The 70,579-nt window shown below is 39.5% G+C and overlaps 4 protein-coding genes and 1 pseudogene across 12 annotated transcripts in view; 2 read left to right on the top strand and 3 right to left on the bottom strand.

Moving 5' to 3' along the window:
- Positions 1 to 2,644: 2,644 nt before the first annotated feature.
- On the bottom strand, positions 2,645 to 5,614 carry LOC139785218 (uncharacterized). The gene is made up of 2 exons (XM_071724389.1): positions 5,535 to 5,614; positions 2,645 to 3,246 (listed from the first exon to the last, which is right to left on the bottom strand). The coding sequence occupies exons 1-2, from the start codon at positions 5,612 to 5,614 to the stop codon at positions 2,667 to 2,669; spliced, it is 660 nt and encodes a 219-aa protein (XP_071580490.1). The 3' UTR covers positions 2,645 to 2,666.
- Positions 5,615 to 11,077: 5,463 nt separating this feature from the next.
- On the bottom strand, positions 11,078 to 16,121 carry LOC139785217 (uncharacterized). The gene is made up of 5 exons (XM_071724388.1): positions 14,968 to 16,121; positions 13,798 to 14,880; positions 13,390 to 13,605; positions 12,635 to 13,143; positions 11,078 to 11,085 (listed from the first exon to the last, which is right to left on the bottom strand). Exons 1-5 carry the CDS (start codon positions 16,119 to 16,121, stop codon positions 11,078 to 11,080), a joined length of 2,970 nt encoding a protein of 989 aa, XP_071580489.1.
- Positions 16,122 to 32,981: 16,860 nt separating this feature from the next.
- LOC139785216 (KRAB-A domain-containing protein 2-like) lies at positions 32,982 to 42,379 on the bottom strand. Its single transcript, XM_071724387.1, has 2 exons — positions 41,597 to 42,379; positions 32,982 to 33,101 (listed from the first exon to the last, which is right to left on the bottom strand). Exons 1-2 carry the CDS (start codon positions 42,377 to 42,379, stop codon positions 32,982 to 32,984), a joined length of 903 nt encoding a protein of 300 aa, XP_071580488.1.
- Positions 42,380 to 52,717: 10,338 nt separating this feature from the next.
- Positions 52,718 to 53,423, top strand: LOC139785215 (uncharacterized; annotated as a pseudogene).
- A 10,774-nt stretch (positions 53,424 to 64,197) lies between these two features.
- The window catches only part of LOC139785214 (uncharacterized), a 7,188-nt gene continuing 806 nt past the window's right edge, over positions 64,198 to 70,579 (top strand). Inside the window, exons 1-15 of one of the 9 annotated variants that reach the window (XM_071724385.1) lie at positions 64,198 to 64,364; positions 64,444 to 64,547; positions 64,848 to 64,964; positions 65,099 to 65,309; positions 65,957 to 66,031; positions 66,283 to 66,430; positions 66,502 to 66,739; positions 66,970 to 67,376; positions 67,561 to 68,356; positions 68,690 to 68,783; positions 68,860 to 68,962; positions 69,072 to 69,179; positions 69,315 to 69,478; positions 69,783 to 69,991; positions 70,129 to 70,377. In XM_071724385.1, the coding sequence (XP_071580486.1) occupies positions 68,910 to 68,962; positions 69,072 to 69,179; positions 69,315 to 69,478; positions 69,783 to 69,799 (342 nt within the window). In that variant the 5' untranslated portion in view covers positions 64,198 to 64,364; positions 64,444 to 64,547; positions 64,848 to 64,964; ... (6 more) ...; positions 68,690 to 68,783; positions 68,860 to 68,909 and the 3' untranslated portion in view covers positions 69,800 to 69,991; positions 70,129 to 70,377. Of the gene's footprint in view, positions 64,365 to 64,443; positions 64,548 to 64,847; positions 64,965 to 65,098; positions 65,310 to 65,956; positions 66,032 to 66,282; positions 66,431 to 66,501; positions 66,740 to 66,969; positions 67,377 to 67,560; positions 68,357 to 68,689; positions 68,963 to 69,071; positions 69,180 to 69,314; positions 69,479 to 69,782; positions 69,992 to 70,128 lie in introns of those variants that run through there. The other 8 variants (XM_071724384.1, XM_071724382.1, XM_071724381.1 and 5 more) reach the window with 8 other exon arrangements.

Below are 70,579 nucleotides of genomic sequence, written 5' to 3'. Positions count from 1 at the left end.
TCGAATAAACGACGTAATCCGAAAATTCGGCGCGTCCCCGTAAGTTTCCCGATTACAGCGTTGTTTTCCTGGTCATCCGTCCTAAACCAACGCACCCCACGCTGGCGCGCCAAATTTATGAATCCTCGGTATATTAATCTCATGCATGTATATAACGCGCTGAAAACAGAATAAACAAAATTTAAAAAAATGTAAAATTTATGAATAATTTCATATACGTACCGGATTGCGAGGGTCCGAATCCTCACCATATTATTTATCTTTATTTCAACTACGGGCAAGTTGCCTACCCATATCCACTGTAACAAAAAGAATAACAATTAAAGTAATTTAAATCGACCTGACTGGCAATATATATAACGTCTTTTCGATATGAAAAAAAGAATGATTATTTTAAATATTTAAAAATTATTAAAATATTTTAAATTACAATTATTTAACTTACTCCTCAGCTGGATAAGTAATTTCGATATGGTCTTCTATTCTTTCCACACGTTCGGCCATAATTGTAATTTTTAATATGCAAATAATTTAAAAATAACAACAAACTTGTTCAAAAAGAAATCACTAACTTTTGCGAAATTTTCATGAAACACGTCCGAACTGCTCGGAACTCGACGAGACTGAATTTAACGAAGGTTGCAAAACGAAGCGGGGGTAAAATGTCACCAGAGAAAACAATATGTTAGCATCAAGAAGTAGGAAATTGTTTTGCCAATAATGTATAACAGCAATAGTGTATTGAAATCGACAACAATTGGCAAAAATATATACATAAACTTCACAACGTTTCCACCCAAGCTTCGGGTCCTTATCAAGTGATCTAGCAAAACGAAATAACGCACGGGGTCAAATAACAACGTCAATAATCAAATGTATAAAATTCTTTGTAGTCGGCGTAAACATATTCAATCTAGATTAATTACTGATGAGAATAAAAGTCCCACCGCCAACACATTCTCAATCTAATATTTAAGAGTTTTGGCAGAAACATCACGCATAGAAAGCTGAATTAAATTAATAAAATAAATAGTATTACTAATATGCTAAATTAAATAAATGAAATAGTGTCAAAAAGTAACAAAGGAGGGTAATTACAAAGGAAGTCCCACGGTAGCACCAATTTCCAAACGTGTCATCTAATAGATAATGTCTCGGAGTTAAGACAAAAAGATTTCCGAGTCACGCACGACTCATGTTCACACAATAAGAGTCGGAACAACTGACGATATCGCATGTGTTTTTAAAAAACAGACAAATTGTCAGAGTATCCAACATCCGAAAATAAAACATTAAACGCATGAGATGACCTTATCGTAATAGGATTTAAATTATCCGTGTCCTTTTTCAGATAATAGTATCCGGATACTTTTTTATGAGGAACATTTCAGCGATTTCTCTCTTTTTTTATTCTTTTCTCTGTGCAGTACTTCCATATCGGACCATTTGAAATCATGCCCCAGAGAAACACGATGTTTACTGACGACGGAATGGTTACTGTCGTCTTTCCTTATATCCCTGAAGTGTTCCGTTATCCGAGTCTTTAAATGTCGTTTAGTTTGTCCGATATACGATGCGCAACAATTATCGCAGTTAATTCTGTAAACCAATTCAGTCGAGCTATTCCTGTCAAGACGGTCCTTTCCTCTCCTTATAACAACATCTAATTTTTTTCGGGACAGTGTGAACAGCGACAAGACCAATCTTATCAGCATGAGACGTTATATCATCACCGAGGCCTTTAACATACGGTAGCACAAAACTTCTCCGTGGGTCGATAAATTTTTCGGAGCGTTTTCGGTGTCACGTCTATGCTGAAGTTCTTTTATTCTGATATTAATGGTGTTGTTAATAGATCCATCGAAAGGAATTATTCAAAAGTATTTTTTTAACCGTATTGATATTAGATGTATGGAAGCTTTCATCTGACAATAAATAGCTCGATCAAGTAGGCTCGTGATATGTTTACTTTATACTTAAATGGATGGCTGAAAAAAGTTAGTATATCGCCGGAAAACGTGGGTTTTCGATACCAATTAGTGATCAACCGATTTCCCACTCTAATGACTGTGGTGTCAAAGAAAACGGAGAGAATTATTGTTTTCTAACTCGAAGTGAACTTTAGTCGTGGGTGTTAACTGTTGAATACGTCAAGTATGTCGTTTTAATTTATAAAACTTAAATATAAAATTGAAATGTATGTTATGGTAACTTTTATTCTCATCAGATATTAATCTAGATTGAATATGTTGCGCCGATACAAATAATTTTATACATTGATTATTGACATTGTTATTTGCAAAGTCGAAATTAACGTTTTGCGAAATTTTTGAAAAGGACCCGAACTGGGGAAACGACGTGAAGTTTATGTAACGATTTTGCCAAACGTTGTCGGTAAATTCACCAAGCAATATGGTAACAGTTTAAAATCGGACAGCCCCTTACGACGAAAAGAAATAAAGATGAAATATGTCTCGCACTACAATGGCGGGCAAGAATACATAGGCGCGTTCTCTGTCGCTCGCGTCCCTTCGCTCGCGTTCTCTCTCGTTCGCATCTCTTCGTTCGCGTTCTCTCTCGCGTCTCCTCGTTCACGTTTCTTTTCTTTATAATAAATAATTGGGAGAATTGAAAGATAATAAACTTTTTATCATATAAACGTTAATTTATTTCTCATGTGTCGCATCGTATACAATATTGTCTAAAGCATAAGCTAATAATTCGCAATCGATAATCGAATTTTTATCAAAAACATCGCGCAAGGTTCTCGCTGCATCACATTTATCGGTTATACAATTTCTTCGTAAAATGATTACAAATTGTTTAAATTTTTCACTTACGCCATGAACATTTTGGCATAGTTGAAAATACACATTCTCGACGCAATGTTCTAGTTCGAACAAGAAGAATACGGTCGATGATTTCATATACATGGAATTATTATGCAACGTAAGTTTTACAACATTCGCATCGCGTATTTTTACGAGTTCTATACGCAGATCTCGAATCAACATTGATGAAGGTGCGGTTGACTGCAGGAGTCGTTCGATATCCGCACGTCTTTCAATTAGCGCTGTCCACGTCGTATGAGCCAACACCATCTGATTTCCTCGGTTATCACCGAGAAGTAGTTCCACAGAGGACACAGGTCCCACGCTGATTCCAATATCCAAATATTTATAAGCCGTTGATGTCAATGCGTATCGTCTGCCTAGTATACGAACCGCGCGACGCTCCAACGAGATGCTGTAGAAAAAAATAATGAGATTACTTTCAAAATAATACAATTCGCAAAAAGATATAAAATATATAGCTCTATAAATTAAACAAAACTTACTTGTTTTCACACGTTGGAGTTTCAACATCGGGAATCGGTACGTAATAATTCATACGTCTACTGCCGCCGTTGCTTCCTTCAACGGAATACATTCTTTCTCTCGGTTATGAGAAGCGGACCGTTCACACAAGCAGCCGATACGAGACTAATCGTATAAAATTAATCGAGTATACGCGGCAATTTCCAAAAAACTATGATGAAGGAGGGGGAAATTAATGTTTCTGTAACGCGCAATCAGAGCTCTGAAATTTAGGAGAGGGGACTAAGGTAGGATTTTTTCTGTATTAAGACGTATACCCCTCTCCGCATGACATCAACCGTGAAACATGTTCAGACATGTTCGTCTAAACCTGATACCCCCCTCGAAGCTCTCGAGTTAGAATTCGTCACGTATACCTACTTATTATTTAATTTTTTACACTATCGACTAATGGGAAAGGGAAAAGGAAATTAAACATTGTAAAATTTATATTTTTTATTAAAAAAAATTACATCTCTCTCTGGCGTCGCGACCACCAGTAAATATTTTTTAATACATTTTGCATTGCGCAATTCTTAACATGTTTTCCACATCGCCAGTATTGGCAACATTAGATTATTTAAAGATTCGATATCTTCGTAATCCGCATCCAAAGTCTCGATGGTTAAGTTTTTTCTCGCTTTATTCTCAAGCAGATCACCAGCCATTCTCGTTTCTGGCATCCCTTGACGTACACGAGAGTCGGCATCTCGTCGTCATCGTCGTCGTCCTCGTGCTCACCGAGCACGGCCGATGTAATTAAACGTTTCACCATGCTGTACGGCACGTTTCCGTCTTCCCATCGTAATCCATGGTGATTGTGAATCAACCAGGAAGCACATGACTTGTCGAATTTTGTAAGGAGACTCCATGGCATGGGGCATGTAAAGATGTGATGCGCCAGAACAGCCCCGTTTCTCAGCACCGCTACCTCCTTTACGACAAATTTCATCCCGACGATGAATCCTTGCAGATCGACGAACGTTGGCGCGATCATGATGCAACGAAGGAACGATCCTTATCACATCGCGATACGATATCAAATTTTACATTTTTACGTGAGTTTGCGCACTACGTTTGACAACGGACAGTATTCGATTACGCGGTCATGCAAGATGAGACAATAGGCGGTAGTATTTGCAGGCACGTTCTCTTTACAGTCAAATTCTATTCGCACATCCACGGTGGCGCTCTTGACGGACTCGTTTTGTCGGGAGCAATCGATGATGACGAAAGGTCCAAGCGTCAGGAATGTAGTCAAATTGAGAAACGTATCGTAGCGATCGTATCCGTAATAAGCTTTACGAAAACGCGCGTACATATCATAAAGAAGGGCGTATCGATTTTTTTCAAAATCTAGATTTAAGTCATCGTATGGATAAGATTCAGAGTTTAGATAAAGCTTGATATTGGTCAAGTTACAGTGATTGAAATAGCCAATATTTTGAGCCATGATATTTTTGCGACCGGTCTGCAGCGCAAAGATAACGTATCGCGGTTTCTCTAACTGAGTCGCAGTCTTGACGGCCCACGAATGCTTGGTCGTGCTCTGCAGCAGGGGGTACTCGTACAGATCCCACGAACGAAAACTGACACTAAGATATCGTCCGCTTCCCAAGGCCCGTAACATGGACAGTTTATTGACCTCGTTTAACGTAACGTGAGGCATTCGCCATTGTACTTTGAACAATTCGATTTCCGGCTCAGTCGTCGGATTTCCTATAATGCAATTGTTATCGTTACGCGCTCGTATCAAAATTAATTCGTGACGAGCAGTTAACATCACGCGTTTGTAATCCTCGCAAAAGCCTAACAATGTGTAGAGCGGAACGCAAAATTGAAATATCCTTCCGAGCGGGTAGGTGAAATGTCCCATCCAGCATTCCGCAACATCTCCGCCTTGTCATACGTTATCGATACATAGTTCTTGAGAGTACTGGTTATTCCAGCGTTTTCTGCTGCGATCAATCTCCACGCCCGTTGAGCTCGTATCGAATTTATCGAACATGAAACGCCACGCAATTAGTTACAAAGCTGTCATAGACTCGTTTACTCCTTTTCTTTACACCAATCTTCCTTCGACGTAGAGAAAGCTTTCGCCCGGCAACGTGTATAAATCTTGTTGTTGTATGGGTATTCTTATCTCGTCGCTGTGTCCCAAACGTTGTGTTGGCGTACGGGTTGTACGTGTGAGTCTCGATCTTGGCGATGCGATCGTCGAAGACCGGCTCGCCGCCGATGTTGAGAATTTCAGTCATCGTTCAGATGTTTCGCACCGCGAATCCCAGAGATTGTAAACGTTCAACGCGTTGAGCTTCTTTCTCGTCTCTTGTTAACGCCGCCGAATGTCGACTTGACGATATCGTCGATCGGCGCAGCCGTAAAGATATTACTGTTGTTATCTGTCGCGTGCTCCGAGTCGTTCAACACTAGCATCTCATATGTTGCGCGTACACTCACGCTCACGCACACGGCTGCCGCGTTATCGCTCTCGCCGTCGTACGTGCAATCTGACGGTGATCTCTTCTCCGCGAAAATCGAGCAATCGTCCGTCTTGATCAGCGACGCGTATCGTTAGATCAGTAACGCTCCGCGCGATGATCGGCAGGTAAATGATCTGCGCCGGGGTTTCCGATATCTTATATCCCGGTGGTACGCTCGGTGAAAACTCGTGTATCGTATGAACGCGTTTGCCGTTGCTGTACGCACCCGCGGTCACGTTACACTCCACGCGGATAATGTTTACGTTGATAATATTAATCGGTGCGTCCGATTCGTACCAATGTCCCGGCTGCAATACACGCGTCGACGAGAATCCCAGCAGCGATCCGACGTTGTTCGGTTTGTTAAAGTTCACTCTGAAAGCGCACTTGATCTTGCTCTTCATCGTATTGTAATTTGCGCGGAGCACTATCGGGTATTCCGCGGCCTCGTCTTCGTAGCCGTTCGCGCGAACGGTCTCCTCTCGCGCGATATTCGCGACCGACGTATGATCGTCGTCGTTGGAACAAACCACGCGTCGCGGACGTTTCCGTGAAATTTCACGTTTCAAAAACTCGTGTATGGCCCGTATCTCGTACGATCCCTCGGGAATCGTAATTTCCGTGTCATCCTCGTCGAAATAAAATTTATTATTCAAAGAATTCACGTTCGAAATCGTGTGATAAGCCTCAAAACACGTTAGACCGAGCTCGTAGTCACCGTCGCTCAGATCCACGGCGGGAAAATAGTGCTCCGCGAGGATGCTGCTTTTCCCGGTCAGCGTGAACGTTATAGACATGTCGACGGGAGCTGTTCGACGAACACTGAGTCTCCACACGGTGCGTCGTCAGGTTTTAAGTCAGCGCCGGACGATCGACGATCGTCCGGAGAAATTGCAAGCACAATTGTCCACAGATGCTCTGATCGTATCGCTGATAAGACGTGTGATTGTACTCGATCTTCGTCACACTCGGTCCGAAATATCGCACCAGTTCTTTCGGTGGTCGAATATTGCCGAAACTGTCGAAATATACGACTCGATCTCCCCTCTTGGCGTACGCTACCCAATGGGTGCCGGGGCCCGCTGCATCGTCCAAATTCATGATACCGCTCTCGTTTCGACGTACGCCATCGACGGTCGGTAACGAATCACGCATGAAAACACCTCTGAAGAATGGTACGCGCATTCGCTTTGCCAATCGACTCAATTGTACGTTAGTCGTAATACCCGCGGGCATATTTAACGTCTTTTTGACGTTTTTTTTTCTTTCTAATCTCCAACGCTACTTTTCGCGGGCCGAGATACAATCCTTGTCCATATTTGTACGGAGCGAGATAAAGTCCGCGACCTTCCATGGCGCGATTGTGACGTTGCGTCTCTTCCAGCTGACGCCGCGCGGCTTTGCTAGCGTTCACCGCCGTTGTAATTCCGGCCGCTCCGCCGGCCAGAGAACCGAGAACTCCCAACAACGGTAGAATCGGCAATACGCCACTTCGTTTCGCTGTCGGAAGTATCCGTTTCTTCGTCGACCTTTTCCTCGTTCGTGTTTTCCGTGTTTTCAAACCCATTCCGAGCTTCGTCTTAGCCTTCATGGCCGCCCAGACGGCTGTAGCGGCTGCCCTCTCTCCGAGAGCCGAATCTCTCGCGATGACGCGTTCTAGCGCTCTGTCGGCGAGTATCTTGTCCGCCGCGTGTCTCTCGGTGAGCTCTTTGCTACGCGAATAGGCTATGTCGTGCTCGCGACACGCCGCGTCCAATGGATTTACACCCGGATCACCTCTAGCCAATCGTTTTTGTAGACGAGTACCCGGAACGCAAAACTGATAGCCGGGAATTTGCAATTCGATCGGAAGTGCACCTATCGCGCGATTAAACAGGCCTCTACCTGTTTTTATTTTCGTTGACATTCGCCGCAATTCTTAATCAACGGGGCGGGACCGTCGATGTGCGTTCGCTGCCACGGTTGATTGTAATGTGTGTCACAGCGACGATAGGTCTGAACCTCCAAATCCGTCTTTATATGCTCCGGAAGCTTGTCCCACACGTAGTGGACGTGATCACCGCACATTTGCAACAAAACGGCTTTCGGCACGAATTGCAGCTGTTCGGCGCTAAAATCGCGAATGTCCGAAGGTCTCGACAGCAGGACGAACATCTTTGCGACTGAGCGATTCGCGGTGCCGCGCACCTATAAATTGACGTTCGAACGAAAGTTCGATTCAGTCGGCAATGCTAAGAGAAAAAAGAAATGAGATTCGTGCGACAACCGTTGGCGATTCGCGTGACGAATTGCGACGACAGATCACGGCCGATGGAGGGCAACGCGGAGAGGCGCAGACACGGTACGATGCTGCCGACTACTATACGCGCGATCATTTGCGGTCCCCTCGAATTGCGGTAAAACCAACGTTCTGATAAGTTTACTGGAAAGTCCGCACGGTGTACGTTTCGAGAATGTGTACGTGTACTCGAAATTGCTTGCGACAAGCCGAAATACCGATATCTGGAGAATTTATTGACATCGATCGACGAAATCGGATACTTACACCTTCTCCAATAACAGTGACGTCATTCCACCGAGCGACGCGCGTCCAAACTCGATCTTCGTCTTTCGATGACGTGGCGTGCGATAAGCAAGACGCGGTGAGAGAGTATTTCTCAATGGGGAGGCACTCGAGCGTTGACTCCTTCTATCTCTGTCAGACGTACGCGAGAATACCTAAACATCTGATACGCGACAACGCGAACCTGCTGATCCTGTTCAAACAGGATGGTACCAATTTGAAACACGTGTACAACGATCACGTAAATACCGACATGCCATACGACGAATTTTGCTCGTTGTGCCACGATTGTTGGCAACAAAAGTACGGATTCGTAGTGATAGACAAGGACAGCGCGCTTTTGAACGGCCGATACAGAAAAGGATTTAACGTGTTCGCGATACCACAAAAGCGATCAGTCGTTGCCGATACCTCGTCGGAGGTGAAACGTTAGCGTTATAGAGACATCGACACTCTGCTTTGTTTTCCCCGCGATGGCCGCGATCAACGGGAGCGAGAATATTCGCGAACGCGAGAAGATCGTGAAAGAGATTGCGAAAACGAGTGATTCGATTCGCAAGAAACTTCGCGCTTTGAAGACCGGTAAGATCGAGAAGGACATTGAGTTGGACACGCACTTTAAGCCCCTCATCGGACCGCTGCAAAAGATCGTCGACAACTCGATCGCGGTGAAGGAGGAGCCTGAAAGCGTCGCTGACGCGGGGATGGAAACGTTACCCGATCAACAGCGCGAAGAGGAGGATGCGATGTCGAGAAAGAGGAGACGAGATAGCTCCTGGTCGAATCGCTTCGGATCGACGCCGCTTAATTTTCTTAAATCGAAACGATCGAAAGTTGCTCCACTAAATGTACCTGCACTGATAACCTCTACACCGTCCGCGGCGACGCGAACCGTACAACGTACAAGTTCCGAATCACTCGCGAGCGGCGATGATGATGATGATGATGATGATGATTTCGAAAGCGTAAACACAAGTAATCTTGAGACGTCCATTCGAAAGCAGTTGCAGACAGCGGAGGGTCGAGAAATATTTGAAGAATCAAAGCGAGATCACTTGGGTCCGTTGGGCCAAAAGTACATCGGAAATGCTTTGAGCGACAATCAAAAGGTTATAGACTACGTGTACGGCGTTCGTTTCGACAACGATGGAATGATGCTCGGCAATAAACGTTTTGACGTGGACAAGGCGGATAACATAATTATCGGCGACGTACGATATATCGGCACACCTGGTCTTTACGAGTTGATCTTCAAGAGTCAACCCAATGACGACATCTACACGGAGGACGATAAGCAAACGTACAAGAGCATCCTGTTGGAGACGAGTGCTCATAAACGCAAACACAATGCGCATGCTCCATTACTGGGCAACAGGGGATACAAGTATAGATATGTAATCGCACCGTTGATATCTATCGAATCCAGAAAGAAAAAATCTGGAAAGGGATTATCCATGCCTCGCGCGATGACGCTAACCGACAATAAGATCGACTACGTGCACTGGGACGACCCCAACGAGCTGGTGGATCGTCTCCGATTGCTCGACGCTTCGCGCCACGCTGGCAACAATGCTCACGACAACGAGATCATGTCGATCATCGAGGAACTTCGCGAAGCCGGGCTTATTATAAATTAAACCATGCGTCGGCGAACCATTCAATCAGCATTGAAATGCCGATCAACAAGTTTGGCATATCGCTCGGAAGAGACGGGGCGGAACCGTACCATCGATGGAGCGGATTAATGAGAAATTTCGTGCGCGATAACGCTCTGTGTCGCACCGTTACGGACTTTGACGCAAGGTCGCGGAAGATTCGCCGCGTGGCGCAACCAGAGGCTGACGATGACGCGGTTAATAAACTATACGTTGATCAATTCTTTAAAATGTTGAGCAATCAACGAAAAGAATCAGACGAGAAGCTGACTGCATTCGAGAAGGATCTGCAAGCGTTACGGACTACGATAAACGAGCTTCGCCATTCGACTATCGTTGAATCAGACGCAACAACGAACAACAATGGACAAACGGTTCAGCAGAAACGACTATCGAAAGGCGGCGAGTGAAGAGAGGCAACGGTTAATTGACGACGGCGACGAACGAAAACGAACGATTCGAGAACGGTTGTCGGACGGCTGTCTAGCGGTTCAAGAACGGTTATCGGACGGTTGTCGAACGGTTCAAAAACAGCTTAAAAACGATTACGAGCGGTTTAGAAACAGCTGCGAACTACGCGGAGACAGGAAAGGCTACAAACGGCTAAAGAACGACGACGACGACGACGACGACGACGAATGGAAATAAACGGTTAACAAACGGAAATAAACGACTCAGGAACGGCTAACGAGCAGTTATAAACGGCAACAAAAAACATGACATCGCTAAAATCCGACGGACGTAAAAATATCGAGAAGCAACGACTCGTTGAGGAACTGCACGCTCCGGCGAGAAGAAATTTTCCCCGAAGACACGTCATAGTGCGAGGGTACGATGACCTGTGGCAGGCTGACATCGTCGAGATGCGTCCGTACTCACGTTTCAACGGAGGCTACCACTACATACTTACCGTCATCGATGTATTGAGCAAGCACGCGTGGGCCGTGCCACTCAAGGGTAAAGGCGGAAGCGAAACAGCTAACGCTGTCGCTGAGATCATTCGACGCAGCGGGAGGTGCCCTAGTAACCTACAAACCGATATGGGGAAGGAATTTTACAACACCGACGTGCAACGTCTCGTGAGGAAACACGGTATCAATCATTATTCCACATATTCGGTATTGAAGGCGTCGGTCGTCGAGCGATTCAATCGCACGCTCAAGAACGACATGTGGAAGATGTTTACGCTCAATGAAAGTTACAAATGGGTCGGCGCCTTGCCGCGACTCGTATCGGATTACAACGCGCGCAAGCATCGAACCATCGGCATGCGACCCGTCGACGTTACCCCCGCGATCGCTGAAAAACTCTTGGCTACCGTATACAGCGCGATAAAAATCGCAGGTCTGGCAAAGTTCAAAGCGGGCGACTCGGTACGCGTTAGCAAATACAAGACGATTTTCGAAAAGGGTTACACGCCGAATTGGACCACCGAGGTGTTTAAGATCGTTAAAGTGCAGCATACCAATCCCGTAACCTATCTACTCGAGGACTATCGTGGAAAATCCGTCGCTGGAGGGTTCTACGAACACGAGTTGCATCGCGCGACTTATCCGGACGTGTATCTCGTGGAGAAAGTACTGCGCAGGAGGGGCGACGAGGTTTACGTTAAATGGCTTGGATTCGATGGATCGCACAACTCATGGATACATAAGGAAAATGTTATTTAATACGTGCAAACTTTTTTTATTTTTTAACATAAAAAATATGTAATATGTAATACATATGTAAAGTGTTTGATATATGAAATACAAATAAAGTATGTGAAATACACACATGTGCAATATATTTATTAATATTCTTTCCAATACTGTAATATAATACTCACAATACGTTACGTTATACTACATACATTCATACATTCATACGTTATACTATTACATACGTTATACGACATACGTACGACATACATACGTTACATACATAACTACTACATACGTTATACTATTACATACGTTATACGACATACATACGTTATACATTCATACATTCATACGTTATACGACATACGTTATACTATTACAAACGTTATACTACATACATACGTACGACATACATATACTACTACATATGTTATACTATTACATACGTTATACGACATACATACGTACGACATACATATACTACTACATATGTTATACTATTACATACGTTATACGACATACATACGTTATACTATTACATACATATACTACTACATACGTTATACTATTACATACGTTATACTATTACATTTTATACATACAATACACTACGTTTTCGGAGGGGGTATTTGATAATGCCCCCACGGTAACGTATCGGTCGAATCGGGTATAATGTATCGCTTATCGTCATACGGACTCAGAGCGATTTTCGTTTCGTTCACGGTGTACACCTCGTGCTTTTCCGATCTTATGCAAGCCTGCTGTCGCGTCATTTCAATTTCATCTCGCAGACACCGCGTGTAATCGTCGAACGTTATCGACCTGGCTACGACATAACTCTTAACACCTTTAGCCTTTTTCGTATCTTTCTTACCGTCCACTCGCAAGGCGTACATCTTTGCTCTAAGCCCGACGAATTCGGTCATGATCGCACCGTTGTTTTCGTCTTTCATCAAGCCCGGCACCTTCTTGTTCTCGAGCGGTATACCGTACGCGTTGTCGATCGCGTAATCGCTCGTGTCGAATTTAGCGATATCGCGTTTCATGTTCTTGTACACATCCTCGCACTTTACGTGATATATCAGACTGTCCGTATCGGTGTACATAATTCTACACATGTCCTCATACAGGGGAGACATGTACTCGTGATGAAATTCGTACAAACACGTCTTGGATATATCAAGAATGCACATGCCGACGTAAATAGGTTTGTCAAATTTAACCTCGAGTTTTCGAAGTTCGACGGCTATCAGATTTTCCGAAAAAACGGTCCTACTGTGAAAATTTGGTTTCGAGATCAGTGCCTCCGCGCCGTATCTACCGCTCCACTTTGTTAACAATTTTACATTAACGTGATTTCGAACATTCTCCATAGTTTTACCGAAAACCGCGTTGTTCATCAATTTATATAAATTTTTCTCGAAATCGTTTTTGGCCAGTGTTCTAAATTTTGTATTAAGTTCGATGTATTCGCGGAGCCATGGAGATTGAGAGAATTGTAATACGCGATGAATTTTTGTGACGCGAAGGCCGTGGCGCGTGCACTGCTGTAGGTTGCGGTAGTGTATTACATAACGCTTCTTATCGTATAATGTTGCGAGAAGTTTTTCCTGTCGTTTGCCGGGCGGTTTATCGCGCGTTGGACAGAACGGTAGGTCGGCGTGCGCGTCGTGTTTATTCTGCGGATACTCTATGTCGACTTCGAGAATGTAACCCGTGGGCGAATCCAACGCGACATCCATAACATTAAAATCGGTTACGTTTTCGACCCATTGAAAATCCGCATAGGGCAATGGTTGACACATCGCCCAGCCGTACAAGTTGTTTACATCGAAATACATCAGGTATGACGTTGGTTTCGACGAATCATAAGATTGCATGTACCTGTTATTGGCTTGTGCGTATCTGTTTGAACATTGACTCAAACCGCCGCGTATACCACGTTCGATGAACATGACCATATCAATGTCCGTGAGCAGTTCGAAATTGATACGCGTATGTTTCAACATAGCGTCCCACGTAAAACCTGGTAGAGTGTAATAATACGCCGGATCGAGTCCATAACTCGCGACGCAGCTATCGCGAAAATTTTCAAACACGTCGGCCAATAAGATCTTTAGATATAACTCGCTGTATTCGCCCAAGGTTCGAACGGAGAACCGCTGCCAGACGTTAACGGCGTGCTCGTAATCGCTCTCGGATACGGTGTCACCTGTCAATGAACTGTAAAACGAGTCGCGCGATGGTAAACACGAGTCCTCCAACTTTTCGACGCAGTCAATGTACTCGTACGGAAATACACCTTTTCGCGTCAGCAAATCAAAATTTTCTGTGGATAATTCACAAAATTCGCGTTGTAATATTTGCAGTTTATCCTTGCTGAGATATGATGCTAATTTTTCGAGACTTGCGGTGAGAAATTTGTATGAGTCGATGAATCTTAATTTGATGCAATTTTTTCTGTCTTTATCCTCAGTGCTTTTAACGTTCTTCGTAAACGAAATGTATTTTTCTTTGGTAATTGGGAGTAAGTCTACACGTCCTTCGTACGCGGTAGCTATTGTCTTTATTATAAAATGAGAATCATAACCCGATAAATTATGAAATATTACTGGGATAATGTGAGAATTTTTATAATTCAAGTTACAATTAGAATGCGCGGGACCTCGATAATTGCCGGTCAAGTGACAGTGATCGCGTACTCGCACGTCGTCTGGCTCGAACGGTTTTTCGCACACGTGACAGTGCGTTGCGCTGTTAAACTTTTCCCACTCGTCTCGCGTGAAATCCGCCATGGGTATATTAGCGGACAAGATGTTCTTTACGTCGTGTGCTAAACGTCTTAGTTCCTCGGCGAACCACGCGACGCAATCCTTATCGCGACGAAATCGATACGTGGATAACGAGTCGTCGTACGAGCACCGCACGTAGTATCCTATGCTAAATACCTGATGATGTTGAGACTTGAACGTGGACGTTGTCGGATCCGCATCCGTCTTCTCGAGGGTACATTCCAGGTCGGCGTATACGACATATGGAAGTCGTTCCTTCCTGCTGTGATTCTTAAAGGTCAACCACTTGTCGTTATCACTCGGTAACTTGATCGCGCAGTCGTTCATCTGCCGACAGTCGACGGTGTGGGCTTCCAATTTCTCGCTCGTGTAGAAATAATGTAAACAGCTGCAAAAAGAAAAACACAATTTTGTAAATTATTAAATAAAAAATAAAATATTTTTTAATTTTATTAAAACAAGTATAGGTACTCACCGATCGCAAAAGTATTTCCGACCACGGTGCCTGCTCAATTGCGTGCTCACGAGGCTGGATAGATTTTTTATCCACGCGAAATGTCCCACGTTGTCGTCTCGCGGGTCCTGCACGTACAGCAGATTTACGTGCTTTTCTCTCTTCCGGTCGGTGAGCCGTATCGGGAGAACGGTTGGCGTCTTCTCTCCCTCGATGGTATACACATTGACGGATATATCGTTGCGTTGTTCGAACTGTTTAATCTGTTTCAAAGTCATTGGAAACTCAATGTCTTGTAATTTTAATATTTTTGCGTAATGAGGGTACGAGGATTCCCGATATGTATGATCCTTGGCAGGATACAGCGCGGCGACCACTGACCACGCGAAGCACGCATTGTCCATAGATTGCACGTTGATCACAGCTTTTTTCGATTTAATTTCTTTCGGTAAATTGATGTAACATCCCGCGCGCAAAGGATTGTACTTGTTCACGTTCACTGTCAAATTGAGTATACGCGATAACGCCCACCCGCTGTCGCGTTCCTGAAACTCTTCGAGTTTCTCTAATGTGGGCTCGATAACGTGTAGCTTGTACCACTCGCGCAGATCGGACCGATCGGACGAACGAAAGAGTTCACTGTTTCTCGTGCTGATACTTTTGTTCGCACGTTTCTCACCCGTCACAAACTCACCGTTGAACACAGTGTTTATCTTTACACTTGCGTGTCTTTGCATGACATTTTGCACATGATCGAGCACGATGACTTCAGCATCTTCGAGAAATTTTTGCGGTTCGATGTAATTTGTATTTATCACTGCACCGGTCAATACACGGCTTTCGAACGCGGCATCGATCTCTCGCCAGACGAGTCTTTCCACGTTTTCGTTACCGCTACTACTGCCCGCCGCGTACTCACCACCGATATGTACGAACCGTCTCTGTAATAGAGTCTTCACACCTTCGAGTCGCGCGATTCTTGCCACTAAAGATTGTCTGTGTCCCGGATTGTTTGTTTCGCGGATTGAGAGCCGCGGACGTTTGGAACGACAGTCTTCTTCGAGCTGCTCGATAAACTCCTCGCATCGCTGTGTCCATGCAAGATATTCGCTCAAGGTAGCGATTTGGTCGGATTGTTCCAACAGGTTGCGTTCCGTTTTATCGATATGTTCCATGTTTTTTAATACTGTCTTTTTCACACTATTTTTTAGATCACGTCACATTCTTCGATGGAGCACTTGCACGTGACTCGCTTACACGTTGGACAACGTCGACAGAAATATAGAATGGAATAATGTTTAAGCATAAGATTATAAAGACTGAAGAAGGGGACATCAAAGTGCCAATCATTAAAATCATTAAGTTCACGGTCAAGAGCTCTTTGAATCGATGTATGATTAGGACCTATTATCTTATTAAAGATATGTAAAATTGATCTCTGTCTGTTCATGTTTTTCATCACCGCCAATTCGACGCACTTCCCAATGCCTGTGCGAATTTGAATGAGCATAGTATCAGTGAGCATGAGCATATCAGTAATAACTTCATTCGCCCAATAGCGATACTCCTGATACTCCGAATCAAAGTCAGGTTTAAAGTAAAAATCATAAAAATAAGAATTATCACGAGCTTCACGAGCTTCACGTTCTTTTGCCTCGTCCCGCAGCCGCCGATACAATTTCCGTCTCACGTTATCCGAATCCCATTCATAAGGATAATTAATATAGTCAATAGCGACTCTTTGTTTAACGCTGCGTCGATCAGTTCCGCGTATACCTAGTTTGCGATCGCGAAGAAACTGCACCGGTGATGTCACATCCGTCAATTTCACTCCTCGATCTTCTTCACGCAGAACATTGGCGACATCGTTTATTAAATCATCGTCAGATTTCTCTTCTTCACTTGACCATTCCATGTTGCGCACATTTATAATGCCCCACTCGCGATAATGTTTTTTTGATCAATTCTTGCAAATTGGGCACATTTTGCATGGATATATTTGGAACAATGGAGTGCGACAATCTCCGCAAAATCGGCCGTTCATTGCGTTGTACGGCTCGGTTACATGCTCTCGATATTCACGTATGTGCTCACCAGTATCTGGTACAGTGATCATACACGAATAACACAGTTTATCCGAACCTTGTATAAAATAAAAATAAATCGCGCAACACTTCGTATGTCCATCCAGCGCTAAAAATTCGGGACGTGGCACTAATTTATTGACGACTTCTTTATGATCGTCGTCTTCATCACTCAAATAATCACTGTCGTCCGTTAACGCGCGATCCTCGTCTACATCCATATCGAAATTATTGTCATCTTCTTTATCGTGAAAAATATTCCTCTGTATTGAATACTCGGCACAAAAAATGCAAAATAACCGCTATACTTTTTCCAATCGATGTACCGACGCGTAGACTTTCAAATCACAGACTGTGATTTTGACTCGCTTCATTCTTCCTTATATACTTTTTCTATTGCCTTTTCCTCTCGTTTCAACTAGAGCATCGCGTATCGTTTCTTCTGTTTTAGTGCATGGTGTGCATACACTGCAGAGAAACAATATCACCCATAGAAATTGAGTCGCGTTGCTGCGCGAGACGGTTAAGTCGCCTAAAATTTATGGTCGAGTATCTACGTCGACCATCGATGCTCGACCATCTGCAGTGCGAGATGATATTCGTTTATAAATTCTGTCATCGACGTTCGTCGATACCCAGAGAAATTGAGTCGCGTTGCTGCGCTTATGCCGTCTAGTGTTTATAAAATCTAGCTGCCTGTCATCGGCGCTCGCCTTTGTAACGCGCGACGCCATAACCGAATGGCGCCGCGAAACCCCGATAAGCGACTCTTCCTAGAAAGAAAAATAAAGAGGAGAGACCGCGACGGTTAAATCGCCTAAAATTTTTGGTCAAGTACCTATGTCGACCATCGATGCTTGACCATCTGCAGTGCGAGATGATATTCGTTTATAAATTCTGTCATCGACGTTCGTCGATACCCATAGAAATTGAGTCGCGTTGCTGCGCTTATGCCGTCTAGTGTTTATAAAATCTAGCTGCCTGTCATCAGCGCTCGCCTTTGTAACGCGCGACGCCATAACCGAATGGCGCCGCGAAACCCCGATAAGCGGCTCTTCCTACGAAGAAAAGTGAAAAGGACCGCGGCGTCACGCTAGTCGCAGGTCATAAATTATAGCCGCTCGCTCGCATCTGAGGTGTGAAATGACATCTGTTTATAAATACTATCGGCCGAACATCGACGCGAGGCGGCATTTGTTTATCGAACATGCCCCGACGCGCTCGCCTGATCCCCCCCCCTCCCCCCCTTCCCTAGGACCTCCGCGATCTCGAGGCCCCCCCCCCCCGCGAACCCTATGCTGGGAACGCAGGTCCCCCCCCCGCAGACCCCTCGGCCGGACCGCGGCGCTAGAGTCCCCCCCGCCCCGCTCCCCCTCGAGCACCCGGCCTAGGAGTCTCACTATCTTCCTACTGCCAGAAATGAACGGAGTAATACGTTATTTCGTAGTAAACGCGGAGTGCGCCGTTATCAAATTAAGAGGTGGCAATAGAAAATCAAACTTACAACTAACATACATTATCGGCAAAAGGCACAGCCGAATGCACAAGAATTGGCGTGAACACGAAATAGTAGAATCAATAGGAAGAAAAGTGAACGTGAAAGATCGCGAAATAATGGTATATCACGCCCGGAGCGCGTGAACGCCACGGTCCAAACCCGTACAGGGATTCTGTCGCCAAATAATCTTAATCTAACGCAAGTAATAATCTTAATCTACCGCAAGTAATAATCTTAATCTAACGCAAGTAATAATCCTAATCTAACGCGGGGAATAATCTTAACGCAGAGAATAAACGTGGCGCGAGTAACGTCCCAACGCAAGAAGGAACGAACGCAACATGTGATATCGCCAAGGACATCCTAACGCGAAGAATAAGGCGCCGGGGCGCTCGACATAACGCGAAATACTAAACTAACGCGAGGAAATATGCGGAATTACCGCGAGCAATACTATAACTAACGCGAAATTACCGATTTATCCTAACGCAGGAACCTGAGATTAACGCAAGTGATTCTGATCGAACGCAACCCACGCGATCGTCAGCGATCGTTCAACGCGAAAAATGATGCGCCGAGACACTCGGCATAACGCGAAATACTCGAATTAACGCGAGAAAGATTACGGAATTATCGCGAGTAATAACGAGACGCAATATTAGGTTAGCGCGAATGGCATCTTAAGGCGAACAACATCCTAGCGTGAATAATATCTCAACGCGGCCGATATCGCGAGGATAATCGAAATGTCCGAACGCGAATCGTAAGTAACGCAATTAAACCAACGCGAATAACCGTCTGATGCCATTAATATCGCGTGCAGAATCTAAGATTCGACCGGGCGAAGTAGGGTGAAAGACCCAATTACTGACAGTGTCCATATTACTGTCAATCAAAATTAAAATACTTTTTAAAATATGAAAACTATATCTTATATTATTTTATTAATTTTTAATAAAATTTTCAAGAAATCTGGTTATTATTATAACAATAAACTGAAACTAAAAGCCAATCCACTAATGAAAAAAAATACTTAAAGTCCGAGAAACTCATTTTTCTGCTGAGTTACGTCCATTTTTATTAGTAGAGTAGATGAAAGTAGCTGCAAAGATTATCGATTATAGGCAAAATTTGAATAGTAAGTCTCACGGTAACACATTTTTCTGATAAAATAATGTTGAAATTAAAGAAAAAAAATATATATATGGAATAAATTATTAATTTTTATAATATAATTATTCATGTCAGTAATATGTTCACTTTTTCGTGTTTTTCCTAATACTGTCAACAGTATTATGGACGTAAATCCTAATACTGTCAACAGTATTATGGACATAAATCCTAATACTGTCAACAGTATTATGGACATAAATCATGAAATGAACATAATACTGGCAGCTTGGTGAATGACAGAATAACCTCTAAACTTCTATGTCGACTTTGTTTTGATGGATAAGAGCGTAAACACGGATCATTGGAATACCTATCATTCTCACATATTAGATACCTATTATTCTCTTAAAATTTGCTTGACACACCTGGTGAGGTTGTCATGTAAGTATACTTAGGTATATACTTAGGTGAAACGAATATTCCCTCCGTTGTGCAAACCTTCGGCCGGCAGCAGTCGGGAATAAAAAGTTTGGTTAGAAAAACTACCAGTAATGTGTTCATCTGGTTGCCAGAATTAGGAACATAAAATTTAGAGGTTACCAGTATTAGGTGCAATTGAGCTTGGTCATTATTATATTAATTAAAAATTAAGAATCAATTTTATTTAAACTTTCTAATTTTATTTATAAAGTTTATAATTGGAGCAATCCGAAAAAAATATTTTAAAAAGATAAAGTATCATTGCTTGTATATATATATTAAATCAAATGTTACTGAATGCTTAATATGCCAGTAATTGGGTCTTTCACCCTACTACGCACAACGAGACACGCGGTCGTGAACGCGAAGGGCGCGAGAAATGACGTATTCGCGATATCGAATGTCGTTATTGACGCGCCTACCGCGATCTCCAGGAGTCCGTAGACTTCGATCGCGATCCCAAGGCCACGAGACCAATCCGGTGCCCCTCGCTCTCGCTATCAATCGCTAAATACGCCTTGTCGGCGAATACGCTAATTATCGCGAATATTCCCGAGCGAGAGCGCGACCCGGGGAGCGGTGTCGTGGCTTTACATAATACGTTACCGAGGCAACCTCACCGTAGGCAGATTCTCTCCCGAGGATCCTCGCCGTCGTCCCAAGGGTCGAGAAGGTAGCTGCTGGGGGTCGTACCAGACTCCGAGTGCGACTTAATAGCGAAGAAAATACCGCGACTTAACTTCCGACGTGCGTCGGTTATCGAGGACGATCCACGAATGCTCCCGAAATTTCGCTCGATGGCGGAATCGATAGCGCACCCCACCCCGGGCGTACGCGGCCCCGCGACGTTGGAGCGCGGACCAATGAGGGGTGAGCTCGCAGGCTCGCGGCGGATTCGTGCGTAGGGCCGTGAATTACGGCTTTCCGCAGGGCGCTAAACGGCCCTTCGCTCGCGCGGCAAATTTTCCGGTATTCTTCCCGGCGGCGGACGGGACGTGTCTGACGGAACGTGTTAAATTTCGCTCGTTTAATGAAAACAAGAATTTGTATGAGTAATTATTGTGATTGAGTGAATTTGGTGCGCATGTTTCCGAGATAATTATATTAAATGATCTAACAAGCGATGAATGGCACGCTTATTATAAATCAATTGACTTAAATTATATTGATCAGTCGACTTTTTAATCTTGGCAAACTCACTGCGCGGCTTAATATTATTACATATGTATAATATTCAAAGTTTTGAATTAGGTGTGTCTATAAAACCGATAATCGCGCGCGTAAATCGTATTGATATTAATATAATTGATAAATAACTGTATTGAGTGTATATTTATATTGCATCGTTTATCGTTATTTCTCAGCATATTGACATAATAATTTATTTAACAAATTTTTGAATCATGCTCTACAATATTTAAACATTCTCATAATTTGCCTTTGATATTATTGGACTAGATATTGTAGGGACAATGCAAATATTAGAGACATCTTGGTTTATTTGATTCTGTCCATTATTACTCCAATGTAAAGTAATTATAATGTTTCGCTTATTTGCCGCTTATTTAATAACAGTATATGTAATAAGCCACTAACACTTCACGAAAGCGACGATAGTGATAATTGGTAAAACATATTTCGTACATCATTTTCATGCGGGATTGGTGAGAGTACAATTAGAACTAATCTGGTAATTGGTGCGATATTTCGAGCACTGCGGGGAGTATTCTTTGTAGTTAAATCTTTCGTACCTTTAATAAAAAATTAAACAATTTAGTACATTTTTTTAAGTTTCTAAAATATTATACATATATATATGAAGGGGTTAAAGCCATATTGGTGTAAGTCACTTTTTTTAACCTATCGAGTTAAGTTCATAGATGCAGTCTACACATGCAGATATGTTGAAAAAAGAAGAAAAAAAAGTGATAAAAAAAATTGACTTACACCACTATGGCTTTAACCCCTCCAAATGTATACTATTATAATATTATCCCTTACCCGCGTGGAAATTGAGCTAGCCGGCCTGATTTGAAAGATAGTGACTAGGTAGTATAGATTAGAATAAAATTTTAAAGTCAGACAGAGCTTGTCACTAGATAATCAGTTATTTGTGATCTAGCTGCTGTCTAGTCATTATATATCAGATACGATGATAGATGGCGCTGCATTGTTGTGCAAATCTGATAAAGCTACTATCTCGTTACTAGCATTTGTAAATTAATTAGCGAATAAGAATTGAGGTTATGATATTCCATAAAAATCTGTCTAGTAAGTATCTAATAGTAGCATAATCAATATAAGTCAGTAATACCTGTATTTATATTTCTACTTCTATCTAACCATTAGCTAAGAAAAATAAGAAAAAAAATCAAAATGTAATTTCTAAAGAATGCTGCGTTAAATGTTATTAATTAAATAGCAATAAATTCTGACAATTTTAACAACTATTTAGTAAATATTTATGCAATTGATCTTATTTAAAATATGTAAATTAAATAAATAATTTTTTACAAAAATGTAAGTAACATATTATTTTCTTTATTATTTTAATGTTATTTATTAACTATAATTAAAAAAAAGATATTAATTCATTAGACGACCATTAAATTTGTTTAATTACATGATTAACAATAATTATTAAGCAGCAAGGTCCCGAGTGGAAATTGGTCTAGCCAATCTGATTTTGCAGCTATATAATGGCTGGATCACGCAGGCTAGATATGTTACCTAGCCCTTGACTAGCTTAGCACTAGCTATAATTTATAAATAATTCTTCGCTGTCTAGTACTTTTCTAGCCCCTGCACGGTAAATATTAGAATAGATGACGCTGGAAACTTTCAAAAAATTAGCCAGCCGTTGTTTAGCCACTAGTAATTAAAAATTTGTTAGCATTCGAACAGTAAGGTTTTGTCCTTCTTGAATAGCGTCTTCACAACTGTCATTCCATATTATATTAGAAAGTGATTTTAAAAAGAATTATAAGACCTATATGATTCGTATTGGTCAATTAATACATTAATAGGATAGCTAACTTTTGTGTACTCTAAGTAAGTAAAAAAAAAAATAAAATAGATTATAAAATAGGTTTGTTAATAAAAATTTGTCTTAAATTTAGAATGTACTCTTGATAAAAAATAATAAAAACTAAAAAAATAATAAAAATTAAAAAAATTTTTGTTTACTTTTTACATCTAGTTGCAAGTAGTTTCAGCTAGATAATTACTAGATAGTATTTTCTATAAGGTTACTAGAACTCTTTAATATATAAATCTCTATATGGGTGTTTCTACGTAAATAGCGTTTTTTACTGTCCAAGCTTGTTATATGTTCATGATTGAGAGGAGGGTAAGCAAGCGTTGTGAAAGTTCACTACTGCATCGTATTTGAAGTATCGCACAATAATCTGTTAATTGGGGAGTGGCTTATCCAATGGAAACATGCAGAAACTCCTAAAAATGTCAGTTACCTGGCCTGTCCATTGTCGAAAATTCTCTATTCCAGTTACACTTACTCCCTCCAATTGCAAACTCAATTGAAAATTCCCCATGTTCATTCAATCATAATATAGAACTAAGATTTTAACATCATTATTAAACATAAATCTCCCTTTGGAACCGAAAAAACCAGCTTTAAACTTGGTCCGGACATATGGAGTAAAATTGCACATTTTGAATTTTACCGCGGTTCCGCCATGTTGCATCGATTCAATGGGAGTCTGGTGTGGAGATTTCAAGAATTGGACATCAGGTGTGTTGTTTACATTGTTGGTGGTTGGTTGTTTTGAGCGTGATACAATCGTAATCGTGTATTTCACTTGAGAAAAGGTATGTCATAAAATTACGCGTCATTTGCCTGGCACATCTTTTTTTATTATATCGCAGTAAATTTTTCCTTCTAGTGGTAAAATTCTGATGATATTCGGTAGGCTAAACTTGATTTTTAATGGAAATTGGTTTACGTCAATTCAGGAGAAAGTGAGATTAATTCAACCATGAAATATCAGTCTACTGGCATGTCATTCACCTGGCCATTCATGGGTTTGACGTTGAAATAAAATCAAACACGGTAAAAAACGTTGAAATAAAATCAAACACGGTAAAATACGGCGAAATAAAATCAAATACGGTAAAATACGGCGAAATAAAATCAAATACGGTAAAATATTTTTTTGGCCCCAAGGGCCCCAAAACGTTTTGGCCCCGTTTTGGCCCCAAAAACGGAATTTTTTTGACATTTCCTCTCAAAATCACTCATTGTTGAGGTAATTCAATATTTTACTAGACATGCAAAGTCGACTCATTACCGCACCTTACCAGATCACTGATGAATAAGCCATTACTTTCAGGTTTTTGATGTTGTAGTACGCTGGCTTTCAGGGTATGTTTCTGTTCCTATATTCACTCAAAAACAGGAAAAAAAAAATTTTTTTAGGTATGTTTGAAATTGAGATATTTGCAATCTAAAAAAACGCTATTTACGTAGAAACACCCATATATCGATATGTAGCTAATAGCTACCCATGTGCGAATGTCGGACTTCTGCCAGAGTTGTTCGCATGGCCCAGAAGTGGCACAATATTGGCTGCCAAGACTTGATGGGTGGTGCTGCCCCAGTACGGATAAACCGCTAGATCAGTATTGTGCCAGTATTGTACCCCCATGCAACCATATTCTGTTCTAAGCCGAGTCTCGTCTCAGTACTGACCGTGTATAAGGCCAGAAATTATATTGATCTACGGCCGAGAGTCGGCTCAGTACTGGGCATGTATTGGGTCGACTTAGAAAATTTTCGCTCGGGCGGCGCCGGAGGTAACAACCGCGCAAAAGCAACACGCCGCGAAGGGACTTTTCGCTAGAGCTCACGCCGGAGGTAACGACCGCGTTCATGCCGTCGTCGTCGCTCTCAGCGGTCAAGTCTCGATGGTCTCGATATTTCGCCTCCAGCGCCCGTAAGCGACCGTGCGTAAGACTGTGCGTCGCCGATCGCTCGGCCGGCCGGTTGGGTACTATAAGAGGTGCGGTGAGCTCGGCGAGCCGAGCGACACGAGCGATACGTACGGACGTGCAAACGCTTTTCGCTTGGTCCGTACAAATGTGTAAAGCCCCTTGCACAATAGGCGATAGCGATAGCGATAGCGACAGCGACAAGGTTGCCGACAAAGCTATACCTTTGTGCAAGGGGCTTAAAACGTTTGTGGAATACGTACACGAAAGGGGCACGTACGACGAAGTCGATGCGGGGAGCATCGTTGTCTGGGCGTTCGCTCGCGCTCGTAGTCGATCGCCACCGTCGTGTATCTTATACGAACACAGCATTGCCACGAGTATCGAAAGACCTAATTGGACTTGGAGAAATTCTCGCTCGAGCGGCGCCGGAGGTAACAACCGCGCGAAAGCAACACGCCGCGAGGGGATTTAGAAAGCTTTTTGCTCGAGCAGCGCCGGAAGTAACGACCGCGGCACGAAAGCAACACGCCGCGAGTATGATTTTTTTATCTAGTCACTAGCTAATTTATTAAGTATAGTCACTAGAAAAGTGAAGCGTTACATGACTAGCTCATCACTATCTAGAAAAACTAGACAGTGGTGATGTATAACACAACTTTATTAGCTCGTGACTAGCTAGCCACTATTTTCAATTTCCACTTGGGTATCAGTTGTAGGAGAAAGGAAACGATAAAGTTAACTATACTAAACAATTTTTTTGTATTGAAAATTCGCATTCAAATCCGCATTTAAATTTTTTATTTGTTGCAATTTTTCGTGCACAATTATTTTTTTAGTTGTCTAAAGAATATTGGCATCCTTAGAAAAATTTTCTGTTTTATCATTAACGTGTGAAATAAGTGTAATCAAGAACTCTATGGTGTCCCCTTCGTCGCCCAATATCTCTGATATTGTCAGTCATCTCATGTTCATGCTTATCTTTGCCAAGAAGACTTGTTTCAGAGTCAAGGATGAGAAACAGAAATTATTTTTATTTAATTGTTAATTTTAAAAAAATTAGAAAATATTTAATTACTAATTTTTTGGAAAATTAAAAATTATTTTTTTTTCATTATTATTTTTTAGAAAATTAGAAATTATAAAATTATTCATTTTTTGAAAAATTAGTTATAATTCTCGATTCATTATTAAATTTTCCAAAAATTAGGAAATAATGTTAAATTATTATTAATTTTTGTAAAAATAATCTTTTTTTGACATTATTTACATATTGCTTGGTAAATAAAAATAAATTGAAAATTTTTTTTTCTTTTTTGGCACTTAATATTGTATTTTTACTTATTAATGATTACTTCAATATTTAAAAAATAAATAATAAAAAATTTTTTTTTGCCGATCACTGCACGGAAGTGTTTGTTTCTTGCTTCAGCGGCTTTCTCTGATAACTGCCCGATAGGCAATAGAGCATTAGCTATAATAGTAGGTCCATGAAGTAAAATTTTGTGAACTGTAGGAGACATCGGATACCATGAATATAATTCAATATACATTTTAGCCGTATCGAAGGTATAAGTAGCGAATTTCTCAACGTTAATTTTATGTCTACTTGATATTACTTCTAAAATTATTTTGAATCTATATATTAATCGGGAGTCCACATCAGTTATTCGAGCCGATAGATCAGGGTCCATAAAAAATCTTCTGCTAGTGTTGCCATCATTGGTATTGCCAAATCCAGGTTTGGGCACATCGACAATTAATCCCATTTCACTTTTAAACTGTTGTTGAATACTTTTCTTCCTCTCTTTGACTATATCTTTTTCTGTCTGCAATCTAGCTTGCCATTTCTTCAACGGTAATTTATATGAAAGATGTAATAAATTCTCAAAAAATCTTATTCTGGCATGCAGAATGGACAACCCGAATTTCAGTGTATCTGATTTTATTTCTTTTGTTTTCGATAATGTATTGAATTCCTTCGATGTAGCTCCACAAATGTAACACCTCATTGTTGATGTGGTCTGAGTCGCAGCATTACAGACTTTTGCATTGATCATCGTGAATAGCATAGTGTGCTTTATCAATAAATGACCATATGTTCTTGTTATTTCCGAATCTTGTAAATTGTCAATTTTGTTTTGTAGATACTGTATTTCTTCATTTGTAATGTCTACAGATTCCTGAATAAATCTTATTCTGATGGGCCTACAGAAATGGGACGATGAAGGTGTTGGATTTTGCCAGATTATTTTTTTCTCATTCTTGCCGCTAATAAGTTGCAACGGTACTAAACAATTTTGAAATAAATTTGTATCGGAGTCTGAAATATTCTCGAATTTTTGTTTGTATTGTACTTGTTGCAATCCATCGCAACCCCATTTATAGATTAATTCTAATGTATTTCTATCTTCGTTGTTTAAATTTTGTAGAATTTCTTGTAAATATAATGTTAGTCGTTCAACTGTATGATTTAATAAATCTTGAAGATTAATTTCTGCACACATAGCTGTGATTTTATATGATTCGCGAATGGGATAACAATCTTTTTTTGCTCTTTGCAAAATACTGTAACACGGATACCATTTTTTATCGCTTGTTTTGATAATTTCATATTGTCTTCTTGAAAGATTGGCTTCAACAAAAATCGATAAGGCTTGTAAAGGTGACAATTGTGATCTCTCTTGCACGCTCCTGCTAATGAATGCTTTTCTATATTTTGTTGCTCGCTTTGGAGATTCGGTAATATCCTTTACGACTTTTGAGGCATCCAAATTTCCAGTTGCTCGTAACTTCATTTGTGTAGCGAAAGTTAATTCTTCGGTATCAAAATGTTCTCTAAGATCTTGTGTCTTTCGTCTCTTACTGCGTTCGCTATATAGATTCTTTAAAAGATTTCGTTGGCCGACCAGTTCGTCTCATAATGGGTATTTCAACTGTACCTTGAAGCCAGCTATCATTATTTTTTAAGAAAACATCTTCTTTCTTATGTGCAGCGAGCCATCTGGCTTTAAACTGTGATTTAATGTATGATAATTTGTGTTTCAAATCTTTATGTTTTTCTGGAGACAATTTTGGATTGTTTAGTAGATAATTTTCCATAAATTCTAATTTTTTAGTGATAGTGTTTGCAGGACATTCTTTCATAATATTATATATTTCTTTTTGTGATATAATTTTAACATCCGAAGATCCTACAAAAAGAAACCAATTCAAAATAATCTTTGAACAAAATCTGAGATTTACGTTTTAAAAAAACAAAAATAATTGTTAAAACTACATCCGCAGTTTTCCGCGGCTAATTCTTTTTTATATTACATCCGGATAGATTATTCTTTCATTTTATTAAAAAAACATTACAGGGACAGGCCCTGAAGTACAACTAAATCCTTCGAGTTTGACGTTGAAAACGCAACAATACATTATTGAATATTACTTTCAAAACTGTAAACCTACATTAATAACAATACAATTGTAATAAAAATAGTCTAAAACATTTCTACAAACCTTCCTCTGAACAATCCATAATGAAATATTTTGCACTGCTTTCAAGACTCTTAAAATTATTAATGAAATATCGTATTTTGGAAAGCGCCAAAACCTGATGCGTGCAACGTAAATGACTCCCATATTCCAACTAACAAATTGCATTATGTTATCGCGAAGAAAAAAAAACATATCGGCCCATTATTTCGCAGATATTCATTTATCTCAGACAGTTATTTATATAGAGCAGCAACGACCTTTAAAAAATTGATTTTTGGCCAACTTTTTAATACAAATACCCCACTGTGCGACGTTATTTTGGCCGATCACGAGTTCAGACTGGAGAATTCCATCGACCTGAGCGTATAATTAATGGATGTGAAGGTGTTGAATTCGACGGCGATCAAATTAAAATTACCCGCGAAGAATCCTCAAGACGTTACTATAGAGATCTCGCAGGACAATCACGTATGGAGACAACCAAATCCCGATAAAGGTAAATAAAACTTATTGATGAAAGTAAAGAAATCATTATTGTAGCTGATGAGCGAGAGAAGTATCGAATGTGAGTGGATCGCGAATCGAATTCAGAAACTCATGCTTGACGATCGCTTTGATCATTAACTATTCAGGCCCCTCTCGTTTCATAAATTAGAAATGGTGCAGAACAGTTGAAATTATAATATGCTTCATGAGTTGAAGCAACGATATTTCTGTTCGTTACAAGTAGTACAAATTTCCACTATGTCAGACATTTAAAATAATTTTTCTTTGCCGATATCTCGAATTATAGAATACTATCGCTACAGCTCTGAAAGATTTAATAATGAAGGATAAAAAATAAAAAATTAGGACAAAGTTACATATTTATATATATTCGCAGATGGTATATAGTTTCGAGTTTGGAGCCCGCGCATACGTATTACGTTCGCGTGGCGGAAGGAAGTCTTACTAGGGCTAGCCATACAGGTGTCCCTACCAGCCGAAGTGGTGAAGACGAATATTTCGGAGAAAACATCCGACAAGAATAAGAAACGACAAGAAAATCGTACAAAATTGGCGCGGAATGGTACGATGAGTGTTCCGTAATTTTCTCGCGATCGCGGATCAATACCGTAAGATACTGGGTATCAAGTGGCATCCTCACACGGACGTCTTTTAATTTGACGTCACGCTCGCAGAGTCGGCTCCCGACACGAAGCGCTCAATTCTTTCGACAATCGCTCGAATTTTTGATCCTCTCGGGTGGATGGCTCCAGTGGTCATCACCGCAAAAATCATGATGCAGCAGCTCTGGCTTCTTCGCTGCAATTGGGACGAGGTTATCCCTGACGATCTTCTCCGTAAGTGGAGGAATTACTATTCTCGATTACCTATACTGCGACAAATCGTCATTCCGCGTTGGACCGGTTACGGTTCCAATACACTCAACGCGGAGATTCATGGGTTTGCCGACGCCTCCGCCTCCGCATACGGAGCGGTTGTTTATTTAAAGGTTACGCATCTTGACGGAACAGTCGAAATTACGCTACTTCTATCGAAGTCGAAAGTAGCTCCGCTCAAGCCCATGAGTATTCCTCGTTTAGAGTTGCTCGCCGCGGTTCTGCTCGCGCGGTCTATCGCCGCCGTGCGATCCGCGATCACGATTGCTATTCAGATCTACCATTGTTGGACAGATTCAAAGGTCACTAAAGCCTGGCTCTCGCAACCACCCTCACGTTGGAAAATGTTCGTCGCGAATCGGGTGCATGAGGTTCAGACCCTCTTGCCAAACGTCGAATGGCATCACGTGCCATCACAGCAAAACCCTGCCGATCTCGTTTCGCGGGGCGTCAAACCTGAAAATCTGATTCAGCAATCTCTATGGTGGACAGGGCCTGACTGGCTCAAATTATCGTCTGATCAATGGCCCTCCGGGCCTCAATCAAATTTGCAAGAATCGCTACCGGAAGAGCGAGCTCACATTTCCGTGCACCTTATGCACCCTTGCCAACAATGGGAGCTCGGAGAAAAATTCTCCTCGTGGAACAAGCTGGTGCGCGTCACCGCTTATGTAATGCGATTCGCTCGCCGCGCTCGCGAAATGAGTTGCTCAAATTCCGTCAATGCGACCTCAAAACCCGCGTCGATATTACTTCTTCCGGAAGAAATTAATCTCGCGCGCGAATTCTGGCTCAAGAAAGTGCAACAAATGTTATTCCCCGTGGAGTACGCTCAATTAGAGTCATTAAATCGAATTTCGAACAGCAGTAAACTGCTACCGTTAAACCCGTTTCTCGATAAAAACGGACTTATTCGCGTCGGAGGCCGACTCCGAAATTCTGCGTTTCCGAACGACAAGAAACACCCGGTCGTGCTCGCTGCACACCCGTTAGTTGCCGCGTTAATACGCGAAACTCATATCCGTGCCCTCCACGCTGGGCCGCAATTCACGTTGCACCTGCTACGTGAACAATACTGGATCTTGCGCGCGCGTCAAACAATACGAGCTGTTCTCCATAAATGTGTCAGATGCGCTCGTGAAAGCGCCAAAGCCGCGCACGAGTTAATGGGATTTTGGGAATGGATTTTGTGCACGTCGCGGCGTTCCCAGTGATATGTATTCGGACAACGCTACGACTTTTCACGGTGCTCAACGCGAAATCTCCGTCACATGGAGTGAGGCCACTCGCGATTCAAATTTTCAAAATAGAATAGCAACCCAAGGCGTTCGGTGGAACTTCATTCCTCCGTCCGCGCCGCATTTCGGCGGTCTTTGGGAAGCGTGCGTCCGCAGCGTCAAGTTTCACATGAAACGCGTCATCGGGGCGCACACGCTGACATTCGAGGAGCTAAGCACGCTCCTATGTAAAATCAAAGCGTGTTTGAACTCGCGACCGATCGCTCCCGGTTCAGACAATTTCGATAATTATAATTCAGTGACACCAAGTCATTTCTTGATAGGAACGGCGCTGACAAGCGCTCCCACCCCCTCGTTACTTGAGGAAAAGGAAACGCGTCTCACTCGGTGGCAGCTAATTACACAGATGCGCGACAGCTTTTGGAAACTTTGGTCAAATGACCATCTGCATACATTGCAGCAACGCCCCAAGTGGCGTCAAATTCAGAATCTAGCTCGAGTCGGACGCTTAGTACTTCTGCGAAATCCTCTCGCTCCTCCCAGCAGATGGGAATTGGGAAGAATCGTCGAGTGTCACCCCGGCGACGACGGACTCACGCGAGTCGTCTCGGTTAAAACAGCGCGATCCACGTACAAACGTGCCGTGGTCAAGCTATCATTTTTGCCGGTCGATATAAACACTCCGGAGTGACATTCCACGATGCCTATACGACAATAAAACTTTGTAAATACTTGTAAATATTCCTATGTATCATGTTTTATGTAAATTGTTCATTCTAGTTTAAGTTGTTTCAGCACTCGCAGTGCTCCGCATGGCAAGCGGCTCGAGATCAACAATTCGTCACGGCGGGCGGCATTGAATTGTTGCGAATTGTTATTCGCGGCGGGCGGTTATGTTCCGTAATTTTCTCGCAATCGCGGATCAATACCGTACCGGTAACGCCATCCGTCAGTCGCCCTCCGAACGAAGGGATTTCGCGCCGCTCCCCCCGTCAACCCTTACCGCGAAGTCTCTCGCGACGCGTATCGATCCTGTCATGCCGTGATCGCATGATCCCGGAAACGCAGGTGATTGGTCGATACGCGTCGCGCAAAGGAAAGCTCCCGAAACACGAGAGTTCGCGTTCAGTAGCCAAAAGTACTCCGGTTCACGAGGTCGTATACCGCCGTGCTTCCGTTAACGTTTACTCCGGTTCACGCGGTCTCAAATATACCGTCGTGCATCCGAGTTTACTGCTCTGTCAGAGCACCGCTAATTATCGCGCCGTTCGTGCGTGCTGCAATTCGCTCTCGTCTCCGCGAGCAGTGAACATTCGCGTATAAGTCACCCTGCGTGCCTCGCCATTGTGCGCTCGATCTCATCGTGATCGATTCGACTATTTGTGAACATTCTCGCGTCTTGTGTTACGAACAAGTGCGACTGCTGTATAACGCCTCAAGTGCGTTCATCAAGTGCAAGCTACATTGCGCGTCTTAATTGCCATCGCCTCCGCGCTCGACGAACACGTTCGTGTCACGTGACCAGCGCTCATCGAATCACGTGCGCGCCGAGTGTCGTCCTCAAATGAGAGTGCGTCAACCATCATTTGTACTAAACTGACTATTAAACGATACTTGTGCATTCCTCCAAAATCAGGTGTCTTATTTTAACCGCACGTCGGATCTTTGTCGGTGTCGACCCGGCATCTTACGCCAATTGGCGAACCGGAGTTACGCCCGGAAACCATAAAATTCGCCAACAATGAGTGTATCTCCTTCTGCACTTGCACAGAAGGTGGAAAAAGTGAATGCGCTACGATATTGTGTCCTACGGACTTTGGATTGAACTTGTTGGATCCTCACTGTCTAGATTGGGAAACGGTTTCAGCGAATTTTGTCCCAAAAGCACCACAATGCTGTCCTCAGGTACAGCTTTCGAAGATTCTTTCTTAAAATAGAATTTTATTGATATACCACTTATTATAATAAGCATATGCAAAAACTGGATAAGCAAATCAGAAACTGGACATCTACCTATTTTCACGGAAAACATTCCAATGTACTGTTTATTATAATTATAAGATTTACAGAATATTTTTTTATTTATAATTTCAATTTTAAAAATTAAAAAAAAAATTTTTTCTAGGTTAAATTGAATTTAACCTAAGAATTTTGCGTGTTAAAACGCACCGTAATGCGATATATTCATATGAAATTTTTACTAATCGTTGCTAAGCAGTTGAAAATAAATAAATAAGTAGTTATTTATGCTTTTGAGATATATGAGTTAAAGAAGTTACTGTAGTATATGCGGGTGCTCGTTTGGACAATTAAAGGTGAGATATTTCAATTAGATAGATTGATTTAGTGTTTAGTGAAATAAAACTTTTTTTCCACTCGCTTATATGTCTATTCATAACATATTTTGTTCATATGTAATAGTCTGTAGGCAGAGTTTTAACTCTCCAATATTCATACATTATTGATAATATAGTACTTTTCAAGTGCCTTTCTCACTTACTAAACGAGCTTACTTAATTTCATTCATTGGTCCCTCATTTTTAATCGCACTTTAAATAGCAAATTAATTGAAATTTTATTAAAATAATATTCTGTCTTAAATATTTTCTTCAATTTGAAACAATGTTATGAATGCATCATGAATAATATGATAAATTTCATAAAAATGTGATGTCTTAAATTGTTCACAGTCTCGCGTACATGTACTAAAAATGCATTTAAAGTAAAATGAAATATGTATTATAGATATGTTTAGAAAGAGATGCAAATTTTGTTCAAATTATATACTAAATTATCAAATTAAAATAGTTTATTTCGGTTTTTTCAGATAGTTTTCAAAGACTAATTAAGACTGGCATCGTTTCCAGTCTCCTGGAACAAAAGAAGCAAAGAGGTAGAAGAGCAGAAAGAGTTTGAAATCACTCCGGTTTCCTTTGACAAATCAGAAACTCTTAAAGGGTAAGTTATCGTTTGTTGACGTTGCAATATATAAGTGAACATTTAAAAATAAGTGTGCAAGTTTCTTCTTGCACATTGCTTCCATATAGTTTTTAAGTATGCAAATTATATATGTACATTGCTAAATCAACATTTTATTTTTGAAATGTCTGTAACTTCCGCAAATTTTGAGATATCGGGATGAATTTTTTTTTAAACGATAGAGTATCATGTGAGGAAGATTGGGATTGAATTTAGTGAAGATCGGTAAAGGAAGTTTTTTTTATTAATTTTTGAATTTTTGGAGAAATGTCCATTTTCGCTGTAACTTCCGCAAATTTGTAGATATCGGGATGAATTTTTCTTTTAAACGATAGAATATCATGTAAGGGAGATTGGAATTGAATTTAGTGAAGATCGGTAAAGGGGTTATTTTTTTTTAAATTTTGGAATTTATTGAGAAATATCCTTTTTTTTTAATTGTTTGTAACTTCCGCAAATTTTGAGATATCGGGATGAATTTTTTTTTTTAAACGATAGAGTATCATGTGGAGGAGATTGGGATTGAATTTAGTGAAGATCAGTAAAGGGACTTAATTTTTTTTTATTTTTGAATTTTTGGAGAAATGTCCATTTTCGCTGTAACTACTGCAAAATCGGGATAAATTTTTTTTTAAACGATAGAGTATCACGTAAGGAAAATTGGGATTAAATTTATTGAAGATCGGTAAAGGGGTTATTTTTTTTAAAATTGTGGAATTTATTGAGAAATGTCCATTTTCGTTGTAACTTCCGTTAATATTGAAATATCGGGATGAATTATTTTTTAAACGACAGAGTATCATGTAAGGGAGATTGGGATTGAATTTAGTAAAGATCGGCAAAGCGATTTTTCTATACAAAAATTTTAGAACTTTAAGACAAATGTCCATTTTCGCTGAATTGGGATTGAATTTAGTGAAGATCGGCAAAGCGGTTTTTTTTAATAAAAAAACTTTTAGAATTTTTTGTCAAATGTCCATTTTCGCTGAATTATAGAAACTAACCTCTTTACCAATCTTCAATAACTCATTAAGATTTTATTACTTCAAAATATACAGATTTTTAAATTTCGGAGATTTTTAAATAACTTAACAAGTTGATGGTTTCATATATTATATGTCATTTGGAGAATATAAATGTTTTTGATCATTTATTTACACGATACGCGAAAAAGACATTGAAGAAATGGATGAATTTAAGAATTGCAAGTTTAAATTATATATATATATGGGGCATTCTCCGCGTGTCGGAGTCCTCTCCTGCCCACTTCAATTTTTGACATAATTCAACCAACCAGGGCTTAAAATTTTCGTTGAAGTGTCTACTTTTTAATGCCATGTGGCCTTTTGTGAAAATTCAAAATGGCGGACTGATGCAGCGCCGAAAATGAAGAAAGTAAAAAAAAATTAATTGTATATTTTCTAAAAAAAATGCAGAAATGTCACTTGATTCGGATGAAACTCGGTACTAGGGGGTTTTCGAGGTCGTTGATTCCGAATCTGGTCAAAATTTGGAAATTCAAAATGGCGGATTAAATATGGCCGCCCGTAATGCAGAAATGTCACTTGATTTGGATGAAACTCGGTACTAGGGGGTTTTCGAGGTCGCTGATTCCGAATGTGAAATCGAAATTTGGAAATTCAAAATGGCGGATTAAATATGGCCGCCCGTAATGCAGAAATGTCACTTGATTCGGATGAAACTCGGTACTAGGGGGTTTTCGAGGTCGCTGATTCCGAATGTGAAGTCGAAATTCGGAAATTCAAGATGGCGGATCCAATATGGCCGACCGAAATGCAGAAATGTCACTTAATTCACGTGAAAAAAACTGTCGCTTTAGTAGCGCCAAAATCTGTCGCTCTGAGACCGACAGGATAGTTTGAATGATTTTATGGTACCTTCTTTAAAAAATACGTGTTCGTAGCTATAAATTCGTATTCAACGACTGAAGAACCACCGGAAAAGCAATTCTGTAAAAGCATGTACGGCTCTCATCGCCTCCTTTCGTGTTATTATTAACTAACTAAACTATCCATTACTTTAAGGAAAAATCGTAATAATAGTTATAACAACCAATGCAAAATTATTGTTAGGGACTTTTGAAGGTCTCTAAATACGAATGTAATATCTAGATCTTAAAAATAATACCGTAAACTGTTCTAATCATCCTATCGGTGTTACAGCGACAGCTTTTGGCGCTACTGAAGCGACAGTTTTTTTCACGTAAATTAAGTGACATTTCTGCATTCGGTCGGCCATATTGGATCCGCCATCTTGAATTTCCGAATTTCGACTTCACATTCGGAATCAGCGACCTCGAAAACCCCCTAATACCGATTTACATCCGAATCAAGTGACATTTCTGCATTACGGGCGGCCATATTTAATCCGCCATTTTAAATTTCCAAATTTCGACCAGATTCGGAATCAACGACCTCGAAAACCGCCTAGTACCGAGTTTCATCCGAATCAAGTGACATTTCTGCATTTTTTAAGAAGATATACAATTAATTTTTTTTTACTTTCTTTATTCCCGGCGCTGCATCAGTCCGCCATATTGAATTTTCACAAAAGGCCACATGGCATTAAAAAGTAGACACTTCAACGAAAATTTTAAGCCCTGGTTGGTTGAATTATGTCAAAAATTGAAGTGGGCAGGAGAGGACTCCGACACGCGGAGAATGCCCCATATATATAATTATATATATATATTTTTTTTCGTTTAATGGTAACATATACAAACAAATTCATGGTGCTCCCTATGGGGTCGCCTTTATCGCCTACCATCGCTGACATAGTAATGCAGAATTTAGAGGACTCTATCCTGAAAATGATAGAAGACGTAATCATTTTTTACAAACGCTACGTAGATGATATCATACTAGCAGCTCCTAAAAATAGAATTACAGATATCTTAAACAAATTTAACAGTTACCACGAGAGACTACAATTTACCGTCGAGCACGAGGATAACCGTTGTCTAAGCTTTCTCGATCTTTCTCTCAATATAGAAAATAATATAATTTATATAGACTGGTTCCAAAAAGCGACGGCATCAGGCAGAACGCTATCGTATTTTTCCAGTCACCCTTTATGTCATAAAAAGGGGGTCATTTACAATCTTGTAGCTAGGGCAATTCTACTTTTCCACCCAAAATTTTATCAAAAAAATTTACAATTGTGCGTTGAGATGTTGCTTGACAACGGGTACCCTCTTGACGTTATTTTTAGGGAAGTCAACCATCGAATTAATACCATTGTTGGGATTAAATTGAGCCTGGAGAAGAATTCTAAAATGGGAGAACAAAAAACGAACAAATTTATGGCTATTCCTTATATCAACAACATTTCTGAGTTGGCTGCATCGGCTATAAAAAAATCGGAAGTAAAAGTCGGATATCGATGCCTTAATAGATTAAACATTATTAAAGCACATAAAGATAAAAACTCTTCTGCATCTAACACGAATATCGTGCATAAAATAAATTGTAGAGATTGCGACGTCTCGTATGTCGGTCAGACAAAGAGAAAGCTTTCCACCAGGCTCAAAGAGCATTCCAACAATATAAAGTTAGATCCGTCAAGACACTCGGTGGTCTCCGAACATGCATTAGAGATGCACCATCAATTTGATTGGGATAATGTGCAAATTTTAGATATAGAAAGAAATTATTATAAAAGAATAATTTCGGAGATGATCCACATAAAAGAACAAAAGAACGGCATAAATTTAAATAAAGACATCGAAAATCTTGACAACGCGTATTTTAGTATCCTTGAAGAATTATCTGATATTAAATAAAAACAATCACTATCTATTGTTCTTTATACCTCGTTGTATACATCGAGCTCTGACTTTTATTTATGTCAGTGTCTTTTCGTTGGTTGACTTCGCAACATTAGAGACGATATATCATTGTGGATCTCTGATTTCGGCGCACGATTTCTATTACGTAAGTGAGATTGATTTAACTAAATTCAATAAGTTTTACATAATTAATTAATTGTTAGGATATCCCATTATGTATTGTAACGGACTACCTCTCTATCTCGGACTAATTCACACTACATTTGACGCAATAAACCTACATTCGTGGACTCACTTATTCCCGTTTCTTAACGAAGAATAAGATGTAATTCTGCTTTAACCAATGACTGAGACACAGAGAGTGGTTCGTTCGTCAGAAGATTTAAACGAGGGGTTGCGGGCCTCTCAGAACCATGTTCCGGTGCGTTTTGAATAATTACAGTTATTGTTTGATTAATGTTAGTTTTTTTATGTACCGACACTTGAAGGAGGCTAAGTTATGCCGAAACGTCTGAATATTATGTAATTTTTGTAGGATGGTGCAATAAAGGCGCCGTTTGACATAAATAATGTTAAATTGTTTTTTTTAAATAATCTGTTATTAGCTCGATTGTTGGCCTTGTCATGACTATTATATATATATATATATGTTACGGGCAAAGTCCGCATGGTGTCGGCATTGCCCGGGCAATGTCAGCATTGCACAACGCGACTGGGCAAAGTAGTTTATTAGCGGACATTGCCCGGTTTGATGTGGGCAAAGTTAACACTGCCCATCCAGCGATGGCAATGTCAGCAACGATTATCACATTGCGGACTTTGCTCGGTTTCAAGTGGGCAATGTCGACAATGCTAAATCTCCGTGGGCTAAGCTGCGCTAAATGTCCGTCTATTTAGCGCAGCTTAGTCCATGGAGATTTAGCATTGTCGACATTGCCCACGGAGTCCGTAGTGGTCTAGGTTTCTCAATTTTTGGGACAGATACTTATGTAATAAAATTATTAGGTGCAAATTTAACAGTATTTATTAGAATATAGATCAAAAACTCAATACAATTATAGTTTCTCTTTTAAAATAAAATGAATACTTATTGAATTATTATTTAGAATAGGTAGGTACTGCAAATATAGAAAAAATCAAACCATTATGAATCATACATAGCTTGAAAACTATTAATTATTTTTATTTTAAAATGTTCATTGTTTGTAAACATTTCTCATTCTAGTCAGTTTTAGTCAAGTTTTTGACATTTTTATTGTCAAGTTTATATCAATAATTTTAATAAACAAACATTAATAAAGTTCAACAGTCATTGACAATTATTTCTTGTTCTGGTAAAAACTTTTAAAACAATACAAAATAAAATAAAAATGTTAAAAATTAACATTGCACACATTATTACAATTACAGTCACATACAATGATATCTATCCGTACATATCTATATGTTTAATTTTGTATGTATTTTTGGTTTTATAAGTACTTTAAATTTTGTTATAAAATAAATAATTTGATTGTCTTCTGAATAATGATTTTATTTGTTAGTTTTATTTCGATTTTCCAATGTACTATTTTTGTAGGTTTCTGAAGTTTATATATAGATATTATTGGACGTGACTGCTCTTCAAAACTTTGGCACAATACAAACTAAACCTTTAAATTCTTAATTTAAATCACAAAATAAAACAAAAATATTGCAACGCATTCGTATTACAAGTACACTTAAAAAATAAACAGTAAAAAACTACATAAAGTGTACATAAAAAATTTCGTGTACCTTTAGATTATTATTTATTTTGACATGGCAATGAGTTGTGACATTTCGAATTACATAAAATGCCTGCTTTTTTACACTTACAACGGTTTGTTGTGCATTTAATTTTGCAGCTACATTTAATATGGCCCTGAGATCCAAACGCTGATTGATCAGCATTCATACTACGTAGTGACATCTCACACAGTGGCACATCTGCTGAAGTTAGAAAGATTTCGTTACAAATACCGAACTGATTTCGAGAATAAAGAGAAGATAAAATGCCGCTCTTGGTGCCAATCTTATAAAATCCATCTTCTGTCACTTCTAATATGACGTCTATAATATTTCTCGGATCACCTTTATTGCGATCAACACTTGGCAATGGAATAGTTACGGACGTACCAACTTCAGCAGGTGGAAATTTATTTTCACTTAGACGTAACATTTTTTTTGCTTGCTTTTGAATACCATCTATTGCTTTAATTTTGTTAGAAATGAGATCGCGTTTGACTATGCAATTCTGACATAAAATGATAGAGGCTTCTGCTTGTGATTCGCCGCAAAAATTATGAACAGACGCCTTGCATTCTATGCAGTGATATATATCACCATCTCCTTTCTCACAAACAGAACATGTTACGACAATCGATGCAGAATTTACATTTTCAGGACAATTAATGTTTTCGCGAACTTTTTCAGCAATGAGTGTATTGTTGGTGTTCTCAGATGATCCATTGTCATTACGTACTTCAGTTGAATCAATTACGTGTTCTAATTCTTCTTCTGTTACTATATCATTTATTACCGACGACGGTAATTGGGATGATTGAAGACCAACGTGAGCCTTTCTTCCAAACATTGCTTCATAGGGTGTTTGTTTGATTGCAGAATGCCAACTGGTATTTTTCTTCCATTGGCAGAAACGTAATCCTTCACTCCATTTAGACAAATTGTTGTCCTCCATCCAGGCGACGAGTATATCCTGTACATCTCGGTTCGCACGTTCAACGCTACCCTGGCTCTGAGAATGGGTAAATATTTACAATTAGGGCCCCAACGAGAAATCAATTAAAATTGACATATATTGTCAAGGACACCCTCCCGAGTAACATGCAAGTGACTTTAGTCGGGGGTCCCATTTTATTAAAAAGTTATTAACAAAAAAAGTTTGAAAAATATAGCAGCTATTTTGAGTATTGGAAGCTACGACACCCCGAAGGCACAAAAATCATAATGTGTGTGCCCTGCTTTAACGAAAATCACAACTTCTATGAAGCAGGACATACACACGTGTTATGATACGAAAATGCGGTCTCGCTTTGTGTGTACTTGGCACGAGACACTACCATGTCTCTTGATCATAACATTATAGGTCACATTGTTCGATCGACGATCGAACACTTCAGTCTGTTAGTGGTCCTGCGATAACAATCTACGGAAAAATGAAATTATTTGAATTTCTATCCATGTGTGGAAGGCAAAATGAATTAATAGAGTTTTTGCGAAAATGTGGCGTAATTAAAACGGAAATTATACGTCCGCATAGGTTAGATGACGCGCTTTAAAAGTATTTAACTGTTTAAAGCGCGTCATCTAACCTATGTACGTTAGTGACGCGCTTTAAAAGTATTTAAGTGTTTAAAGCGCGTCATCTAACCTATGCGTTCATACATATACTATTTCCACATAAATATCAATTATTTATGTTTATTAGTACTCAAAAATAGCTGCTATATTTTCCAAACTTTTTTTGTTAATAACTTTTTAATAAAAAGCGACCCCCGACTAAAATCACTTGCATGTTACTCGGGAGGGTGTCCTTGACAATATATGTCAATTTCAATTGATTTCTCGTTGGGGCCCTAATTGTAAATATTTACCTGAGAATGTCTTGGTTTGCCGTGCACTATTTTAAGATCAAGCCACATATTTTTTAATTCCTCTATAACGCTGTTACAAAATTCTCTTCCATTGTCTGATTGTAAGACGGATGGAGCACCGATAACGCAAAATATGTCTACAAGATTATAAGCGACTTCTGCAGCAGTCTTGGTCTTTAGCGGGCGAAGATACACAAATTTGGTTAAGTGTTCTTGATAATTTAAAATGAATTTATATTCTCCATCTTGGCTTGTTTGCATATTGATCAGGTCTACTTGTGCTCGGTGATTGATTTCTTTAAATATCAAAGGCTTAACTACAACACCTTTTTTGGGGTGAGCTTTCTTCTTTTTACAGATGAGACAAAGCTCAAGGTAAATATGAATTACCTCTCTCGTTATATTTACGTATTTCGTTTTAATATTCTTTTCTAATTTATGTTTTCCGCCATGTCCGGTTTCCAGATGTGCCGCATGGATAATATCAAAAACTTGTTCATTATATGTGTAATACTTAATCTCCTTCTCGTCTTTTAACAAAGGTTGAATAAGTTTCTTAGATTCACCTATAGATAACACATCGTATCTTTTAAGGCGTCTGTAATCGGTGTGTGTTTTTTTGGTCCTCACCTTTGCTTCTTCTACCGCAGAAATTAAATCTTCATATGCGTTTGCATTTTCTATTAAAAAAGAATTTACACGTAGCTTTAAAGATTTTAACTTTTCTTCGAACTTCTGACGCATTTGATCTCTTTCTAAGTCCGTATCACATATGACTGACATGACACACAAGTAATGAATACAATTTCGCTCAAAACTTCAAAGACAAGGTACAGTTTTACGTAAAATATTCGACAATTTTCCACTGTTACGAGTCTCGTACATTAACGTAATCGTATGATACAACAGTACATCATCCCGCGCTCACGCCAATGTCGCCAGCTGATCCGCAGGGACTGAGAGCCACTCGAGAGTCGGGCGGTGGGGATACGCACACGTGCGAACGTACTTCTTTTTCGTGTGCGTATTGCGTATTCCCACCGCCCGACTCTCGAGTGGCTCTCAATCCCCGCGGATCAGTTGGCGACACTGGCGTGAGCGCGGGATGATGTACTATTGTATCATGATCTATATTCTAATAAATACTGTTAAATTTGCACCTAATAATTTTATTACATAAATATTTGTCCCAAAAATTGAGAAACCTAGACTACTACGGACTCCGTGGGCAATGTCGACAATGCTAAATCTCCATGGGCTAAGCTGCGCTAAATAGACGGACATTTAGCGCAGCTTAGCCCACGGAGATTTAGCATTGTCGACATTGCACACTTGGAACCGAGCAAAGTCCGCAATGTGATAATCGTTGCTGACATTGCCATCGCTGGATGGGCAGTGTTAACTTTGCCCACATCAAACCGGGCAATGTCCGCTAATAAACTACTTTGCCCAGTCGCGTTGTGCAATGCTGACATTGCCCGGGCAATGCCGACACTGCACACCATGCGGACTTTGCCCGTAACATATATATATATATATATATATATATATATATATATATATATATATATATATAGTAATCTACATATACTATATATACTAATATATAGAGGAGTCCTCCGTAGCCCTCGGCGGGGGAACAGGTGGATAAATGGTAGGAGAGTGAAAGGAGATGAAGGGAGAGATTGAGAGGTGAGGAAGGTGTTGATTGAAGGGGGTAGATAGGGGAGTGCGAAAGGAAGACGGGAGAATGGAGGCGAAGCGGAAGGTGGTCTGGAGGAGACGGGAATCGTTGGTGAAGTGGCACGTGGAAAGTGAGGTTAGGGAGAAGGGCGGGAGTGAAGGAATGGAGGTAGCAGCCCAGGTTACACGACGAGGGAGCTGAGCGAGTTGGCAGCAGGGAGTATCGATCGGGCGATCGATCGATCTGTCGCGAGACAGAGGGATTGTCGATGGTGGCGCGGCAGGTATGGAACGGAGCAGGGAGGCGTCGCGACAGATCGATGGATCGAATGACCGAAGAAGCCGGACAGATAGACAGGTGATGGAAAGAGAAGGAGAGAAAGCGACGGAGTGGTAGAACGAGGAAGGAGAAGAGATGACGGGCGTGCGTGAGCTGGACCTTGGAGGCAAGGAGAAAGGAGCTAGGGAAGTAGATTAAGGGGGAAGATGGACGAGGATAAAGCGGTGGAGGCGAGGGTATGGATACGGGCGAGGACGAGGGACATAGGAAGAAAGGGGAGGGGAAAGGAAGTGGGTTTTTGTTTCAGAGCGAAGACAGAATAAAAAGGAGGGAAGGTGGCGAGCGGGAGGAGAGAGAGAGAGGGAAGGAGGGGGAGAGAGCAGTGGCAGAAAGGAGGGAAGCGGAGAAATGGCTGAAGCAAGGAAGGCGGAAGGAAGGAGATGGAGGAATGAAGGACGAAGGGAGGGGAAATAATACATACAAGGTTGGCACCGCTTGTCGTTGGGAAATAGGCGGGATCGATGGAGCGATAGAGCGATAGTCGAAGGAGAGAGGGAAATGCGAGAAGAAGGCACGTGGCAGGTAGTAAGATAGCAGTGCGAGCGAAGGTAAGTGAGAGGAGACGGAAAAGGAATCTGCAGCCAAGGAAAAGAAGCGAAAAAAGAGAAAGAGGGGAAGGAAGGGAGAGAAGGAATTAGCGAGGAAAAGAGGAGAGAAGTAAGTAAGTAAGGGTGGAATTAGGCAGGTACGCGTAAGGGGGGTAGAAGGAAGGAGAGAGAATAAGAGGGGGAGTCAAGAGATAGAAGTAAGGTAGTGAGAGTAAGAAAGGGTGTATAGGAGAATTGGTTACATATTACCCAGGATTACCCAGAATGGAGGAAGAGGGGAAAATAATAGCGGAGGCGGTGGGAAGGATTGTGGAGGAGAAATCAAAGAAGATGGCGAAGGAAAAGAAGGAGGTGGAGAGAAGGAAGGAGGAGAGGATAGAGGAGTTGGTGGAGAAGATAAGGAAGATGGTGAAGGAGAAGAAAGAGGTGGATAAAAAGAAGGAGGAGAGGATAGAGGGGCTTGAGGAGAAGGTAAGGAGAATGGAGAGAATGATAGAGAGAATGGAACAAAATGGAGGCAAAAGGAAGAGGGAGGACATCGAAGAGAGTGTGGGGGTGAAGAAGAAATGGTGGGCGGGGGTGGGCGAGAGAAACGAGGATGAACTGAGGAAAAGGAACGTAATTTTAAGGGTGGAGAAGGAGGTATGGGGAGATAAGGGCTCGCACTGGGAGAAGGTGAAGGAGGTATTTACAGAAGGATTAAAGATAAGGGTGACGGTAAGGGATGTGTTTGTGATAGGACAGAGAGGAGCTTGGTTAACGCTATTGGTAAAGCTGAAAGACGAAGAGGAGAAATGGCGGGTGATAAAGGCGAGGAGAAAGGCGGAAAATAGGGTAGGAGTGAAGATCGTTGAGGACAAGTCGGTGGAAAGGAGAGATAGAGAGAGAGAGAGAGGGGAGAGAGAGAGGAGAAAATGGAAGGGAGAATAAGCAGGAGTACAGGGAGATCTGAGGAGGATAAAATCTCCAAAGGTATGGGGGAGAAACTGCTAATGGAGTCGGACGATGATGGGGAGGCCGGAGGGAAGAGGGACTGGGCCAATCGAGGGTAGGCTGAGTTAGGAAGAGGGGGGGACAAAGGAGGGGGCCGGTACAAGAGCGGAGGAGAAGGAAGAGGAAAAGGAACACGAGGAAGAGATACTTTGATTTATGATTCGAGTTTTGACTTTGAGGTTGTTGTTTGTAAGAGGCTTGACGCGGATGTTGAGATTGATTTGTATTCGTTTTGTTTTTGATGTCTGTGTAAGAGGTTTGGGAACGTTCCTCGCGAACATTCCTATAAAAATAAAACGCTTTGTAAACCCTGTGGGGAAACACAATAAATACATATACATAATAATATATAAAATTCTTACGGGTGGTGTATGTTTGAACGTTTTTAACTTAAAAACTATTGGACCGAATTTTTACCAAAAGTATATAAAATAGGGGTAGAATTTTCCGGGAAGTGCTATAGAGTGTATAGTTTTTCGTTAACGATCTTTTTGGGCACCGGTATCCGAAATTTTTCCAATTTTTTGGGAAATAATTGACTGAGTTTTAAAGAATTGTATATAAAACAGGGGTAGAATTTCCCGGGGAGTGCTATAAAGTGTATATTTTTCGTTACCGATCTTTTTGAAAACCGGTATCAGAAATTTTTCCAATTTTTCGGGAAATAATTGACCGAATCTTAAAGAATTGTACATAAAACAGGGGTAGAATTTCCCGGGGAGTACTATAAACTGTATAGTTTTTCGTTATCAATCTTTTTTGGAACCAGTATCCGTAATTTTTCCAATTTTTCGGGAAATAATTGACCGAATCTTAAAGAATTGTATATAAAACAGGGATATATATATAGAATTTCCCGGGGAGTGCCATAAAGTGTATAATTAAAAATGGTATGTATGAAATGGGGGTAGAATTTTCCGGGGAGTGCCATGTGTATAGTTTTTCGTTATCGATTTTCTGGAAACCGATTTTTCCAATTTTTTTAATTTTTCGGGAAATAATTGACCGAATCTTAAAGAATTATATATGAAATAGGGGTAAAATTTTCCGGGGAGTGCTATAAAGTGTATAATTTTTTGTTACCGATTTTTTGGAAGCCGGAATTGTTACGGTTAGGAGAGTAACTCAGGCACCTTATAGTTACGAACGAATGTATTTGACGTACTCTTCTTGAACAGATACAATAAACTAATACGGTACGTAAAACTGATACGGTACGTCTTGCACAAGACTGATGTGAAACTGATACAGAGAATGCAATAGCGGATCGTAACAAGGCACGCGTGCACGCGGGACGTCTTTCTGTGGGCGAGTAGCGCGGAACCGGATCTAGTGAAATCAGATGGCGTATGCGCTGCCGTCTCGAGCGCTGTCGTGCAGACCGTCCAGGGCAGCCACCTCAACACCCCCTCTCGGGCTGATACGACAGGGTCTCAGTCTTAACATCTCCATAAGACGCAGGTGCTTGGTACGGTTGAGTCCCTTCGTGAGGATATCGGCCAACATTTGATCGGTGGGAACATAGTCGACTGAAATCAAACCATTCGATAAGGATTCGCGTACAAAATGATATCTTACGTCAATGTGTTTGCTTCGTGCATGATGTACGGGGTTCCCGGCAAGTTTGATTGCACCCTGATTGTCGTTGAATATCGGGGTACGGCCGGAGACCTTCAATCCCAGTTCCTCGAGAAACCCACGAAGATATATAGCTTCTTTCGATGCGTCAGAAAGCCCCATGTATTCGGACTCGTTCGACGATAAGGCGACGCTTCGCTGAATCCTTGAGTCCCAGGTGACAGGTCCTCCGCTCCAGATAAAGCAGATTCCGGTGTATGATTTTCGATCTTCCAGATTTCCGCCCCAGTCGGCGTCTACGAAACCAGAGAGGGGTTTGTCGGTGGGCGTGTAGAACAGACCGACATCCATTGTACCCTTGAGGTACCTTAATACACGTTTTGCTGCGACCCAATGAGTTTCGTCGTAGTGGTTGTTAAACTGTCCTAGAAAACTGCAGGCGAAACTGATGTCGGGTCGTGTAGCAACTGCCAGATAGTTGAGAGCGCCTACTAGCTCCCTGTATGGTAACTTATCTCCTTCCGCGTTGTGTTCTCCCTCCGGATTGCTCAACTTGACGCTGGGATCCATGGGGGTTCCAACCGGCTTGCAATCGGACATGCCGTAACTCTTCAGCAACCCACTGATGTAGCCTTTTTGATTTATATGAATACCATCCGCAGTTCGGCGAAATTCCATTCCAAGGCAGTGATGCACTTCGCCTAGATTTTTTATGTCAAAATGTTGACGAAGATTCTGTTCAATCTCGTTTAACAGATCGTCGGAATCAGTCGCTACGATGATATCGTCTACGTAAGTCACTATGATCGCGTAGGCTCCTTTCCGCCTTAGTTTGTACACGCACGGGTCGGCGTTAAAGGGTTGAGCTCCCATTTCTTTGAGAACCTTATTGAGCTTCTTATTCCAGGCTCTTCCGGCCTGCTGAAGTCCGTAGATAGCTTTCTTCAAGAAACAAGCCCTGTTGCCTTGCTCTAATTCCTCCAACATCTCTCTCGCTTTCTGTCGAATGTCGTGACCGACCGTTGTCATTTGGTAAATGCATTTTAATATTTGTTGTAAATACTTTGGAGGTTCCATAAACTTCTTCGAGCTCGCCGTTGAGGTACGCCGTCGATACGTCAAATTGTCGAATCTTCATGTTGAGTTTAATGGCAGCAGCGATGACGACTCGCACTGAGCTTAGTCTGGCCACAGGTGAGAAAGTTTCATTGAAATGAACTCCGGGCTTCTGTAGAAAACCTTGGGCGACTAGACGTGCCTTCCTTTTCAGAATGGATCCGTCTGGATTCAGCTTATTGCGAAGAACAAAACGACTACCGATTACTGTCTTGTTCTCGGGACGTTTCACAAGCTCCCAGGTGTCATTCTTGATGATGGACAGTACTTCGTCGGTCATCGCATTCAGCCATTCTTCCGTATCGTGTCCCGACATTGCTTCTTTGATCGGTATTTCCGATAGCAGAGCTGTTTCCTCCTCGCTGACAATTTCGACTGCTTCGTCATTTCGCTCCTCTCGAGCGACCTGATACTGCTTCTTAGGGCGACCCCTTTCGCCAGTTCTCAAAATTCGTGGTCTACCGCGTCCGCGTTTTTCAACTCCCTGTCCGTCCTCTACAACGTCATCGTTTACGTCGCTCTCAGCATCTTCGTTGTTCTCAGAAGGAAGATTATTATGGAAGATTATTTTGGATCTCGACTTCCACGGTTTCCGGTTCGGAATTGGCCACGTCTGTTTCGTCCTCTAAAACCGACTCTTCAGACTTTTCTTGAACAATACTGCGTCCTTCCAGGAATTTTAGATCGCGACTTATCTCAACCTTTTTGTCCGCTGGTATCCATACTCTATATCCTTTGGATATTTCGGAGTATCCTACAAGTACGCCTTCCCTGGAGCGAGCCTCCAATTTTCTTTTTCCGACTGACGTGTCCAAGCAAAATACCTTACAGCCAAATTCCCTCAAATGGCTCAGATTCGGAGGTTTTTCATTCCAGGCTTCATAGGGTGTCCTTCCATTCAAGCAGGTCGTTGGACTTCGATTGCGTAGATAGTTGGCCGTATTCACGGCTTCAGCCCAAAAATGTGACGGTAGGTTGGCTCCAATCAGTAGACAACAAGCGGTGTCAAGCAGGGTACGATTTTTTCGTTCAGCTAGCCCGTTTTGTTCCGGGTGGTAGGGCACCGATAATCTTCTCGAGATTCCAGAGCACTTGAGTAAGTCGTCGAATCTTCGATTTACGTATTCTCCGCCATTGTCGCTTTGTAAGAATTTGATCTTTTTACCCTTGAGATTTTCGAATGTTGCCTTTACTTCTTTGAAGACATCGAAGACTTCATCCTTTGATTTGAGAAAGCGTACTTCACACCAACGAGTGGATTTATCGATAAATGTTGCAAAATATCTGGCCTTGCCTAGAGATTCGTGACGCATCGGTCCGCATACATTGGAATGGATGATTTCAAGGACGTCCAGCTGCTTTCGAGGATTAGTAGAAAAAGGTAATCTTGTCATTTTCCCTTTCAGACAAGTTTCGCAATGCGTTTCCTCGCTCGATTGCTTGATACAAACGCCTTCTAGGACTCGGTTGTTGCTCGCTTCAATTAGATCTTTGACGTTTAAATGGCCCATTCGTTTGTGCCATGTTTCAAGTGAATTATATGACGCTTCAACAACGTTGGCGACTACCGAGCGTCCGTGCGGCTGGTGGCATTCGTCGATGTAGTAAAGGTTTCCTGTCCGATTCGCGATCATCTTCACGTTGCCGTCCTTATCCAGTACGTCGGCTCTGTCCCTCTTGAATAGCACTTCGAATCCCTTGTCAGTGATTTTAGATACAGACATTAGATTTGTACGAAGCTCTGGCACATGTAAGACATCATTGAGAGAAATTTTCATGATCTTACCTAGCGCATCACTATAGATCTCTGCCGTTCCTCTAGCTTTAATGGCAGTGGAGCTATTATTCGCCATATTTACCTGCCCGATTTTCCCTTCTTCCAATTTCGAAAAAGATTCGGGATCATTGCATAAATGTGATGTGGCTCCGCTGTCTAAACACCAGTACGACGTCTCTTCTTCTGAAGTTTGCAGTGCTTCATCGACGTAGAGGCTTAGGTCTTCGGCGTTTTTCGCCACGTCCTTTTTCTTCTCGCCACAGTCGATAGCCTTGTGACCGACTTTATGGCATTTGTGGCATTTGAATTTGAATGACCCGTTGCTTGGACCTTCATTTGATTTAGGTTTCGATCCTCCTTCCTTGAGCTTCCTGAAGTTGCGTTTACCTGGATGATGCTTTGCCGAGTACATGACTTGACTTGGATTCCGCGTTTCATTTAGGCGCGCCTCATACTCTTCTGTAATTTTTATCCTCAGGACGTCTGGGGTCGGAAGTGTATCTCTTGATTCAATGGCGCATCTAAAATTCTCGTATTTCTCGGGTAAGCTATACAGTAGCATTATTGAAAGTAAATCTCTATCTACTTTTACCTCCATCTCTTCTAATTTGTCCACAGCGTCAAAGAATTTACCCAGGTGGTCCTTCATATCGCCTCCGTCGTCCATACGCTGCAGCATTAGCTGCTTAAGCAGGGTAGCTTTTCGCGCCGGCCCTTTGGACTGATAAATTCCTTCGAGTTTAAGCCATACCTCTCTTGAAGTGTTGCATCCCTTTATCTGCTTCAGTTCGGACGGGCTGATGCTCAAGATGATATCTGATTTTGTCTTGCCGTCGGAAGTTACCCATGCAGTAATGGCGGCTGCATTATCTTCCGGCTTTACGATGTCGCCGTTCACATAACCCCACGCGTCATTTTTCACCAAAAGTGCCTGCATCTGAAGTTTCCACGTGTCATAATTAACACGGTTCAGAGTTTCGATTCTAACGACGTTAGAGTTCATTTTGGTTTCTCGTCATATTTCGATTTCACTCGATTTCTTTAATTAGCGCACGGCGACTCTTTATTCACGCGTATAATTCTTGGCGCGCGGCCTGGGCCCATAACCTGTTACGGTTAGGAGAGTAACTCAGGCACCTTATAGTTACGAACGAATGTATTTGACGTACTCTTCTTGAACAGATACAATAAACTAATACGGTACGTAAAACTGATACGGTACGTCTTGCACAAGACTGATGTGAAACTGATACAGAGAATGCAATAGCGGATCGTAACAAGGCACGCGTGCACGCGGGACGTCTTTCTGTGGGCGAGTAGCGCGGAACCGGATCTAGTGAAATCAGATGGCGTATGCGCTGCCGTCTCGAGCGCTGTCGTGCAGACCGTCCAGGGCAGCCACCTCAACAGGAATAATTTAATTTCCATTAATTTACCGATTTATTAATTTAGTTAAAACCGGTTCGCTTTTGTTGAAACAAGTTCAAAAATTTTAATGATTTAATTTTACATTAATCTACCGATTTATCGATTTAGTTAAAATCGGTTCAAAAATTTTATTAATTGTTCGAGAATGGGTTTAATTGCCAAATTAATTTCTGGGGAGTGCTATAAAGTGTATAATTTTTTGTTACCGATTTATATTAAATCGGTAATAATATTTATATTAAAATTATGTATGTAGGGTGGTGTGGGGTGATGTGCAACACTTTTTTTCGTTGCTCGGAAAACATCCAAAAATCAAATTCTTGAATATATCATGGCTGTATAATGTAGAGGAAGGAAAATACTAAAATTCTGCATGATTAGATTTTTAAAATTTTTAATTTTTCTTAAAAATTTTTCGAGTTTTCAAAAACGTCTGTTTTAGCATTTTCAAAAAATCTTGGGGTGATGTGCAACACAGGTAAAATTAAGGTAAAAAATGCATGAATATCGACATCAATCGACTTAAATGTTAAATTTGGGCTTCTTAAGGGGGTCGTCTACTTTGTCGGGTCAAAAAAATCGAAATTTTTTTTCATAAATCACCTCTAAAACTCATGTAAAATACGTGGCTAAAAGGATTTTTCAAAATTCGATGTCGTTATAAAGTTACAGGCGTAAAACGGAACAGATATTCGGAGCGCGCCGGCAGCTGCTGCGGCCGTGCGACTCTTTCAGGTACTACGTTTCGTAGAGGCCAATATTATATTTACTATTTATTTTTATTTACTTTAATATTATATTTGTTTTTACTCTTTTTGTCGCGGATAATTTAGTGCAAAATGGATCGAAAAGGTTCGAGAAGTGCAAGAGTGCATCCTGACAGGAGCACAAAACGCAAGTTTTCGGGAAACAGGCACACTGTTGAAAATGAAACAGCATTCGCTAGTACGTCAGCGAAGAAATTATTAGAAAACAATGATATAGGAGTCACACTGACACCAACGTTTTTCTACTGCATTTTAGAATTTACGGCTGTATTTCAAGCTATTTCGTCTGCAGTAGTTTGTAAGAAGTGCCACAAAACAATAACATTCAACCCGTCACGTATACGATGCTTAGGATTTAAAATTTTAATGCAGTGTGAGTGCAGTGAGCAGCTAATTAATTCGGGGCCGATAATAAATACTGCATTTGAAATCAACAGACGTTTTATTTTTACATTGCGACTTTTAGGAATAGGTTTAGAAGGTGCTAATTTATTTTGCGGAATTATGGATTTGGGACATGGCTTAGCCAAAAACACTTATTATTCAATTTTAGAAAACATACACGCTGCAGCATCCGCCGTGTACGAAGTATCTTTGTTTGTAGCTGTAAAAAAAGAAAAAGAACTGAATAAGGAAGATGGACATCCTGAAGACGAGTTAACTGTATCTGGAGATGGAACTTGGAAGAAAAGAGGCTTTTCTTCCCTTTTCGGCGTATCAACATTAATTGGAAAATATTCAAAAAAGGTTCTTGACACTTGCGTAAAAAGCTCTTTTTGTGCTGGATGTAATATGTGGAAGAATAAAAAAAATTCAGATCCTCTTGGCTACGAAGAATGGTTATCGAATTACGAAAATTGTTCTATAAATCACAGTGGCAGCTCTGGAAAAATGGAAATTGACGCTATTATTGAAATGTTTTCTCGTTCAGTAGAAAAACACGGCGTAAAGTACTTGACGTACATTGGAGACGGAGATGGCAAAACTTTCAAAGGAATTTTAAATGCTAATCCGTATACAGATGAAAAGAGAGTTGTAAAAAAAGAGTGCGTAGGTCATGTAGAGAAGAGAATGGGCTCGAGGCTTCGTAATGTAAAAAAAACTAATAAGGGAATCGATGGAAAAGGTTCTGGTAAGCTGACTGATAAGCTTATTGGAGAATTGACAAGATTCTACGGTTTGGCCATACGAAGAAATCCAGATTCAATGGAGAAGATGAAGAAAGAGATTTGGGCGACTTATTACCACTGCTGTTCTAGTGACGATAATCCGCAGCACGATTATTGCCCAGAAGGTGAAGACAGCTGGTGCAAATGGCAGAAGGCGGAATCTCTCGGACTTCTAGACAATTTTAAGCATACTAGAGTTCCTTTAAACAGTCGTGTTCAAGAAGTCATTAAGCCCATCTACGAAGACTTGTCCAGGGAAGACTTACTACAAAGATGTTTGGGAGCTGAGACACAGAACAACAACGAGTCACTAAACTCTTTGATTTGGACGTTCGCGCCGAAAACACTCCATTCTGGGCCCAAGGTCATTGAATTAGCCACTTTTTTGGCAGTAATTATTTTTAATGACGGCTTCAAAGGAGTGTTAAAAGTAATGGAAACGCTGGGATTAAAGATTGGCTTACATGTCAGTAATTACGCATATAAGCGTGACAACGATCGCCTTCACCGCTCCGAACGACGCTCCTCCAATTCGGCTAAACAGTCTCGGATTGAAAATCGGGAAGAAGCATCAAGTCTCCGTGATTTCCAGGAGAAAGAGGAAGGTGTATTATATGGTCCAGGCATTGCCGAATAATCGTAAGTAAAGTTATTTTCGTATAATACGTTCTCAAACTTTTAAACGCGTTTTTCTCAAAACAGTATTTTTCAAAACGGTACCCATAATATCTCAAAAAGTTTTCAACCGATTTCGCTGAAATTTTGCACACATCTCCTGTATACGCCTAGTTTTCGTCCGAACTAGAATAATTAACATATGTTATATAGTTTTTTTTATTTTTAAATTTAAGTGTCAAAAAATATACCGAAAAATGAAACTTTTTTTCAAAACGTTGGCAAAAATTGAAATTTCAATATTTTTATTTGGTTCTAGTTCACACGATAGCCACACATCCACAGATTAAGAGGATTTTTTTTTTTTTTTTAGGATGAACTGGAGATCCGGAATCGTGGGTACCGTTCAACAACTTTTTTTTACGCAGCTGTCGTCGGGGCGCTCTACAGCGGATTCTTGGCCATATATCAACTTGGAAAAATTTCTAAATACTCTTCAAATATCAATAAATATGATGTAAAAGTTTCAACATAGTGTATTCTTATGATTTCTTACAAAAAATTCTCAAAAAAGACAAAAAAACAGCCTCTTGACTAGACGACCCCCTTAAATACAAATTAATCGAAATCTGGTGAACAAAAAATTTCACTGTGTTGTAATCGACCTCTGACAAATGGAAATTTCACAAAAAAAATCATTTTTTATTTGATTTCTTATTTATTTATCGCTTAAAAATTAATATAATGAAAGGAAAAACGCAAAAAACTTCATTTTTCATCATCTGAATCGCAGTTGTCACAAGTAAAATAGTTGAACGGAACAGCGATACCCTTATTTTTATACTTTCGTGGCATAATGACTAAACACATTGAAAAATGCATTAAAACACTTCATATACACATGTTCAATCGTAAAATAGCGATAAACTAGCAAAAAATGAGTGTTGCACATCACCCCAAAAAAAGTGTTGCACATAACCCCAAACACGCTATTTTGCGCATTGGCGTGACACCAACACAATGTAAGGAAATCACAAAATCGCTTTGGATTATCAAAAGCACTTGAAAAACTAACAATATAAAAATATTTACCTATAAGATGACTAAAACCAATTCACGAAATCACTATAAATGTGAAAAGCAAAAAAAACTTTCAGCTCAAGAAATTTAACTCGCTTTTCGTACAGCAAACCAGGGTGCGTGCTATCTCGCGAGTTATTTATCTAAAACAAGGGACTGTCGACACAAACACATGGCAGTATGCGGTTCTGTCAAATGTCGACATGCAGACCAGGAATCGGAAACGTTGCACATCACCCCATGTTGCACATCACCCCACACCACCCTATATTTTTAATATAAATATAAAAATAAAAATAAAAGCAATTAATGTTTAAAAATTATAGTATTGGAAGACGGATGAGATTATTTAAATAATTTTAGAAAAAATATTTGATATAATAGTATAACAAATAATAATAAAAAAAATAAATTATATACATAAAGTGTGTAAGTTGAAACTTGCACATTGCTTCTTCATAGTTTTAAAGTGTTCAAATTAGAGAACATTACTTTCTCATAGTTTTAAAGTGTAAATGTAGAATGCTAATTATAAATTTGCACACTGAGAAATCAACATTAAATTTTGCTCAGAAAGCTTCCTCTATGAGAAAGCCAAAATAATAAAAAAATGTATACAAATAATTGCTTCATCATAGAGGAAGCTTTCTGAGCAAAATTTAATGTTGATTTCTCAGTGTGCAAATTTATAATTTGCATTCTACATTCACACTTTAAAACTATGAGAAAGTAATGTTCTAATTTCTAATTTGAACACTTTAAAACTATGAGGAAGCAATGTGCAAGTTTTTTTTATTTATTGGCATTTTTTTATTATATTGTCAAAAATGTTTATTTTCGCTGTAACTTCCTCAAAATTTTGAGATATCGGTCTATTTCATCTCTTCAGTCTTTTCTACTCTTATTTCATATATAATTCATTAAGGTTTGGATTGTTGCTTCACGAGATACAGATTTTTTAAATTTCGGGGAATGCGTACACAAACATAAAAGTTTTACAAAATTGGATCTAATCAATCTAATCTTAATAAGTTATATATAAAATAGGGGTTAAAAAAGGCTGAAGAATGTAATCCATAATAAAAAAATCCATGTGGACGCGAGAAGTTGGCCCGTGGTCGAGTCGTATTGTTGCCCCTTTTCCGCGTGCGTGATTGGCCGGTCGAAGCCGGTGATCGAGATCGCGGCGAGTTTCGCGCGAGTTTCGTGCGTGTGTGTCGTGCGATGTGACCGACGTGACAGCCAGTGCCGCCAGAAAATGAGACGCGGCCCGGTCGTCATGGAGATGGAGGGGATACTCACACAAAACATGAACCACGTCCGTGTGAGCTCAGTGCTTCGATTGCCTTCGGCTGAATAAAAGAAGGCAGACATATGATCTTCTGTCCTTCTTCCTCCCGCTCGATCCGTACCATAACTCGGGTGTCCGCATTTCGTTTTACCACGCAGTCCACACACTGGCAATGTTATATGTATATGTACATACAATTTGTAATACTAAAATGAATAAAAATATTAAAATATTAAATATTAAATAAAAATAAATAATGTAACGATACACCATAATAACGTACCTACGATAATTCACTCCGCGTAAACGAGTGAATTATCGTAAGTTGCTACCGAAGTAACGCTCGCGTAAAAACGCAGTATATTTCTATTTTTATATTTAATTTAATATTTTTGTTACACAAATAGAAATGGCATAGCAATTTACATTTTTGCAACCAGTATTTTTTACTTTCCTGAAAGCGAGAATCGTGTATGATTGTGCAGACCATTGTGCAGATATGCGACCAATATGTACCAATATATTTATATTCTTCAAAATTATTTATTTAAATAATACACGTTTATTATACATTACCGTTATGTGAGTTATTGTATTATTATGATAAACTCATTTATGCTAGTAAAGACATATTAAAGTAAATGGAACATAATAAATAACACTTAATATCTATTAATAAATAATAATAATAAAAAAATAAAAAAAAATAATAATAATAATAAAATAATAATAATAATAATAATAATAATAATATAATATAATATAATTATAATAATAATATAATAAAATAATAATAATATAATAATAAAAAATCAAATTTTTGAAAATTTGATTTAAGCAGTCGTTAGAACTTTATCAAGAACACAAAGCTGATCGCGGATATAGAAGAGATGATAAATTTTAGACCACTAGACCTTTATATATGAAATTTCTTTTACTTGTAAATACAAAGAGGTACATTCAAATTTAATTTCTCCTCCGAAAGATAGCCCAGTTTCTCCGCACGAGCCCCACTCGTGCGGGGGGTGCAGTTTGGAATATAAAAATTCCTGTGGTCAGGTGGACTCGAACCCGGGTCCTCGGGATTACGAGTCTGGCGCTTTACCACAAGACCACACTGCCACCCTCTTGTACCTCACATACATTATATATACATATTACATGTACAAATTGGTACAAAGTGGGGGTATAGGAGGCGTCGCCTCGGGAATCGGCCCGAAATGTGCAACTAAATTCCGGATCTGCTTTAAGTTATATAATATATATTATATATTATAAACAAAAATTACTTTATTATCGATGACAGCTAATTTTAAATCGTGCACAAGTTTAACTCGCTCCGATCCTTCTATCTTGTCATAAGTAGTAATATTGTCATCGTCTACAGGATATAATGTTAGACTACTTTTTTGCTTAGTAGAATGCTTAGCATATAATTTATTAGATGACATTAGAGATAAATAATTGTCATCAATTTTCATGTTTAAAATTTTTGTGTCAGTTTAACATAATATAGATGTGTTAAATGGTAACATCGATACTATGTTAAAATATTTTAACAGAAAGGAAATGTTATTCTGATCGTAATTTGAGGTTAATTATGTGTACAATTAACATAATTTTTATGTTAAAGTTAAGATCGTAAGATAAAATCAACATTCTTCTTCTGTAAATTTTTATTCTTACTTCTGTTATAAAGTAAAATCAACACTCTTTTTCTGTAAATTTTAACACATTTAATAAATACGTTTAAATTGTGTTACTTTAACATATTTTTTAAATTATTTTAATAATTTTACATTTTAAATTTGTAAAGTTTAATTAACATATAAAGCATGTGTTAAATCTACACACGTAGGGGAGAGTGGGGTAATTGAGAACGGCGGGTAATTGGAAACAGCTAGGATAAGTAATACATCCCCCCGCACTACACCGTCCCGAACCTATTCAACGGCTGCAGCCGTTGAATAGGTTCGGGACGGTGTAGTGCGGGGGGATGTATTACTTATCCTAGCTGTTTCCAATTACCCGCCGTTCTCAATTACCCCACTCTCCCCTATGTGTTGATTATTTTACACAAAAATTTTAACAAGAACCTTTTTTAACAAAACTACAAAAATTTTTCAACAGTGTACGTTACAATACATTTTTTTAAATTTATATAATAATTTTTTATTATATAAGCGCGGCCTCGTCCCCAGGGGCGGCCTCGTCCCCAGGGGCGGCCTTGTCCCCGCTGAGAATACCAGCGCGCGCGCGCTCGCCCGCGTCCCATTCCTCGTCGGAGTCCTAAAAAAATAAAGGAATATTGTAAACGGAATATGTGTATGTAATTAATCATGAAAAATAATAGATGAATATGATACTATTAATATAAAAAGAAATACGTACTATTTTTATCTTGTTGCTGCTCTTGCTGTGATGGCTGTTGCAGCTGCTGCTCCGGCTGTTCCGTTTCCGGTTGCAGCTGCGGCTGCGGTTGCTGCGGTTTCTGTAGCTGCCGCTGCAATTGCTGTTGCAGGTGCTTCATTTGCAGCGACAACGATTGCTGTTCTCGCTGCTGCTGCTGCTGCTGCTTCTGCTGCTGCTGTATTATTGTTTGCAGCTGCTGCAGGGTGTAGCAGGGTGGAGCAGAATGATCGTCGTCAAACATGTCTTGATCAAGGTTTCCTTTATTCTCTTCAGCTGAAAGAAGATAATAACAATAAAATCTGTAATATAATTAAATTAAATTAACCCTTAACATGTATATGTGGGTCTACGGCGTCCGAGCCAAAGTGATATCTGCTTGTAACTGATGTTTGTAACCGATGTTTATCAAAATAACTATAAAATCATCAACTACAATGTAGACAGATGTTTCATGAATTTTTTTAGATTTTTTAAAATACACTTAGAAGATACCGAAAAAAACGTATACACTTTAAGGGTTAACTAATATTGGCGTGCGTGTGATGTAATTTTCTTATTGTATAGAGTGTCATTCAATGACACTCTACACGTTTACGCGAGCGTTACTTCTGTAGTAACTTACAATAATTCCTTCGCGTAAACGGGATTTTGTAGTAACTTACGATAATTTACTCCGCGTAAACGAGTGAATTATCGTAAGTTACTACAGAAGTAACGCTCGCGTAAACGTAGTATGAGTGAGTGAGTTAGTGATAAATAATGTATAATACTTACTTGACATTTTAAGGTCCTTTAATCTTCTTTCAAGCAGAGATGTCATGTCATCCAAACGAGTCACGGCGTTTTTCTTCTTCCACCTATGTATAACAAATAAAAAACGCCTATTCGTGTAATGACAGCTGACAAGCCGACACCCGACACGAATAAATAAGGCGTCTTTGTGTGCATAGGTGGAGAAAAAAAACGCTGTAACTTTCATTTCGAATCTGAGCATTCTTCGTATTCTTATAAAAGTTCGCGAATTGAGCTTTTATAAAAGTTTGATGAAGATTGTTCTTGACTGATTGTTCCTGATTGTTCTTTTCTTCTTGATTGTTCTTGATTGTTCTTTGACTTGTGAGGATTCGCGTTATTGTATTAATATAATTACTTGTGTGGTGACACTGGTGACTCAAGTGGTGATTCATGTGACAACTCGACGTGTGGTGAGTCATATGAAAAATTGCGTATTAAAAATTTGAAGAATTTCAAATAATAAAAGTTAATTTTATTATTATTATTTAATTACTTAATTATTTAATTATTAACATGGAAACGTGTGATCAATTGAAAAAGAAATGTAAACGAATTTTTTCTGAAAATTGGCTAACTGATGATCGCTTTAAATCTTGGATACGCAAAGTATCATTTGATGATAGTCTTTTTCATTGCACTGTATGCAATAATAATTTTTCGTGCAGTTCATCACATGTTTTAAGACATGCGGAATCTGCATGTCATAAAAATAATATCACAAAAAGTACATCATCATTCAATAATAGTGATGTAAACTCGAGTACTGTAAATAAAGCAGCAGGTAAACGACGATTTAAACAAGAATGGTTACAGATTGAACAATTTAAGCTGTGGTTACTTGAAGTGCCACATAAAGAAAATTTATTTGCTTGTTCAATTTGTAATAAATCTATTGTTGGTGGTTTATCTCAAATATATCGTCATGCAGATTCTAAGATGCATTTAAAAAATTTGGAAAAATGTAATACAGAAAGTAGTTCGTCGAATATAAATTTAAATGCGCAAAACGAAACATTTTTGCCGTTTAAAAAGAAAAAAATGTCATTTGAAATTCGATATGCCACCGTAATGGTTGAAAGAAATATTTCGTTTGCATCTGCAGAAATAATTCTCAATTTGTTTAAAGATTTAGCAAAAGATGAGGATTGTAGAGAGATTTTAGAAAGTATGAGTATGGGTCGAACAAAGTGTACAAATATAATTTCGAATGTTTTGTGCCCAGTTGAGACTAATCGTGTAGTCAAAAATATTCAAAATACTAAATTTTCAATTTTTATTGATGAAACATCAGACATTACAAATGAAAAATGGATGACGTTTCATGTACGATATGTTAATCTTCAAACATTAGATATTCACTCACAATTAGTAAAATTGATTGATATCGATGCGAGAGATTGCAGTGCAAAAAAATTATTTAATGCTTTTAAACAAGAAATGTTGAAACTACAAATACCATTTGAAAATATTGTTGCCTTGTCATGCGATAATGCTTCTGTCATGACAGGGAAACATTTATCATTTAAAAAAAAACTTGAAGAAATGTGTAAAAATGTATTAACGCTTTCATGTCCATGCCATTCCGCTGCATTGATTGCGCATGCCGCATGTGAAAAAATACCTACAGTTTGCGACAAATTTTTAAGAAAGATTGCAAAATATATAAATAGTAGTCCGAAGCGTACAGCCATTTTTCGCGAATTTTGTGAATGTTTTCAAGAAACAAATCATAAAATTTTAAAATTAGCAGAAACGCGGTGGCTTTCTCGCCACTCATGTGTTGAACGAATTCTTGAATATTGGGATACTATTAAATATTTTTTGAATGAAATGGTTGTTTGAGATTGCGCTACTCTGCCGGAAATCGCGTTTGATAGCAGCATATATTGAGACTTTTGCATGTCGGGGTTCGCTCGTCTTTAAAGAAATCGCTATAATTATTAGCAGATTATGGCATGGATTTTCTCTCAGTCGCATTCTGGAATATTCGCTGACATTCGCTCGGCAATAACAAAGTCACGCTACCGCGCCAACAAGGGAGAAAGTTCATGCCATAAACACCGCTGCCGAAAACAAGCAACGAGCACTTCTACTCGGCACGTGAAAACGGTGACGTCAACGCGATGACGTAGGCCGCCGAGGGCCAATCACCCGCCCGAAATCATCGGTGATCTGCTTGGAGGGAGCATCACCGCGGAGGTGATAAAAGACCGCCGCAGCGCCGCGGAAACGATTTCGCTCGCCGATCACCGCTAGCACCCCGCTGTTCTATACCGCTTTGCTATCGCACTCGCTTAACTGCTTTTTCGCCTACGACCGCTTTTGAAAACCGCTTAACGCCGCCTGTCGCGTTGCAACACGCATTCGCTTGCTTGATAGCTTCCGCCGCCGTTGCCGTGCTAAACTCTGTGCGCGCTCACGGCTTCCTTTCTCTACAAGAAAACGAACTCTGTACATATATACTTGTAAATACACACTTTATTTTTCGGTTACTTGCTGTGTCGTTATTTGTGGTCGTCTTCTACCTCGCGCTATCTCGCGCTACCGCGTGCTCTCGAACAATGGTTGTAAGTGAAAAAACAGAATCGGGGGAATATCTTTTATCTGTAATGCAGAACATAGACATAAAACCATATTTATTATTCTTAAAATATATATTACAATTTTTTAATGTCTTTAATGCATTTTTTCAAGCTAAAGAAACAAGGATTCATTTGTTGCAGTCGAAAGTAATTGATTTTCTTATTGATATCTGTAAAAATTTTTTAAAACCAGAACTTTTAAAATATTTGCCTGAAATTAATTTCTCACAAAATGAAAATCATAAATCTTTGATTGAAATTAATTTAGGATCGCAATGCGAAGAATATCTCAGTCAATTAATGATTGAAGGACATACGGACGCAGTTATAAATATTCGAGAAAATTGTTTACAATTTTACATAACTGCTGCCGAGCAAATTTGTAAAAGATTACCAATCAATGACAAATTTTTGTCTAAATTAAAAGTTTTCAAATCGCATACAGCTTTATTTGATATCGATAGAGAAACGTCATTCAATGATATTTCCTTTATCGTTAAAACCATTGGCGGTTTTGATGAAGACTGTTTAAAGAAAGAATGGTCAACATTGCATTTAGATTTTACTGTAGCAGAAAAACAGAATTTAAAAGAATTAAATTTTGATGAAATGTGGAAGCAAATTTTGCAATGTGAGAATAACGAAATTAAATATCCCAATTTAAGATCTCTTCTAAATGCAATTCGATCACTTCCTAACTCGAATGCTGATTCAGAAAGAATATTTTCATATCTGCCAGATGTAAAAACGAAAAAACGAAATAGTCTGTCATCAGTTTCTGTAAATGCTATTTGCGTCGTTAAATCAGCATTACATGCCAGAGGGGAAAATATTTTAAACATGAAAATTGATGACAATCATTTATCTCTCATGTCATCTAATAAATTATATGCTAAGCATTCTACTAAGCAAAAAAGTAGTCTAACATTATATCCTGCAGACGATGACAATATTGCTGATCTTTCTTCATTTAATGATATGCAATAATGTCTATAAAAGCAAATGCAAATAAAAGCAGCGCCGTGTAAAGTATCTTTTAAAGACATCATGTCTATAAAAGAAACCATGTCTGTAAATCTTGTAACCACGATGCTAAAAATCACTCCGAAATCTCGGACAGAGAAAGATTTAACAAATCATATTTAAACAATTCGGCCAATTGACCAATGCGATTAGTCAATTCTCTCTCCATCCGAGATCTCGGAGCGATTTCTAGTATCGTAGACACAAAGGTATAGAGACATAAAAAACGATTATGTACAAAATGTCTGTAAAAGACATCATGTCTATAAGAAACTTCATGTCTGTAAGAGACATATATATGTCTGTAAAAGACATTCATGTCTGTAAGAGCTTAGACATCCCCAGCGAGAAATGCCCCATCGAATCGACGTCTAATCGACGTCGAAAGATGGGTCATTTCTCGCTGGGGCATGATGTGCAAAATCCGACCGAGCAACCTCCCCGTGGTGCACATCGGGTAACGCAAATGCCGGCGGTACTGATCTGCAAGTAAAGATGTGCAATTTACAAAACTGTGAATTGCGATTGCGTTGTTCCTTAAGCACGCAAATTGTGTGCTTTAATATATGTAATATCGAAGGACATGTTCGTTTATTTATTCATTATACTATGAATAAATCATGAATTTTATTATTATTTATTAATAGATATTAAGTGTTATTTATTATGTTCCATTTACTTTAATATGTCTTTACTAGCATAAATGAGTTTATCATAATAATACAATAACTCACATAACGGTAATGTATAATAAACGTGTATTATTTAAATAAATAATTTTGAAGAATATAAATATATTGGTATATATTGGTACATATTGGTCGCATATCTGCACAATGGTCTGCACAATTATACACGATTCTCGCTTTCAGGAAAGTAAAAAATACTGGTTGCAAAAATGTAAATTGCTATGCCATTTCTATTTGTGTAACAAAAATATTAAATTAAATATAAAAATAGAAATATACTGCGTTTTTACGCGAGCGTTACTTCGGTAGCAACTTACGATAATTCACTCGTTTACGCGGAGTGAATTATCGTAGGTACGTTATTATGGTGTATCGTTACATTATTTATTTTTATTTAATATTTAATATTTTAATATTTTTATTCATTTTAGTATTACAAATTGTATGTACATATACATATAACATTGCCAGTGTGTGGACTGCGTGGTAAAATGAAATGCGGACACCCGAGTTATGGTACGGATCGAGCGGGAGGAAGAAGGACAGAAGATCATATGTCTGCCTTCTTTTATTCAGTCGAAGGCAATCGAAGCACTGAGCGCACACGGACGTGGTTCATGTTTTGTGTGAGTATCCCCTCCATCTCCATGACGACCGGGCCGCGTCTCATTTTCTGGCGGCACTGGTGACAGCTCGTGTGTGTCGTGTCGCGAGGTTAGCGGGGTTAATATTTTCTCTATGCATATAGAGAAAATTCAAATATGCTCAGCAAAGTTCAACCCCACGTCCGTGCATCGTAAGCCACGTGCTGAGCGGGCAACATTTTTTATAAATGGCTAACGGGGCAATGGCGAACCCACTTGGAATGGACAAATATCCGAGGTAAGTAAACATAACCTGTTTCGGTTGCTCGTTATACTCATATTATTAAACGGAGTTGTGATAGATACTTTAATTCAAGGATTATACAATAACGACTTTCCAAGTTGGAGTGGCGTGTATATAGCATTAATCAGGAGGGACGTGCAGCTGTGGACATTTAAAAGTTGCTGACACTGTATACAGGTAAAGAAAGAGATACATGTTGACATGTATGTATGTATACATATATGCGCGCACGCGCGCGCGTGTGTGTGTGTGTGTGTGTGTGTGTGTGTGTGTGTGTGTGTGTGCGCGCGTGCGTGTGTGTGTGTGTGTGTGTGCGCGCGCGCGTGTGGCGTGTGCGTGCGTGCGTCTGTGCGTGCGTGCGCGCGCGCGCGCGCGCGCGTGTGTGTGTATGTGTGTGTGTGTGTGTGTATGTGTGTGTGTGTGTGTGTGTGTGTGTGTGTGTGTGTGAGATCATTAATGTATCATATAATATTACAGATTAACGATCCCACGAGAAGAGGATCAGGTGCCCTTGGTCTTTGTTGGCACTGTCGAAAGCATTGCCAATGCCAAAGTTCTGTTGGAATACTATTTGGCACATCTAAAGGTATAACTGTACGTCGATGCTCTTTACCCCGATTCTCTGAAATATCTCCATAAAAATATATATGAAACCGATATCGCGCAGGAAGGAGTCGCAAAATAAAATTGAATTTAATCGTATGATTATCGTGTGATTTATACTGTAGGAAGTAGAGCAATTTCTGCAAGAAAAATTGGAAATTGATCAATAACTACGAAGTATGCATTGATCGACTGCAGGATTGATGCCCAGTTTTCATCCCGTAAGACGAGGAATGGTTGCAGGACCGGAAGAGGGTATCAGCGGTCGTGGCGGTCGCGGTAGCCAATCTCGAGGACGCGGTTCTTGTAGTAGAACTCCTACCAGACATAATGCCGGTAATGTTATAAAACGTACAAGTACGATATATGGAATTGAGGGAACGGCATGTGCCTCAATTGCCAAAATATTAAAATGTAAACTTGATCATTTATCGTGTAATTATAATATTCATGTTTTGAATGAATTGATACATCATTTGTCTCGATTGCATGTAATGTATAAATTAACGTTATTATATATAATATTTTAATTAATTAGACTGTTTTTATGGTAACATGAGAAATTATTTTTAAAATATTTCAACTTATTTCTAAGTGTATGTATTTACGTTGCATGGCTATTGTATTAGTTGAAAATTTATTAGACACATATGTGAAAAATTGTCATTTTTAGAGATATAGTCAGCTTCAAGTAACATATTCATTTATATCTGCCAAAATGCAAACCATTGATAACAATTATATTCTCTCGTAATATAAATATATTTATAGCATGTTACAACAAAAAATATATTATAAAATAGATAATTATATCTACTAAAGTATCTCTAATATTATTTCTAAGCTATAATTGATACATATATATATATATATATTACGGAGAGGGAGAGAGAGAGGGGGGGGAGGGAGAGAGAGAGAGAGAAACTTTATCTTGAACAAGATTGTGTAAAGAGATATGCAATGTAAAATTTGTCTCATTTTAGATATAATATCGATGAATTTAATGTTCGAGAAGATTTGATGGGACTAGCTATTGGTGTTCATTGTGCAAATATTCAGTAAGCGAAAAGTTGATGGCATTACAAATATGAAGTTAGAAGAAAATTTATGCATATTTAAGATATATGGAAATATTAAATTTAAAAATGAGTTTTGATTGAAATTAAATTAGATAATGCCTAGAAAAGAAAGATCTATTTTGTTAACAAGTTATCTAATCTTAATACTAAAGTTATGATAAAGTTGATGTTAGTTTTGCAGTTAGGTTTTTCCCAGTTTTATATTAAAAAAATGTGATGACTTATTACAGAGAGCGAAGGGGTGATGATGATGATGATTAACGGTGAACTGGTAAAAGTAGAACAATTTCGGAGAGAAGAAATAATAAATTGCACATGTGGTTTTATAAAAGAGGATGGTTTTTAATGAAATCTGTCTCTGTTGCCAACATGGACATTGTAATTTTATTGAAAAAGAAAAGGATATTTACGTGTGTGTGAGATCATTAATATATCATATAATATTACAGATTAACGATCCCACGAGAAGAGGGTCAGGTGCCCTTCGTCTTTGTTGGCACTGTCGAAAGCATTGCCAATGCCAAAGTTCTGTTGGAATACTATTTGGCACATCTAAAGGTATAACTATACGTCGATGTTCTCTACCCCGATTCTCTGAAATATCTCCAAGTTGGAGTGGCGTGTATATAGCATTAATCAGGAGGGACGTGAAGCTGTGGACATCTAAAAGTCACTGACACTGTACAGGTAAAGAAAGAGATACATGTTGACATGATCTATGTATATATATATACGCGCGCGCGCGTGTGTGTATGTGTGTGAGCAAATTCTTGAAATTGCCGTATCAGGCAGTAAAGGCTAAATTTGTCGGTAAGAGAAAAGGGTCTTTTTTCTGTACAAAAATGTGTCTTTCAGCTTAAAAACTTGTCATCAATTCTTTACAAGGAGTTCTAATAATAACTTTTGATATTGTTTAGGAATAGAGCCAATAAATGTCGACTGGACAGTGAACGATTGCGTCGAATTTAAGAAATTAGTGCTTGAGAAGAATTTCGTCTCTGTAATCGTCGAATCGGTGTTCGATCATCTGTCGCCAGTCAATGGTATCATGCTGGGATACGCAAGATCCATGAGAATGTAGATGCTCTCGATGAACGTATAGCAGTAATGGAACAGGGTGCAAATGGAGCAAAATTGTCCAATAATGAGTCGACTCCTGTTACACAGGTACCTGAGGTGGTCGGTGAAACTGTCGAGGTTGACGCCAAAGTGCCGTCGACCGCGACGAATACGAACAAAAATACGAAAACTAATGTCTTTACGTCATCGTCTGAAGATGTTGAAGAAGAGACGTTAGAAGGAGAGGAGAAAGTTGGAAAAGACGGTAAGGCTTTACAATAGAATTTTGTAATATTGAGCTTTGTGTGTTAAAGAAATTGCTTCCTTCATAAAAGAGAAAACATTTCTTGCAGAACAAATATTAGGCTTCTATAAAACAATAGAACTTTTCTATATGTATTCGTAGCATTTTATTCGTGTCACATTTATGATCATTTTTTTTCTTTCAGACAAAAAGCATACTATCGTGACAAGATCGAAAACTGGATCGTTGCAACCACGAATTTTTAACATGGATGATATAAAGAGACGGAGTATGGTACCGTTGTCGAAGGAGGAGCAAGAGAAGCTAGATAAGGGTATAAAAGATTCCGAAAGCGATGGCAATACTAGAGTAACGCGTCAGAAGGCATATTAAATTGCATCTGGTACACACTTGTTCAAATTGAGCATGGACAACAACTTTAAGTCGTACGTCAATCAGTATATCATCAATCCCATTGCGCTAAATAAGACTCAGAGAAACGAAGAACGCGATAAGAAACGTCACTTGTCGCATAAGTTCTCACTCACGCAAGCATCGGAATTCAAGTGGGTGAGTAGTTTAACGGGTACCCGTGTCCTGTTGGTTAGTACTTTATGCCAAACGATTCTGCAGCAGAAAGCAATATTCAGGCGTCGTTTATGTACACCAACTGGCCACTGCTGTGCAAACCATGGACCGCAGCAGTGGGAACGTGCATGAATCCGCGAGACTTTGCGCGCACTCTTATTGTCTTGCAGGCGTGCATCAAATCTGTTGTATTTGCGAGCGTATGGCACGACCAGCTCGGCCATGTAAAATTGCTACAGGTGACCGCACTCGAACGCGAGGAGAAAGAACGCCAGGATAAGAAGGAAAAAAAGGAGAAAGAAGATGAAGAAGAGCGTAATTGACTCTACAATTTCGTCAAATACACACTTGGCTTCAAGCAAAAGGTGTGGAAGCAGAAGGGAGTGAGGAATATCAGGTGCCAAGGTCCTCAGGTGAGGTTTGCTATTACAATTGTTTTATTTATTTGAGAATTTATCTTAATATATATTTAATTGTTATCTGTAAATGTGCGATATATGTCGCATAATATATGTGTAGGTATATATTGGCTATATTGGCATTATTACATAATGTTACTTATTAATAGTAATTTTATTCCAATTAGACTTTGTAATTTTATTTTCTAAAAATTAATGTTTTTCAATTAGAAAAGAATTCCTATTCTTTTTTCTAGAAATTTTTTTTGTACTAAAAGCAAAATCTCACAGAAAGTATCAAGAAATGTATTTTACAATTGTATAATATTGTTCTACCTATGCTTGCAGATTCATGTTGTTCAAGGACACGAACCAGCTGTATTCTTAAATTTATTCTCTGGAAGGATGGTGGTACACAGTGGCAAAAAATCTGAGAAAAAATGTGAGAAACGATGCAGATTGTACATTTGTCGAGGAACTTTAGAAACTGAAACATTTTTTATTGAGATTTCTTGTAGTGCTCGACAATTAAGAACTAGAGGTTCCTTCATATTGCTAGACACCGAAAATGCAAAACTATATGTCTGGCATGGGAACAATTCGTTGCGCCATATTAGAGAAGTATATTTCCTATAAATTTCTATAACAATAGCAATAATAAATATATTTCACGCATAATTTAATTAACATACATGTATTGAATATAAACTGATCTATTGCTTCATTTTAGCTGCGGATGGAACTACCAAGGTTATGTCTGGCCCTACCAGTATTTTACCAAAAATGCCGCAAACCCCAGGAGTAAACCAGCAATCCTTGATCAGGGTAACGTTAACGAGTAAGTTTACTTATTATTTAATATAATCTTAATAATAACGATAAAAATCTTTTTTTCGTTCTCGAAAGATTAATGCGCAATATATGAATTATCTTCTTAAAAAATTTTATCTTAATTGTCTTAATTATGTTTCAGGCACTGCTTCATTGGTGCAAGTGCAGCAAAGAGTGCAAATTCTCATAGAGCTGGACGGAAAGTTGCAAAGCGTAAAATCCGCAACCATGACTTTGACACCCGCCACAGCTGCTCAAGCAACGAAGAATGCCATCGTGGTCACCAACACAGGACAAACCGCGCAGGTAATGATGCTTCTGGTTAACGTGAATCAAATCATAAAGTAATTCTCGAATATACGTGATCTAATGGAAATTGCTGAAAATTTAGTAAAATATTAAATTCGATATATTCAAGTCCAATAAATTCTAGAAAATTGAAAAAATATTAATTTAGAAGCACATGAAAAATTAAATATTATAAAGTTTCAAAGACTCGCGAATTCTAGAGTTAATTGTAATAAATATATATATATATATATATATATATATATATATATATATTACATTTACATTATTTACACTTATATGTTGTATAAAAATATTGCAGGTAATATCTTCCAGTAGTCAAGTGATAAGCGGCAGTCCGATAATGGTCACGAACGCAAATCTGGTCCAGCAATTGACGTCAGGCAAACCAGTTAACTGTAATCGGCAACCAAGTTGTAATACGTAACGCATCTAATCAAATTGTGCACATAAACTCGGTTAATGGTGGCTTTATTGTGAAAAGTCCCGTTGCTGCCAATAAACAACAAGGTTAGTTACTTTAATTAATTATTTGCATATTTTTTAAGTAAAAAGATTAACTCAAAAGATAACCAAAGAAAGTACACTTTATTTTTATATCTTATGAAAATTTTATATCTATTGAGAATGTGCACTTATACTTTTAGCTTTGCAAGCCACCCAAACTTCAACAGTTGCGCAATCAATTGCAACTACTAACACGAGCATGACGACGACCACCGTAGTTTTTACAGCGTCAGTGACGACGACTCAGAGTTCCGCCACGACTCCAACTCCGGGCAGTATCGAGGCTTCTTTATTAGCAGGGCAACCACCTGGCACAGTAATCAAGTGTGTGACAGTGCAAGTTATCAGTATAGCCGAGGGCCCATGGATTGTGCTGTAGGGTTTGCAAGGTACGGATTTTACATCGCAGCAATTAAATATGGTGCAGCAACAAGTTAAGCAGCAACTTTTGAAAGGTTGGTTTTTAAGGATCTTTAAAAATTTATTTATAAATTTTTTGATAAACTTCTCCAGGAGTAAATTGATATTAATATATTATCCGGAGACATCAACTTGTCTTTTGTTGCCCGCACGTTATTGATCAGTGACAAA

This window comes from Temnothorax nylanderi, unplaced genomic scaffold (assembly GCF_030848795.1).
Source record: "Temnothorax nylanderi isolate EJ_2023f unplaced genomic scaffold, tnyl_v1.0 TNYL_tig0756_pilon, whole genome shotgun sequence".
NCBI classification, from domain to species: domain Eukaryota; kingdom Metazoa; phylum Arthropoda; class Insecta; order Hymenoptera; family Formicidae; genus Temnothorax; species Temnothorax nylanderi.
This window is presented reverse-complemented; position numbering and strand designations above follow the sequence as displayed.

Excerpts from the sequence above, each read along its gene's own strand:
- LOC139785217 (XM_071724388.1), bottom strand. The coding sequence starts at position 16,121 with ATGGAACATATCGATAAAACGGAACGCAACCTGTTGGAACAATCCGAC. Across the intron at positions 14,881-14,967 it reads CGGAAATACTTTTGCGATCG|CTGTTTACATTATTTCTACA; the intron begins GTGAGTACCTAT and ends TTCTTTTTGCAG. Across the intron at positions 13,144-13,389 it reads ATTCTCGAAGTCGACATAGA|AACACTGGCCAAAAACGATT; the intron begins GTATCCGCAGAA and ends TACAAAATTTAG.
- LOC139785218 (XM_071724389.1), bottom strand. The coding sequence starts at position 5,614 with ATGACTGAAATTCTCAACATCGGCGGCGAGCCGGTCTTCGACGATCGC. Across the intron at positions 3,247-5,534 it reads GAGACTCACACGTACAACCC|CATCTCGTTGGAGCGTCGCG; the intron begins GTACGCCAACAC and ends TTTTTTCTACAG.
- LOC139785216 (XM_071724387.1), bottom strand. The coding sequence starts at position 42,379 with ATGTCAGTCATATGTGATACGGACTTAGAAAGAGATCAAATGCGTCAG. Across the intron at positions 33,102-41,596 it reads GCAAACCAAGACATTCTCAG|AAAGAATCTTCGAAAGCTGT; the intron begins GTAAATATTTAC and ends TTCTATTTTAAG.